This window comes from Micromys minutus (assembly GCF_963924665.1).
Source record: "Micromys minutus genome assembly, chromosome: 29".
Lineage (NCBI taxonomy): Eukaryota > Metazoa > Chordata > Mammalia > Rodentia > Muridae > Micromys > Micromys minutus.
This window is the reverse complement of record NC_137964.1, coordinates 27,070,391-27,142,479: the sequence shown is the minus strand read 5'-3', so window position 1 is coordinate 27,142,479 and position 72,089 is coordinate 27,070,391. Positions and strand designations below refer to the sequence as shown.

The 72,089-nt window shown below is 47.1% G+C and overlaps 1 protein-coding gene across 2 annotated transcripts; it reads right to left on the bottom strand.

Moving 5' to 3' along the window:
- Positions 1–12,989: 12,989 nt before the first annotated feature.
- On the bottom strand, positions 12,990–69,321 carry PTPN11 (protein tyrosine phosphatase non-receptor type 11). Of its 2 annotated transcripts, none has more exons than XM_080940850.1 (16): positions 69,109–69,321; positions 50,897–51,019; positions 49,335–49,529; positions 46,804–46,996; positions 45,511–45,627; positions 45,020–45,133; positions 36,592–36,688; positions 33,460–33,539; positions 33,201–33,359; positions 29,579–29,710; positions 25,516–25,682; positions 24,581–24,648; positions 23,981–24,132; positions 19,625–19,737; positions 17,155–17,246; positions 12,990–16,564 (listed from the first exon to the last, which is right to left on the bottom strand). In XM_080940850.1, exons 1-15 carry the CDS (start codon positions 69,120–69,122, stop codon positions 17,177–17,179), a joined length of 1,794 nt encoding a protein of 597 aa, XP_080796976.1. In that variant the 5' UTR covers positions 69,123–69,321; the 3' UTR covers positions 12,990–16,564; positions 17,155–17,176. The 2 variants fall into 2 exon arrangements, with proteins under 2 accessions (XP_080796976.1, XP_080796977.1); XM_080940851.1 differs by having other exon boundaries at positions 25,516–25,670.
- Positions 69,322–72,089: the final 2,768 nt, after the last annotated feature.

The window sequence follows — 72,089 nt, the reverse complement described above, 5'->3', positions numbered from 1 at the left end:
CAGCCTACAGCCCATGCTTCTGAAGCCTCTTTAAATGTATCCATCATTCACCCAAACCAGTGTGTCAGTTTCAGGAAAATCTGGCAACATGGGGAGGGCGGCTGGGGAGACAGGGAGGTGAAGGGTGGACGGTTGCCATGGTAACGGGGGATTTCAGTGATGAGTATCCATGGTGATGGGCTCTGGGTTCTTTAGTTAAAGTACATAGCAAGTGCACAGCTGAGGACCCAGGAGAGGGAGCAGGGGCACTGTCTGCTCCTGGATGGGTGCAGCAGCCCTGGGTTGTTGAGGGAGAAGGGAAGGAAGGCTGTAATAAGGACAGGCATGCTCCCTGAGAGACACTAGTGAGCAGGGAGCAGAAGCAGAGCTGCCTGGAAAGAATGCATTAACACCTGTGGGTCCTGTTGTGTCTCCATGGTCTGCTCCACAGGGTGGCACCTATAATGGATCCTGGCCATGCCTGCTTCTTTCCCAGAAACCCCCAGCTTTCCTCAAAACCAATGTCATCAAGATTTGGCCTTACTGGAAATGGCAAAGCTGGGCCATCTACCTCCTCTCAGACTGGCTCTCACGAGATAGGAGCTAGAGAGAAACCCATCTGACAGCAGTATTTGGGGAATGTCCCAACAGAGCTCGCATCTTCTGGCCTCACTCAAAGTTCGATTTCATTCCTTTTGTGCTAGAATGTTCGCTGGGAACAGTAGAGACTAACAAGGCAGGGACTTAAAAAGGGACAAATGGGGGCGGGGGGGGGCGTGCATCTGTCATCCCGGAACTCAAGAGGCAGAGACAGGAGGATCATACATGTTGTAGGCCAGCCTGGCCTACATAGGGAGATCCAGGCCAGCCAGGGCTACTTAGTAAGACTGGCACCAAAACTTAAATCAATAGCACAACTGCAGAGGCTTGGGGAGCCGAACTCCCATTGCATTACTCTACAGCCACCATATAAAACCTCCCTGTTTGTTTGTCGTCAAATAGAGCTCCCCAGTTCCAGCCATTGCTTCCAAGCTGGGGGGGGGCAGAGGAAATAAAAAACAAACTCATAATAAAAGCAGCCCTTTAGAGAAGGTCTCTGGGAGGTACTGACAAGCTCCATCTGCACCACCAAAGATGGGGTGTCACCCAGCCTCAAAGGAGAATAAGATCATAGGCCACCTTCTGGGATGCTAATTGGCCTATCAAAGTTCAAAAAAAGTATGGCAGAGCCTACACTGGGGATAAGCAGCAGTCTTAGCCACACGCTGTCCAATGAGAGCTGGACTCCACCTGCATATCATTCCTTTTTCCTCCCCCTCCTCCTCTCCTTCCTCCCCCTCCTCCTCCCCTTCCTTTTCCTCCTCCTACTCTTCCCCTTCCTCCTCACCCTCCTCCTCCTTCTCCCTCTTTCCCCCTCCAGGAACTTCTGAAGCAGCATGTTAGGGGAGACAGGCTTTCCTCATGCTCTGAGGACAGCAGTGACCTCTGGACCCTTCTGATTCCTGAGTGGCCTTCTTGGGAAAATCTTGGGGGCTGGCCACCACAGAAGGCTGCCATCCTCTGCAGAAGGCCCAAGGTGGATGCCGACTCCAACTAGAACAGCCTGTGGGTGGCTTTTGTGGGTGGCTTTTCTCACTGTTGTGACAAAATTCCCAACAAGCAAATTAAAGGGGGAGCCATTTATTTTGACTCACAGTTTGAGAGGAAAGGGATGGACCCACTGAAGTGGGAAAGGCCTGGCAGAGTTCACAGCAGCAGTGGGCGTAGGAGGCAGCGGATCAGGAAACAGAGCTCAACACGTCAAATTATAACAGGGTCTTAACTGCTCCCACCTGGCCTTAGTATTGCATAGGAGCTGAGCTGAGGAAAGACCAGAGTCCCCACTCTCCACCAGGAGTGAGGCCCCAGGACCTTGAGACAGTGGTACACACACACATACACACACACACAATGCAGTACAATCACCAAGGGAAACCCATCCCTCTCCATCCCCTTCCAAGGGCTAGCAAGACCATGAAAGTCTCAGGATAGTGGGTTCTGGATGTTCCCCAGATATCCCTAGACACCCAGGCATGTTAACCATGGTTCAGAGTGTCTGCTGCTTTTCATTCCACAGGAAAGAGGAAGTGGTTCCTGTGATTAAAAATCTCTGGCTAAGTCAGCTTGGTCACAACCATATTGTCATAGTCTGTCCTTAAAGAAGTAAGTCAGGGCAAGAACTAACAGCCAAGAAAGCCAAAGGAGAGACCATGGAAAAAGGCTGCTTGTTGGTACACTCTCTGACTACTCAACAAGCTTTCTTTTGTGTGTGTGTGTGTGTGTGTGTGTGTGCCAGTTACCTTGTTTGTTTTTTTTTTTTTTTCTTTTTTTCAGAGCTGAGGACCGAACCCAGGGCCTCGAGCTTGCTAGGCAAGCGCTCTACCACTGAGCTAAATCCCCAAACCCTCAACGAGCTTTCTTATACAGCCCTGCCTATAAATACCACCGCCCACAGTGGGCTGGACCCTCCTCTATCAATTAGCAAAGCCTCAGAGACAAGGTCAGCCTATTCTGGACTCCCTCACCAGGTTACTATAGGTTGTGTCAAGTTGACAGTGGGAGCTAATGAGGACAGGGTCTTAGTCATCACAGTCACCCAGCTAGGCTTACTAATGCCATTCATTCTTCTTGGTTTAATTTTTTACTTGCTTTCTAGTTTGGTGAGCAATTGAGATTTTCCATTTTTTAATTTGTGGTATGTTTTCCTTTTACGTAAGATGCCTTTTGATAGGCTGCTGGGTGTGCTGGAGGTCAGAATCCAGCAGCTTTTGGGAGTCAATTCTCTCCTTCCACCGTGTGGGTTCCAGGAATCGAACTCAGGTCGTCAGGCTTGACTGCAAGCACCTTTACCTCCTGAGCCCTCACACCAGCCCCAGTGTCTTGGCATTTTCACAAGCAGATTGATTTTTTTTTTCCAAAGGGAAACAGCATTAAACAAGCAGTAGTAAGGTAGTGCATAGAAGCTATGCTCAAACACATGATTAAACCTGGGACACAGTAGTTTTAATAGAAAACACAGTTGCTGAGGCTGGAAGAGGGATGAGTTCTAATCTGAGTTCTGACACTGCCTTGCTGAGTGGTCTTAGACAAATTCCTTCACCTCTCTGAGCATCTATTCTCATGTCTATAAAATGGGGAAGGAAGGGCTAAGTCTCCAAAGGACAGAACTCCAAAGGTTCACAGAGAAACCCAAATATAACTTGGAGACCCTAGCTATCATGTTTTGGGGGTGGGTTGTTTGTTTCTTTGTTTTGAGACAGGCTGTCATGTAGTCTAGGCTGGCCCCAAACTTGTTATGTAGCTAAGGCTATCCTTGAGTCCTGGGATGACAGGCGTGCACTGGCTAGATGCCATTCTTATGTGAAGACGGCTCCCGCCTCGGCTCACTCCATTGAGCATCTGAACGTGCACATGCAGTCAGCCCAGTTTAGCAGTGGAGAGCAGGCCACATTTGGCACAGCCTAACGATGTCTAAAACCAGTGCGGAGCCATCTCCCAAACTTGCAAAATTAGACTCAATTATTTTTAAAACAATGCCTCCCTTAATTTGCAAATGAGCACAGCAGAGCACTAAGCAGGGGCCTATTTCGGATGCTAAATACATGGCCTCATCAATCCAGATTCCAAGGCTCTGTCTACACACACACACACACACACATGCACACGATCACCACCACCCTGGCTGTTTATTAATAAGCCTGCCATTTCCTGGGCTTAAATTAGCTGCAAACATCAAACCCAGAGCACAGTTTGCCCTGTAGGAGCTGTTTGTCTGATTACCCCAGATCAAACGCCTGGTTCCCACTTCCTCGAGAACTGTGGGCAGAGTCTCCCGGGCCCTCCTGAGGTCAGCTGATGAGAGATCACTATGTCTCACACCTGCATTTCCCAGATCACCAAGAAACATACGAAAACTACAAGAGGGGCCTTGAGAGATGGCTCAGCGGTTAAGCGCACCCATGGAACTCCAACTCTAGAAGATCCAGCACCTTCTTCTGGTCTTCAGAGGTACCTGGACTTGTGTGTACACATACATACATACATATACCACACACACACACATACATATATACATGCACATATACACACACATACGTACATATACACATGCATACATACACACACATGCATACATACACATACATACACACACACTCACACATAATTAAAAATAAGACAAAAATCCTTAAAAGGAAAGACAAAAAAGAGAAAGAAACTACAAGCTATTGTGGTGAGCACATCTTTAATTCTAACACTTGGAAGGCAGAGACAGATGAATCACTTTGAGTTCAAAGCCAACATGGTCTATAGAGTGAGCGCCAAGCCAGCCAGGGCTATAAAGTAAGCTCATTTAATTAATTTAAAAAAAAAAAAAACCTACAAGGCTGCAGATGTGGCTCTGGTGGTGTAGGGGCTCATACCCATCATCCCAGATTGGGAGAGGGGCATGAACAGGAAGGTCAGGAGTTCGAGACCAGATTCTGCCATGTAGTGAATTCCAGGGTAGCCTAGGCTACATGAAACCCAGTCTCAAAAATCCCAAAACAAACCCCCAAAACCCACACAATAGCATGCTCTGCCACACCAGGCAGAGAGAATTGAATCTAAGAACAGCAAAAGATTTCAGCAACACTGAAGAATTCTGCAAGACACAAGGTTCATCTAGGGAGGGGTCAGGAGGCATGTTTCAGGGGAACAGCAGTTCAGAGGCTCCCATTTGATGGGCCTCAACTGAGCTCCAGCCATGCCAGGCAGCAGCTGCCCCATCTTCTGGGGTACCACAGAGCCAATGAGGTCTGATGCTCTGCAGAGTGGGGCGATCTCTCTCTCAGCCAACAAGAGCTGGTCACATGGAACCTAAGTAATGGAGTGAGTTAGCAACATTATTGAGGAGAGAAATTTAAATTGTGTGTGTGTGTGTGTGTGTGTGTGTGTGTGTGTGTGTGTGTTGGGGGTTATCTGGATAGCCAGAAAGGATTATAATTTAAAAACAAAAACAAACAACAACAAAAGCATACACAAAGGGAAAAAACAAGACGACTCCCAAACCTGACCTGAAACAAGCCTTATGGAACGGTATTGCATGAAGGGGGAACAGACTGAGCAGAGGCCCCGAGGTTGGCACATGCTTGGTCTGATTTAAGGAAAGTAAAGAGTCCTGTGTGGCTGAAGCACATCAAGGGACTACATAAGGAGGGAAAAACAGGGCGCAACCAAGGGAGCTTGGCAGCCAAAGGAGGATAGGAATCACAGAGTTCTGAGCAGAAGGACCCAGCATCCTTCAGGGACACTGGGCTGAGAAGACCATGGGATAGACAGTAATAAGGAGGACATGGGCAGGAAGAGACTGCCACACTAGTCTGAGCAAAGGGTGGAGGTGTCTGGGTTTCTGGTGGGAGCTCTGGATGTAGTCAGTAGAATTAAATGACTCCACCTGGGATGGAGTTCAAATCCTAGCACATTCCTGATCTTGGGCGCATCACAGACCCTCCTTGAGGCTCTGTGTCCCTTGGGGCTACTGTGTGTCGAAGCCTTCTTCAGCCTCCTCCATCCATCTCCTGTGACTTCACAGAGCTAAAGAGAAATGTGTCTGATCAGAGATGGACTCTGAGGAGTTGATGAGGCCAGGGTCGTGGAAGCAAGGTGGGTCATAGCCCAGGACCATCCTTGATGCATCTTTGGCCTTCCTTCTGATATCCAGCCTCAGCCTTTCTCTTCACTTCTCTGTTTCCTTACAATCCTCTATTAGCTCAATCTGCCCCAGGGCCTTTGTACATGCTAATCATGTGAAATAAGTAGGTAGTAGATAGATAGATAGATAGATAGATAGATAGATAGATAGATAGACAGACAAAGACATAGAGATAGATAATAGATATATAAATAAGATAGGTAATTATGTCCTGCCTTCCTTAGTGGCTTCTAGCTGAAGTCCAAAAAGCTTCCGTGGCTTAGTGGTGGCTGCCAGGTCAAGACACAGGAGACTGAGGTGAACACATTGCTTCCTAACAGCCCATTTCAATCAATCCCATCCACTATTCCTCCCTGCCACCCACAGTGGTCCAAGACAAACACCAATCAGACCCACCAAGTCACATTAAAACATTGTGCGCCAGGTCAGGGACCATATTGCTGTCCACGGCCCATGCTGCAGCAGAAGGCTGTGCTGATTGATGTCTGGTCGGAATTGCCATCAGAGATCATGCTGATGTCTGTGGCACTTGCTGATACTGGAAACCATGTGAATGTTTGTGGTCCACGCCGTCACCAGAAAGAAGTCCACAACCCGTGCCCCTGCTGACCATAAAGGGAAAGGAAGTTTCTTCAATATTGAATGAGTGCCGACTCACAGTTGAGAAGCAGGGCCATGGAAGGCTTCTGCGACAACCCACCCCAAACCCAGAAAGAAGTAACAGCTTAGACAGAAAGCCATGGACGAGATCTCCTAAACATTGTGATACGATGCTGATGTCACGCTCTCAACAATGGCTTCAGGCAGGGGTACAGGTGGGGAAGGACTCTGTTTTCTTTAATGGTGGGCCACCAGGAGTTTGACCTTGCCCCAAAATGAGTGTATGGACAACAGAAACTGAATTTGATCTTTGATCTCCTCCTCCTCTTCTTCTCTTCTCCTCCTCCTCCTCCCTCTCCCTTTTCCCCTCCCCCTTCTCCTCCTCCTCCTTTCCTAATTCTTCTTTTCTTCTTCCTCTTCTTTTTTTGGGGGGGAAGAAGTTAAAGGGTGGTGGATAGATCCAGGAGGACTGAAAAGTGAGTGTGATCAGGGTACATGATGTGAAATTCCCAAGTCAATGAAAAATATTATGTTGGACATGTGTAGGCTGAGAGAGGCTCAGTCTCGAGAACTTACTAAGAAAGCGTGAGCACCTGAAGTCAGCTTCCACTTCTTGAGTGCTGGGATAGCAGAAATGCTCCATGGTGCTCAACAAAATGATTCCCCTGGTTTACTACATATTATAAATTTTGCCTCTGTGCACATATGCAAGCGAGTGTATGTGCATGCGTGTGTGCATGTGTGTGTGTGTGTGTGTATGTGTGTGTGTGTGTGTGGTTGTGTGTGTCGGAGAACAACTTTCAGGAAAATTCTCCCCCTCCACCATGTGGGCTCAAACTCAGGGTTTGGCTGCAAGTGACTTTACCTGCTGAACCATCTCACCTGGCCAGAGAATCATTTGCAAACAAAAGTGTTTGTTAGAAATGCTAGGAGTGGGTTGGAGAGATAGCTCAGCAGTTAAGTGCACTGACTGCTCTTCCAGAGGTCCTGAGTTCAATTCCCAGCAACCACATGGTGGCTCTCAACCATCTGTAATGGGATCTGATGCCTTCTTCTTGGGTGTCTGAAGACTAAATTACAGTGTACTTACACATAATAAATAAATAAATCTTTTAAAAAAAGAAAGAAAGAAATGCTAGGAGCCTCCACTTGGCTCTTTCTGTCTTTTGTAAATGTTTTCTGTCCCATCCTCTTGGCTCGTACTGGATGAAAAATGGATGATTAATAATCTGGAGCAAGAGTCGCTGGCACCATTACATGCCAGCTGCTATTATGCAAAATTGTTATTCAGATTATGCAAACATTGTCCTCTCAGTGGGGTGAATTTGCTCTACAGTGGGTGGAGAAGACCATGGGAGGAAGAGGTCTCAAAATCCTAAAGCCCTGGAGCAAGAAGGGGTGCCACTTCCTACTTGAAGTTGTCTAGACTTGAAGTTACAGACATGCTGGGAACCAAATCCTGGTCCTCTGGAAGAGCAGCAAATGCTTTTAACTGCTGAGCCATCTCTCCAGACCCCATACCTAGACTGTAAACCTGGGCAAAAGCCCTTGTTTTGGGGTGGGGGGGCATCCTCGGGACTGGGATAATAATATCCCATGTCTATGAACATAGTGTCACCAAATGCAGGGTACATTCTACCCTTCATGGTACAGCTACAAATTGCAATCAAGGAACTCTGTTGCAACAGCTGCCCCAAGCTCTCCCAAGGCTCAAGCAGCAGGAGCCAGACGTAGGGGCGCTGCCACGTGCCAGCACCAGGAAAGAAAGCACCTAAGATGCCATGTGGAACCTAACTCAGTGTGCCGAGAGCAACAGCGGAAGCTCTATGAATGAAGATGAACATGACTTTCTTCGGAGCCTAGAAAGCTGTCAAGATTCAGACATCCGCAGCTCCCGAGAAGACTCTAATTTCAGCATCTTCCTCTTTCCGTTGCCATCTCTTCCCATGGTTACAGGGATCTGGCAAGTGCTCTGGGGTTCCACAAGCTGGCATGATGTCTAAGAATATCCGAGGCTGCTTCCCAGGCATCTGTGAGGTTGTTTGCCTTGGTTGGTTTATAACTTTATTTTATTTAGATACTGTCTTTGGATTCCTGTCTGCTCTATAAGTCTGGATACTTGGTGAGCCACTGATACCAAGTAGGCTTTAGATCTGGGGGTCAACGAGATGGCTCCAAAGCTAAAGGAGCTTGTCACCAAGCCTAATGAACTGAGTTTGATCCCCAAGACGTATGTGGCAAGAGAGGACTGAGTCCCACAAATTGTCCTCTGACCTCCACATGCATGTGATGGCACATATGCACCCCCTGCCCCCACCCACATACACACAAATGAATAAATGTAAAACTTAAGCTAAGGCTTAGAGTTTGAGAACATTGGCTCCTCTACCAAAGATGGGATTTGATTCCCAGAACTACACACGGTGGTCCTCAAACGCCTGTAACCCCAGTTCCGAGGGATCTGACGCCCTCTTCTGGCCTCCATACAGGCACTGCACACATGTGGCAAACATAAATGAAAATTTAAGATCACTTTTATTTTGTTTTTCAAGACAGGGTTTCTCTGTGTAGCCCTGGCTGTCCTGGAACCATCTCTGTAGACCAGGCTGGCCTTAAACTCACAGAGATCTATCCCCCTGTCTCTGCCTCCTGAGTGCTAGGACTAAAGGTAGGAGGCACCACCACCTGACTATTAGGAATACTTTTTTTTTCTTTTAACCAAGTAAGCTGGGCACAGTGGCACTCAGGAAGCAGAGACAGGCAGAGTTGGAGAGCAGCCTGGTCTACATAGTGAAAGCCTATCTCAAAACATTAATTAATTTTAACTGTGTAAAATAAGAATTCAGACCCGTGCCTCCAGATGAACTGACATGGGCTTGGCCATAATTTGCAAGAACATTTATCTCCCCAGAGTTATCTGTTTGTACAGCTGCTCTAAAAGGACAGAAGGATAGGAAAGGCACTTGTGCCACCTGTCCTAGGTCCCAGGTTCCATCCTCAGTGCTTCAGAAGAAAGTGTTGAGCCGGAGGTTGATTTACATGCCAGTAACCCCACCATCTTGGGACATGGTGGAAGAAGGATCAGTTTAAAGTCACCCTCAGTTACTTAGTGAGTTTGAGACCAGCTTAGGCTGTATGAGAACCTGGTCCCAACGTTGGAAAGAAAAAGGAAAGGAAAAGAAGGAGGGAAGGAGGAAGGAATGGAGGAAGGAATGAAGGAAGGGAAAAAGGAAGGGAAGGAAGGAAGGGAGGGAGGGAGGAAAGGAAAGGAGGAAGGAAGAAAGAAAAGGAGGAAGGAAGAAAGAAAAGGAGGGAGGGAGGAAGGAAGGGAGGGAGGAAGGGAAGAAGGAAAAAGAAAGATCAGGCAGATAGATCTGATCAAGAAGGGCAGAAATGGCCCTGAGACCTCATTGGCCACAGGTCAAAGAAGAGTGATCATTTTTTTTAGATGGGAGGGTCCAGTGAGCCTCCCCCAAGACCATCACCCTCTGCCTGGCTCTGCTCTGGGAAGCTGAGCCTTGTGGGTCGCAGGAGAAGGTACCCTTTGTAGATCCCACTAAGTGCCTGTACCTCTGCCTCTTGGCCATCTTGACTCGGCAGCGGGTTAGGATATCACAGCTGGAGTTGGGAAGGAACTGCCAGGTACTTCTTCCTCTCTCCCCTGCCATCCCTTCTAAACCCAAAGTCTCAGCTGAGGGCATTTTCACTGGCCCAGGAACCTCCCACTTCAGCCAAGTGACAGAATCTACAATCATATCTTCATAGCTGCACTGTGTCTCTCAAAGGCAGGAAACACTAGCCTGTCACAGGACTGAATCTTTGCTAAGTAGAAGAGGATTTGAACCCCAAACAAATTATTTCAAATGTTATAATTTCAGTATAAAGCTGGTTCTGCTATTGTGGTGGCAGATACCTTTAATCCCAGCAATGGGAGGTAGAGGCAGGTGGATCTCTGAGTCCAAGGTCAGTCTGGCCAGGGTGAGTTCCAAGACAGCCAGAGCACACTTTGAGATTTGTTTGAAAGCAAGTTGGATTCTATCCAGGATAGAGGACACATTAGACTCATTTGTCCAAAACTGCAAATGGGCTTTAAAGTATAGGGTTACTTTTTTTTTAGGAATTATTTATTTTTATTTATTTGAGTACAATGTAGCTGTCTTCAGACACACCAGAAGAGGGCATCAGAACCCATTACAGATGGTTGTGAGCCACCATGTGGTTGCTGGGAATTGAACTCAGGACCTCTGGGAGAGCAGTCAGTGCTCTTAACCGCTGAGCCATCTCTCCACCCCACCCCCATTGTAACTTTTGATTTGCTTTGTTCTTATAGAATCTGAGGTTGACCTTGAACTCCTATCCTGCCCCACCTCCCAGGCCTACAAACTAGAGTCACCGCCCTCGGTTGGCTTGCTTCCAACTCTTATCTCAGTAGCTATATTCTTAGATTTTAAAAAACATGACATCATTTTACACATTCCTGGGGTTAGAAGGGACATTTCTGTCTGTGTATACACTGTGGTCAGATGGAAATAAGCGGTGTAGCCATCATAGGAAACATCATCTCTCCATATTAGGGAGGGCTCAAATTCTTGCAATTAGCTATTCTGAAATACACAATTAATTGCTGTCAACCATAATTATCCTGCTGTGCTACAGAACATTAGGTTCTATTGCTCCCATCAAACTGCGCCCCTGAGCTCATTCATCATCTTTCCCCTTCCTCCCCAGTATGAATACTTCTGATCAGAATGGTTCCTGGGATCTTAAATAGCTGGGCCTCATGTGATAATGAAAAGAAGCTTTGGTAACTGTGATTTGACACAACTGGGAGGAGGGAACCTCAACTGAGAAACTGTCATACTGGACTATGGGCAGACTGGACTATGGGAGGGCCCAGTCCACTGTGGGTGGTACCATCCCTAGGCTAGGGATGCAAAATAAAAGGGGGGAGCAAGTCAGAGAGAGCAGAGAGCAAGGCATAATAAATGGTGTCCCTACAGTTTCTATTTCAAGCTCCTGGAATCCCTTGATGATAGAGACTGTCTGCCAAATAAACTCTTTCCTTTTCAAGTTGTCTTTAGTCAAGGTGTGTATCACAGTAACAGAAAAGCAAACTGGAACAACCATTACCAGTGAAATTCTAGCTCATTATTTCACAAATGCAGTCTCTGGGATCTGAACCAGGTAGGGGAGGGGCATCTTCAGTAAAGTTCCAGGACCAAAGGCACTGAACAGATATGAAATGGGACCACATGGCAGGTATTTGGGCCATGAAATTCTCTATGGAATGGCAACCTAATCCAATAGCCATAGACTCCTCACTGTAGAATTTGGCCCTCCAAGCAAAACAGCCACCATCTTCACCAGATCAGCCTGCTTGCAAGTCCCTCAAATGTAGATTATGGACTGTTGACCCTCCTACACAGGGAAGGTGTGAGGAGGGCCCTCAGTCTCCCTAGCCTTCTGCAAGCAGCTCCTCCCTAACTGGAGGTGGCCTCAGAGCTTCAGCAGTTGCTAGGATACAAAATGCTGGGGAAGATAACTGATTGGGGCTCCATCTTTGCAGCTATCAAGAGTTATCATCCATGTGAACTTTAGGACCACCCACATTTTCAGTCACCCCTCACCCACATTCCATAAGGTACCCAATAAATTCACTGGTCACCCAGAACTCGGATGAATTTGTACTCTGGTTTGCCATTGGGGCTGTATGAGACAGGGACAGGTATTTCTTGTGCCTCCATTGGAAAGGAACCGCATTCACCTGCCCATCTTGAAGAGGCACAACACTGGGAGGCTCTTTAACAGTGACTTTAAATATCTCAGCGCTGCCCTGAAGTCTCCCAGCTCTTCCTTCCTTACCCCATTAGGTCCTTCAGTAGAAACATCCCATTAGCTACCTCTGACCTGTGCCCTGGGGGGGCTGGGGGTAGGGGGGGGGCTGTTTCTCCTGGCTGACAGGCACCATGTCAAGTGGTTTTGGTTTTTGTTCACCTGTCAGGTGTGGCTCAGAACCTGGTATTTAGAAGGCAATCTGTGTTTTCTGGAGAGCCAAATGACTGGACAGATCACATCATCTTCATGATATGCCTGGGCTAGACCCGAAGGCCCATGGCATTTTATAGTGTATTACCCCAAATCCTTCCCTTCCCAACAGAAAACAAATATCTACTTAGGTGTCCGGGAAATGATTTCTTTCCGTCTAGTTCATGTGTGGTCGGAGGAAGGTGGCCTAGAGCTGGAGGCCATGGTTCAGCAGTACAAAGCCTGTCTGGAACACCCCAGTGAGAAGTTGGGGTGTGTTCACTGATAAAGACAGACCCCCTTGCTTGAACATGGGGTTGTACAGAGAGCACCAATGTCCCCAAGTGCAGTGCTGTCCCTTGATGTGCACCTAAACATCACTCCACCAACCCTGTTTCCTGGTCATTCCCAGTGATGTTTGGGTCTTTATTCACTCCCAAGTCTTTCTAGCCAGAGCTTCTAGCTGTCCTTAGAAGCCAAAAAGGGCAGGTCAGCCCTGGACCCCTGCCTGTCAGGCCAATCACTGCGGTGCAAAGGATCCCTAGTACAGTGCCTGAGGGACTCCTGGGGTGATGGGACAACTGAGCTGCTATCCCACTTCTTCCCACCACCCCTCCCCCAGACATGACAACAGAGCAAATGACAAAAGCCATAATACAAGAAAATGGTTTTATTCTATCTTTAGTTCCAGACAGCTCACAAATACACTGCCTCTGATCATACCTGGAGTATATGTAGATACACTCATGACACAGGTGGGGAGGCAACAACTTGAAGTTTCTCTACACAAACTATTGTTAATGTAGCTTAAAAATCTGCAGACTACACGATATGCGTGGGCAGAAAGGCAGCTGAGTGCATCTCCTGACACTAAAGTGTAATAAAGAGCAAACAGCCAACACTTACATGATTCACACCAAAATGATGACACCCAAAAACACATTCCTTTTAAAGGACAGGTTTATCAGTAAAATATTATATTTCTTTAATACTCTGCCTGATGCTTCATATGCTGTGGGAAAGTTAAATGTGAGTCTAGTCATCAGCTTCTTGGATGGGCCTTTCCCACTAGCTTTTATTAATGAGTCACAATTAGCTCATAAATAAACAGGTATATTATTAATCCCGTGACTGGGGTTTAGGAGAAGTTGTGAAAACGACTTTGATGCACAGCCAGGTTCTACAGCGCCAACAGGAACTGCTCTCTGCTTCCCCGGTGTTCTGCACATCCTGTGAGAGCAGCAGCTGCTAGTGAAGGAGATGCAGCAAACTCTACCCAGGAGCTTCGTGCCGAGAAGGGGAAGAGTCAGCAAACCGGTGGGCTAGCACAGACCCTAAGATGAGCATCTGACACCAGGACAATGGGGACCGACCCCTGACAATAAACAGGAGCAGAGCCCACACTTCCACCTGTGTTTCCCTCCAGAGCGCACCTGCCTCAGTCCCGTCGCAGGAAAACAAGGCTTATGTTCTTGAACTCCCAGCAAAACCCCTAGAAACGATACTGAGCACCTCTGAGCTGCAGAATGCACGTTTCCTAACCCCAGTTTTCCATTAGAAAGAAAGGCACCAACTGCAATGGCAGAGGCAACCTGGGGCATCAGGAAGGCTGCACAGCTGTGTGGCAAGCATTACAATGCTTAAGTGTAGCTTTCTAGAAACCAATACCATGTGCTAGACAATCCCCTATCCCACCCCTCCCCAAATATAAAATCCTATACTTCTAATTTAAAAGGCGCAGCAGTGAGGGGACCATGTGTGTCATATGTAGTCTGCTCAGTGCTGGCCACGCCTCTGACTTCCTCATGAACCACCTGTGCAACTTTCATCCCACTGTTTCAAATCCACACCTCCAATGCCTCATCTTCCCAGACACTGCACCAGCACTGCACCGCAAACACACAGAGCACCCTCTCCTGAGACCCTGCAACCACCTTCCATCACACCGACAGATCCGAGAGAAGTGACAGCTGGCTGGCTTCTAGGAGGGAATCAGAAGAAAAGCACTTGCTGTAGTGAACACGGGAGCCGAGGACAGGTCTCTGCTCCAGGATCTCAAGCTGCTGCTCAGCTAACCTCTGTGTGCTGGTGAGAAACTCTGCCTTCCAAGTCCAGAGTTAAGATATTACCAACCCCCAACATAGTTCACTGTGACAATGTGCTTGCTATAAAGAGTAGGACCTGGGATCCTGGCTGTGAATGCTGAACTGATCTCATTGCAGGCTTGCCAAGAAGACAGCAGTCTCCACACTGCCGCCAGAACACGCTGGGCTCTGAAGCAATTGAATTCAGTGGAGAAGGGGCAAGGATCGATGCATACGCTCTAAGAAAATGGTGCCCCCTGTGCTCTCCAACTACCTCAGGCTACCAGAGAGTAGGAGGCCCCAGAAAGGGCAGCTGCAGGGCAGGTCCAGTCCTTCCTTTCAGAAACTGAAGCAAGAAGAATGCAAGTGGAGACTGCCATTGCTTGGTCATGAGCATCATATCTGGAAGCTCTCATCGAAGCGTGCTCTCAAGGATCAACTCCTGGGCAGAGGGACATCTCTGGAGAAGGCACTTACGGCAGAACATTAGCAGATCTTGCTGTGTGGTTAGGGCAGAGCGTCTGACTGGAACCGACAGGAGGCCTGGCCAGGACTGCCCCTCTTCACACTCAGCCAAGGTCCAGGAAGCATTACCTTCACCCACCTGCGGTGCTTCAGGAATGGGCTCCCATGTACTCACCACACCAGGTCTTCAGCTACATGGTGTAGCACACATGCGGTGCCAGAAAAACTGACTCAGAAGCTTCTAGAAGGCCTGCTGTATATTTCTCATCTGACATACAGTTTACACTGGCTATAAGCAGTCTGGGCTCTTGCTAACTACAGCCACTGGCTTCTATGGCCTGGGCTGGGGCTGTCTGACAGACTGGTGGCCCCAGAGCATGGGACCATCACTCCACTCCTGGGGCTGAGCCTGATTCTCTCACAGCAGCCATGGAAGAAATCATGGTCACTCCAGGTCTGAGCCTGAAGGCCTGGACACTTGTGCCTTTGCAACCTGGGGGACACATAAGGGCCAGACACCCTACTGCTGAGGCTACACAGACACCCAGGAGAAGAGACCTGGAAAAACACATTGAAACAGAAGCCCAGTGTCTTGACCATGTTGCCAACAGGACAGTGAGGCTCATGCAACCCTGGTCAGATTTGCTGTACTGAAGAATGGGGGTGGGGTGGTCAGGAACAAGTGAGGACCAAATACTGCCCACCCAGGGATCTTACTAATACTCCAGTACAAGACAACATGGTCACTTTTCCCAGAACAGCTTCTCTGTCCACACCTGAAGCCAAGGAGTCATCTTCAGAGGAAAGACTTCTCACACACCAATTCCCAGTGCCTTTCGGCCATAACTTTCTATCCCTTGACCCTCTAATACGATGGCTGAATGATCATTTCACTAAAGAAAAGAAGCCACCAGAAGTAAATTGTCCTTAACTGGGTCAGTCTATGTTAATGTGCTCCAACATGTGTCTGCAAGGAGCACAAAGAATCCTCAATGTCACGGTGTTGACAGATGAGATGCTAAGGGACAGCTGGGTCTTGAAGGTATGGTGGACTCATGTGGTAAATGTGAGGACCACCTTCATGTTCTCCCATCCAGTGTGGCACAGCCAGAATGCCCTCACTAGATGCAACCCTAGAGCTTGGCCTCCCAGTCCCTGGGATCCCTGGAACTAAACAGTGAGTCTCTGTGATGATAAGGGACCCTAAGGAGCCACCAGCCAGGAAACTGGGAGTTCCGTGCAGGGCAGCAAGATGAACAGTGGTTTACAGACTGCTGGCTTTTTGGGGAGGCTTTGCCTGAATTTTCCTAAATCCTCTCTTCTTACAAGGGGCCCATAATTCCCCAAAAAGAGAGGAAGAAAAAAAAGAAATCAGGTCTGTTAAGGTCATAAAAAGAAACAAACAAAATTCTGCCCATAAGTAGAATTTGAGTCCCATAATGTAGAAAATACAGAGCACAATTTAGCTGCTTCCACAATTCAAAACCAATTCTATGAAAATAGCACTGTCGACAACGCAGCCGAGGAAAGGAAGTGCCCAACAGGCACATGCTCTTCAAATGGTTCCAAACTTCGCTTCTCAAAAGGCAGTCAGTCAACCCCGGTGAGCTTCTGAACACACGGGTCCTGGGAACTTTCTTGTCTAGTCTTGACATTTTAGGGAAGGGGTGAAAGTTCACATCTGAGAAAGAAATAAGTTACAACCTTTAGGGAGCACACATCTAAAAGCATGGGAAGCTTTACACCTTCTCTGGGGGATGCTGGGCACTGAAACTAGCATCACACACATACACACAGACACACAGACACACACACACACACACACTGAATAAAAGCTTTCTGTTGAGCTATTCCACCAGTGACAGACATTTCGATGTGTGATACCATACTGTGTGTTTTTAACTTACCACAGAAACCAGGAAGGCACCTCACAGAGAAATGACTCAATCAAAACCCAGGAGCCTGGGACCCCATACCCTCATAGGCATCCCTGCTGTTGATGCCAAGAGGTTACAGACAACAGGGCATCTACCACCCAAGTCCACTTCATCCCTGTCGACTGTTTTGCCAGCCCCATCCCCATGCAGTTAATTGATCTGACTTAAAGTTAAATGAACTATAAACCAAACCCAGCCTAAAGAGGGGCAAGGCAAAGAAAGAGGCTGGTTTGCACAACTCAGTCACAGTACATCTTGCTCTGGCATGCGCAAATCACCTGCCTGTCTAGACTGCAGTGAATCAGCCCCATAGAAAGCCATGGCATTTAAATACCTGTGTGCTGCCACCCGTGGGCTCATCTGAAACTCCTCTGCTGCTGCATGAGGCCCACGTTCTCATAGACTCGAGCGCTGTCCTCCCTCATTCTGCAGACAGAGAAGAAGGAAGACACTTACCTGAATGCCATGTCCAGTTATGCTAAGACCGACCCCCTTCTCTCCCAGGAGCTGACTCTCAAAATGAACAAATGCATACCATCATGACACTGGAAAATCAGCAGGGCCTTGAGTCCTATGCCTTCTAAAGTGTAGGTGAAGGGAAAGTGCCTTGGAGGGCAGTGAAGGAGTCGTGTGCACACAGAGGCATCACAAGTGAGAGCTCCAGTCACCCTTAGAGCCTCGGATGAAGAACTAAAGCATCCAAAGGCCTAGCCTCCTCCTGTAAAGAAGGATAACGGCCAGCTGTGTAGGACAGGAGGACAGGAGCTCTGAGCAGCCCCAGGGCCTAAGATCTGAGGTGGGCATCCTACATAGGACATCATGAAGGGTGTGGCAGAGTTACCTGTCAGTCTCTGGTGAGCTTTGTAGGAAGGGTGCTTACCCAGCAGCATGAAAGAAGGCTGCTGGCTCTCCAGCAGGTTACTGCAGCTAGTGATTTAAGACACCAGCGTCTCCAGTCAGCCTGCTGGGGCAGAGGAGAGCAGGAGGAAGGAAGGTGACTCAGGAGAGAACACCCCTGCCACATGGTTTCATTTCTGTGTTTAACAAAGAGAGAATGTAAACACAGGCCCCTGTCTATCAGAGCTGTGTAGAACCAATATTAAAGTCAGTGGGGCTTTAAAAGTCCACAGCAGAAACAAACAAGTGGGATTCCAGGGGAAAGGGAAGGTAAATGTTATGGCAGAGAGCAGCCTTGTGGTACAGACAGCACAGCTGCTAGCCATGTGTTTTATTTTAAACCAGAAGCTGGCAAAGCCCTTCTGGAAAGAACCAATGTGCGATGGCTCTACTGGCCAGGTGGTCCCTCTGTGTGCTATGCCTTAGGGTTTTTCTTTCCCAGGTGCATGAGGGGTAGAGAAGCTACGGTGTGAGACATGTAAGCTGGGCCCTATGGACATCAAGCATTGGAGTGACAAGAGGAGCAGAGAGAGGGAAAGAGGCCACAGTAGACTTCAGTCCTAACCAGGCCAAACAGCCCTGGAAACTATCACTTAAGTTGCAAGGACCTAGGTCTCCTAGAATGTGAATGTGGTTTCTACTGGAGTCCTGCTTCTCCTGGGAGTCTTCAGTAGCAGGAAAGAGCACCAGCTCAGAGGACTGGGGTGTTTCACCCCAAAATAACCTAAAGACACTCTGACTTCAAGACTGTAAGCAGACTATCTAACAGACACAGAGCATGATGTGTCGACAGGCACAGCCACACTGCTGGTTAAATGCTGTACCACCTGAGCCTTCCAAGCCGCTGTATTAGTGAGTTCTCACAGTGTTGGTGTCAGTGGAAAACCAATGAGCAGCAGGGACTAATTTCCTTCTTTCGTCCTAAGTTCAGTCCTACTTGGAGTCTGACTGACAGGGCTGGGCCCTTTCTGCTTCTGAGTGTGTCTCTAATTCAACTGACACACTGGAAATGTCATTTTCCTGTCACAGATGTACAAACCATTAAGATGGTATCATGCTGAATGCCTCTGGATCAAACTCTTTCCTGAGATCTGAGCTCTTCCATAAGAGGCATTCTCCAAGTTAGCGTGCTCTTAAGGCTCTGGCTGCAGTGTGGGGGCAAGCTGTCCTGTGGAGCTGAACCAATGTGCCTGACCCACCACTATGCAACAGCTGTTCCATGAAAACAAAACTACCCTCACCACCACCCTTCTGGCATTGCTTGGTGTGTGGAAAGAGCTTTGAGTTTTCCCTTCGTGTTTGCTGACCACCGAGAGAAATGAGCCTCTCCTGCGTGTCTCTAAGCCACCTGCTGCTTCTCTTGCAGCAGGCCATTTTTAACTGCCCGCCATCCCTACTGAGACAGCTGCCCCTACGCACCTATTGGCTTGTTGGAGTGTTGGGAATGTTTTTGTTTGTTTGTTTTAAATAATAACGCTTTTAAAAGAGCAAAGCTCTGGCTTTCTGACCCTTGGTTTAAAAACCCTGACTGGCAGGAAGCTTGGCAGATCACAGTCATGCCCACACGTAAACAGAGAATATATTTATTCTTCCTTAAAGAGTCATGACACACTGAAAGGGATAGCACTTGCCACTGAAATGATGCTCCCTGCAAAAGGAAAATGAGATTTTCCCCAGAGAACCCTACCTGCATGCTTAGGGCCCAAAAGGATCCTGGAGGGCCTAGAATGGGCCTACTGGCTAGGGGCCTTGAAACCCTGCTGAGACATTGTCCACACAGTCCCTAGAGCCCTGCACCCCACTCACCCCATGCTCTCTCAGTGGGCAGCAAGCAAGCGTGAGAGGGGACACTGCACGCAGCTGCCGTTAAGCTTTTACTAGAACTGTACCGCCGCATCGCTACTTACTCCGCACAGGGTGGCGTTGGGGTGCAAGGTGGCAGGGGACTCTGATCGCCACTTGTCTGGTCCACCAGGGAATACTTAATATTGGTATATTCATGTCCTTTCCTTTTGCTTTTCTGAAAGTTGGGGAGAAATATAAGTAAGAAAGACTGTGGATTTGATTTTTAGAAGAATACAGAAACAAAAAGCTATTTTATCAAAGGAAAAGAGAGAGGCAGTGGACAGGCCAGACTCTTAAGAACACTAACATGTTGACCAAACTGTCAGGAGCTCATGGCCCAGCACCTGCAGGAGGAATGTGCTCCAACCACATCCCTCAGAACCCAGGAGCTGTAGGGATGCAGGAACTGCCCACTGACACAAGCTGGAAGCCCTACTCCTGCTTCTACACAAAGCTCTAATCACTGTGCAGGGATGGAAGGCACAATAATGCACTTTATTATTTAGCAGTATTGGCAATGGCACCCAGAGCCCTTGCTTGCACAATGTTGGGCATGTGTTCAGCCACTGAGATACTCTCTCAACCCTACAACCTACTTCCTGTATGTACACCAGAAAAGTATTTTTGTTTTGAGGCAGGGTCTCACTCTGTAGCCCTGACTGGCCTGGAACTCACAGAAATCCCCTACCTCTGCCGTATTAGGATTAAAGGCATCTGCCACCATGCCCAGCCAGCCTTGATTCTCTAACTTCCCAGTGAAGAAACCTAAGCATCTTCTTCACGAGACAGGGCTGACCTGACTGTCTTGAATCAACTTAGTTAGTTAGCAATGAGGTGCTGAAGTGGTGCAGAAGGGCCCCACACAGCATGGCCTGAGTCTCAGCTACAGGGTGTAACGACAGGTCTTTAGAATGTCCCAACTATGAAGCAAGAACAATAGTGTGACATAGAAAGACAGGAAAGAAACTGCTGTACATGCCATGTGACCCTGATAACCAGCAAGACCAGCTAGAAAATTTTGAATTTGGAGTGTGGGTTACTTTAGCTTTTTGAGTCATGTGTATGTCTGTGTGCACATGCGCCTGTGTGTGTGTGTGTGTGTGTGTGTGTGTGTGTGTGTGTATGTTGGATCCCTAGAGGTGGAATTACCTGCCATTTTTAAGCCATCTTCCATAAGTGCAAGGAACTGAACTTGGGTCCTCTATAAAAGCAGTATGTATCCTTAACCTTTGAGCTATCTCTCCAAGACATATGTTTGATTTCTTGTTTGGTTGTGGTTTTATCAAGAGAAGGTCTAACATATCTCAGACTAGACTGGAAGTCTCAGTCTTCCTGCCTCAGCTCCCAAATGCTCAAGCTACACAAGTGTTTACCATGCCTGGCAAGTCTGTGTGTAGTACTGGGATGGAGCCCAGCCATGATCCTGGTAAGTGCTCTCAACCCTGACCTGCTTCCTCAACTTGGTAACTGAATCATGACTACATAACAGAACAGCCTTTTTTAAAAAATATATACCAGTACACTTAGAAGCAAAGAGGTACAAATTCATAACTTATAAACAATCCCTTTTTAAATATTACACATATTTTAAAGTTTGAAGAGAGAATAAGTGCTTGTGTTCAGAAGTTGGGTAAAAAAAAATACCACACACTACTTTTGCAAATAAAGTACTTACTAATATAACTGGAAATTTAAAAAAAAACTAAACAAAAAAATACCTCTCAACACAACAGCAGTGGCACAGATGGGCATGGGTGGCACATACCTTTGATCCCAGCACTTGAGAGGCAGAGGCAGGTGCAACTCTGTGAGCTTGAGGCCAGCCTGATCTACAGAATGAGTTCCAGGATAGCAAGGGCTACACAGAAAAAGAAACTCTGTCTCGAAAGAACAAACAAAAGCACTGCAGCAGAAGAGGCACTCTTAATAAATAAGTCACTCGGGATTGTCCCTACACTGCCTGTCCCGTCCCCTACTCCCCCCTCTGTGAAGCTCTTTCTTGTTGGCCAGTGTATATGTGTTGTCTGTCTTTGTCTCTCTGTCTCTCTCTCCTTCCTTTCCCACAGTTCTCCAACCAACTGGCACTTTCTTGTTCATTCACCTTCTTTAGAAAATTCTTTTAGTCTCAAGGGGCATAACTCATCCCAAGTTGGAAAATTACTGCAGTTTGAAATAATTCATTATCCTAAATGAGTTTTGTCCTATTGCTTAATTTAAGAATCTGCTGGGCTTGGGCCGGAGCCACAGTGCCGTGCGTGGTTAATGGTACAAACTGTTTCTGCAGGTGAAAATTCAGTTCCCATCAGCCACACTGGTCAGCACACATCCTGGTTTAAGGGACCCAATGCTTCCTTCTTCCACACACAGACACAGGCTCACACACATTTAAAGTTAAATTTAAAAATAAGCAGGGAGGGAGGTAGTTGACTATTTTTGTGTGAACTGACTGTTTCCGTGTGCAGTAGTGGCTCTCTCTTTCACTGTTTTGTTTTTGCAACATCATCTTATATAGCTCACACTGGCCTGGAATTCAAGACACAGCCAAAGATAACCTTGAATTTCTGATCCCCCTGTCTCAACCTCTTAAGTGCTGAGATTCCAGACACATGCCACCACTTCATGTTTATGTGGAGCCAACCCATGGCTCTGTGTGTGCTAAGCAAGTACCGTACCAACTGAGCTGCACCCCAGCCCAAACCATATATGTACAGAAATGTATTTTTACTTTTGAGACAAGGCCTCACTATGTAGCTCTGGCTGTCCAAGAACACACTGTGTAAACAAGGCTGGCCTTGAACTCACAGAGACCAGTTTTATCTCTAGGTGCTGAGCTTAAAGGCAAGTTCCATCACACCACACCCCTCCTATATATATTTTAAACACCAAAGTTCCATATTCCGAAATCAGAGTTAATACAATTACACAGTGCTAACACAGTGCAAGCTAGCATTCTTCAGGTGGGATCAGCAGATACACTCACTTGCTAACACACGTAATCGAAACATGTGCTCTGTGTCCCCATCAGTAAACACTTCTTCCCCTCAATCAACCAAGTTAGTAAATAAGATTTATTGTTCCCAAATTATTTCCTAAATCCGACTTACAGCCTCAGTCTTAGTAGTCTTAGTGTCAGGAAGACCGAACAGTAGTATCAAGGCACCAAGTAAAAGTTGTGGGAAGCAACCAAAAGTCCTTCAATTCTAACACAAATACAAACCCAAGTGAAACAGAGGACTTCACCCTACAAGATGACAGGATCTCCTGAATCGTTCCTGACCAGGCTTAGCAACCATGGTCCAGCCGCTTTAAATTTGTTCTTGGAGCATCTCTTTTTAAACTATGGATGGTCCCAATTAGAGGTAACTGGAAGACATGTACAAAGAACTTCAGAGCAGCCATCCACATTGAGAGGTGTGGAGGTGCAGCTCAGTGGCAGACTTCTGATCTAGTGTGCATGAAGCCCTGAGCTTACTCTTTAAAAAATGTGCTTATGTTGAATTCATATTTAAAAAACTAAAGTTGTGGATGGGTGGCTTGTCAATCAACATGTCTGTGCCACCGACATGGCGTCTGAGTGCCCTTCCTTCTGCCTCTCAAGGCCAATGATGTGATTCTCTCCCAGGCCAGTGTGGTGGTGCACACCTTTAATCACAGCAGTTTGGAGCCAGAACAGATGCCATCTCCATGAGTTCAAGGCCAGTGTGATCTACATATTGAGTTTCAGCTCAGCCAGAGCTACATAGCTAGATGGTCAAATTTTTTCTTAAAGCTACTCACTAAGAGACAGCCTGCCATGCTATGACACACACCAAGTCCCCTCTCCTGGGATTGTTAAAAAGCAACAGCAGTAAAAAGGACAACCATGGTTGGTATTTAGAGACCACCCATCTGCTGTAGCACAACAGGGTTTGGAGGAGAATAAGAGAAGCTCCCCAAAAGAGCTCTCTTCATCTCCCTTAGCTCGGCACATCCTAATTAGCTCAGCTTTGTGTCTGTTATGAATAGCCTCCATGGAAAGGCTCCAACTACACACTCTTCATTATGCATAGCTTATTAAAACTGAAATTCACTGTCTCAATGCAGCCAAATTAGTGGCTCAAACTGCCATGCTCTATTAAAGATAAGGCATTCATTTTACAAGACGGAATCAGGGTACATCAGCCTAGAGCAAAGCCAAAACGGCTGGAAACTGTAGGCCCTGAGTTCTAAGCCTAGCATGTAGAAGTCACTGCCTTTTTGTATGGCAGAGCCTTGACTGCCAGCTCATGCACCACTCTCCCCGAACTGGGAGGCAGTAGATGGGAGCACAGCTTCCAGGAAGGCCAACTGTTAGCATTTTCCAAATGAAGAGACCCATGCTCTGGTGTCCAGAAGCCTGGACAGGAGCTGAGTCCATATGTCAGTCCCTCATTCCATACCTGCTCCTCCTCGATCCTGCGCTGCAGTGTCTCTATGTAATGCTGGACAGCCATGTAGATGAACCGGTACTGTGCTTCTGTCTGGACCATCCCTGACCTCTGCGACCGCACCATCTGAATGGTTTTAGGAACGTCGATGTCACAGTCCACACCTGCAAAGCACAGACCCTAAAGCTGCAGGAGCACAGGGCTTGGGTGAGCTGCTGGGCACCACCTCCATTGTAGGAGAGGACACAGCTGGTCCTTCCCACACCACTAGCCACACGGCTGCAGGACAGGACTCCTGAGCCAACACTCACAACAATGCCAGGAAATTCTGGGACAAAGTGAGTGAGTGGGTCAGAAGCCCCTCACTTCCTGAGAATGCCACCCTACACCAGGGCAAGGGATGAGTGGCAAGTGACCGAAGAGAGAGACAGTAATGAAACCAGAGCAATAGGACACTGTTTTAGAGCGAAGCTCATTGAAAGTGAATCTCCTCCAGATTTCAATGACTGTTTCTTTCTCCTGCAAATTCTCTCTCCCGGGCTATTTTTCCTGGCATTCTCTGACCACTAACTAAAAACAAGAATTGTGCTTCTTGTCCTCCAGATGACCTACCTTTCTCTCGAATGATGTCGATAAGGATGTCAATCACAATGAACGTTCCTGTCCGGCCAATCCCAGCACTGCAGACAGAAGAGGGCAGAGAGTAAAGAGCAGGGCACTGAAGTGATGGGGCTTCACTCAGAACCAAGCAAGTCACATCCACAGACTCTGCTCTGCGTCTACAACACGTGTCTGGAAGAAGCTATGTATCAGCTCCCCCTACCCCAACCATGGGGGGGGTCAGTCCTGGCATGGGCCTCTAGGGAGTGGGGGGGATAACAATATCGCTGGGGGGGTCTTGCCATGAGGTTCACAGTGCTAAGCCTGGAGGCCCTGAACAATACATGGAATCTTTACTCCTAAGTTTCATACAACTTTTACTTGAAAAAATTGGACAAATTATGGCTCTTCTGAGCATAGAAACTTGCCCAAAGACTCATGGCTTCCTGTCTCAAGGGCCACAGCAGCTATTCAGAGGAAGAAATGTGTGTTTGTTTCTTTCCCAAATATCCAAAACCTAGCTGCAAAACCTACATTTATGGTGGTTTAAAAAAAACAAAAAAACTGAATAGTCCAGCCATGGTGGTACAGGCCTGTTACAGCAACATTTTGGAGGCAGAGGCAGAGGCAGTGGCTAACCTGGACTACATAGTGAGATCCTATCTCACTATAACAACAACAAAATGACCAATGAGTACAGCTTCCCTCATTTCTAGATTGGCTCAGTTTATGACTGAGACTGGAGGAAACCAAAACATCCCTCATATAACCAGACTCTGCTGTGGTGGCCCTGGGGCAACCTCCACAAAGGCCTATGTGGTAGGGACAGCCTCTGAATGAGCAGTATGCAGTGCTGGAAACAGTGTGTCCATCTCCAAGGAGAACAACTAAGTCCCATGCCCCTATGTTAAAAGAAACTGTTGAAGGAAAGCAAGCTGGGCTGTCACCTGCAGTGAACCACGACAGGGCCTGCATCCATGATGCTCTCCTGCTTGTGGTGGACCTCCTCCAGGAAGTCCAGCACACCTCCAGGGTCACTAGGCACGCCATGGTCTGGCCAGGTCCGAAAGTGGTACTGCCAGACGGTTCTCTCTGTGTTTCCCTGGAGTAGAGCCAAGAAAAGCCAGAACAGAATTAAATAAACCAAAGGCTGAGAACTCATGGCCGCTGAGCTTTCCTAGCACCACCAGAATGAAAGGCCATGCTCTGGCTCCCTGAGTGCTTCTCTGAGAATTAATGGGTCAGCCTGGAAAGAGCATCTGCTTGTCAGGTGATCTGAGAATCCAGGCTAGGCAATCTGTGCTGGCAAAATTTGGCCAAGGCACAGCCCTGAGTCATCAGAGTAGGCCATATTCCCTGACTTCTTAGGTCAGGTAGCACTCAACTTCAAAGGCCACCGAGGCCACTGAAGGGCCTGTCTTCCCAACTATCATCTTGGCAAATTCTACTTCTCTCAAGCATTTGCTACACTGTCGTCTGGGATCCTGCCTTTCTGGCCTCATGCAAGCACCCACACCCATTACAGCACCTCACAGCCTGAAGATGGTGTAAATTAGATGGTGAGACTTGGGCTCAAATCCCAGGCAGACCCTTACTGCAGAGTTACCACTGCACAACTCAACCCCACAAATGCATTTGCAAAGAACTGTTTCTCACAGAGGATTAGAGGAGCTGAACAAAGGGCTCTCTCAGCTAACAGGAAGTAATGGTTGGAACTGAGAATATCCGGGCTGTTCTTAGTGAAATGCACAGGATCAACAGAGGCACCAGGAACACTTCAACCACAGAAGCTCAAAGCTGGTCCAAAGGAAAGAAAAGGAAGAAGAGAAGGTAGGAAGGACAGACGGTGTGAAGGGGAGAGAAGGGAAAGGCAGGGGGTCAGAGGGAGGGAGGGAGGGAGGCTTCAATGTCAACCAACAGTGGTGAACTTCCTTACATTCAAGAACTCTTGCTGTGATTTTAAAATCTCCTGTGTGTTATATACATCTAATTTGCTGATGTCATCGAAAATTAGTCTTGTCGTTACTAAATGACCTGAAACCCAGGTAGCTTCGTGGATCACAGACAAGCCAGCAAGAGAAATAGAGCATGCATGGACACACTGCATAACAACACCCCTTCTTAGCTAGAGCATCTCTGTTTATCAGTGTTGTACAGTGATTTGTCATAGCAAGGCGGGAGCCCGAGGGATCCACGTTAGCCTCTATGTCAGGGTAAAAGTGCGAGTGTGCCACCATCTCCCACACCTCTCTCTCAAAATCTCCTGGTAAACAAGATGGAGCAAGACCCGCAGCATTCTCTGTACCCAGAGACAAGCCACACAGCACTGTCACTCCTTTCAAAGGAAGGAGGGGGATGCTGAACAAGATGAATAGCTTTTTACTAGCACCAAAAGAAAGAGACTGCCTGCTACTCAGAAACACTGACAAGCCTGGCAGTCCATCATGAGATGTCATAAGAGGGCTGGCAAGGCAACTCAGCAGGTAAAGACACCTGCCACCAAACCTGACAAGCCCAGTTCTATCCTCAGAAACCTCATGGTAGAAGAGAACCAACTCCTGAAAGCTGTTCTCTGACCTCCACAGTATGCCGAGAGGCACACTTCTGGTGGCTTGTACAACACCCCTCAGAGAGCACAGGAAACAGATCCCTTTCTGTTCACCATCAGCTTTGTTTCTCCTGCCCGCCCAGCATTACAGGGGAAAGCTGTGGTCTGGAACCAGCCCACCCACAACACACTGGGTCACAGCCCTCTGTCCAGTCTCCCTGATATCTGCACTTCCATGGCTCAAAGGCATTTCTACAGAATCCCTGCTTGCTCCTCCTGCAGCCTACTCTGAAAGTCTGGAGGCTACAGTCATCCTGTGCTTACTACCACCCAACCCATCACTTCCTCTACAAGGAACCCAAGACAGCCCCCCGATGACCATTTCTCCTGCCACTCCCCCAGCCAATTCCCACAAACTCACCTCACATTCTAGGTAGCAGCCTCCAACTGGTCCTAAGCTCTCCCTGCACCAGCCTCATCCCCTCCAGTTCTGTGGGTCAGAGGGTGAGTGCTCAGTTTCTGCTGGGGCTGCCTACATCATGCTGTGGCTGCCTAGGGGAAGTATCAATTCCTTTCCTGACCCATGTCTTGGCACACTGCACCCTATGACTTGGCCCTAACTGCACGCTATAGTGATATATCAGGGCATGTTGTTCAAGGCAATCTGGACAGTGGAGTGTAATCCAAGAGAGCGGAGACAACACCTGTGTTGTCTGTCCCCAGGAAACAGCACAGTGCTAGAAACACATATGTGCTCTCATAACTCTCCTGACACCCGATGGAGGTGCCTGCTCTACAGCTCAGCTCAGTGCATCCACACAGCAGCTCTGCTTCTAGCTTGTCACACTGGCTACAACAATACTGTCCACTCAGACTCAAAGCTCTGAGATACCTTTGGTCTCTCTTTTCCCTCCAATATCCAAACTGTCCGGACTCCCTGCAAATGCCTTTCCAGGGGCCAGACACTCACGACTTCCACTCCATTCCCAACCAAAGGAATAAGTACAGCAGGAAAGACCACTGCTGAAGACATGGACAGCAGGCCTGGACCAAAGAGACCTCCTAGTAGGCCTCATAACCAGGAGGCCTATCCTATTCCATGGGTCACAAGCCTTCTAGAACACAGCTTTATACATGCATACTGGGTACAAGAATTGAGACAAGTTCCGAATGGTGGCTAAAGCTCAAAGCTTTTAATACAACATCCTCAAACCACATGGCACAGAGAAATGATTCCCACAGATGGTCCTCTAACCTTTGCAATACATACAGGCATGTACGCGCGCGCACACACACACACACACACACACACACACACACAAAACAAATGTAAAATTGAATAAATAAACTTTAAAACCCAGGAGCCAGGCATTGGGGGCATGCCTTTAATTCCAGCTCACTAGAAACAGAGGCAGGTAAATCTCTGTGAGTTTGAGGCTAACCTGGTCTATATTGTAAGTTCCAGGCCAGCCAGATAATCAAAATAAAATAAAAATACTCCAACTAAGGAATCCGAGGCAGGAGGATCTCTGTGAATTTGGGCCCAGCCTGTCTCTGCAGCCAGTTCCAAGCCAGTCACAGATACATAGTGAAACCCTGTCTCAAAATAATAGTAGTAGTAATCATATTTATAATATTAGGTAATATTATAATAATTTATGTATAATTTATGTATAATTTAAGGCTATTTTCAACAAGACTTAAGAGTATCTCTGCAACACCCTCCCAAACCTCTCCTGCCCAATAGCCCATTTTCCTGCAGTCAGGATATATCAGTATGCAGCTCAAACAACACCCGTGTCCAGAAGGCCCACTCAGAGGCCCAACCTCACTCCAGCTGGAGAAGCCACACTCAGGGCATGTCAGCCTGAAGCATAGCTATCTGAGTACAGGGGTTTTCTGTACCTGGCCTTAATCCATGAGGATAAAAAAGTCCCCAAAGAAATCAAACAAGGCCCTTCTAAACATGCAACAAAATGATTCCAAACTGAACCCTGTTGTGTTTTGGAGCCAGCCTCTCCAGGACTAATCTGAAGCCACAAGCCACGGAAAGAGCTACAGCACTAACTTTGGTCACAGACAAGCCTGGGACTTTTGCTGCTCCCCCTACTTGGAGCCTGTTCTTCTGCCTGCATTCACGGTCCCTCTGGTTGACAACTCAGCAAGTGTCACCTCTCAGAGGCCCTCCCTACCTGTCTCATGTCCCAGTCACTCTTGAACTTGTCACAAGAGCTGACAGCCAGGAAACTGGTAGTTACCTTACCCCCACCTCTGCAGGCTCTGTGAGGGCAGGGCCTATGTCTGTCTTGCTCACAAGGCACGACAGTGTCAGACTGGGCCCAGCATGAGGCATTCAATGGCACTCAATCAGTGAATGACAGGACACAGGACAAAGACTGGATGTGGGCAGAACACTACAATGACTGTGAAACATGGTGTCTAGAATACGACAATATACTTACTTGTCCGACCTTAGAGAGTTTGAGCTCTCGTAACGTGTAGTCGTGCGCAGCACTTTCTCTGACGTTCCTCACACGCATGACGCCGTACTCTTTGAGCGCACACTCATCAGGCCAGTACTTAACACACTTGCTCTGGAGGAACCAGAAGAAGCCTGTTAACATCCAACCCTAGTGAGAGCCCAGGCCTGCAATGAACAGTCGTCCCAGGCCTTATGGTGACAACAGGGACAGAAGCCTGCCTCCATCCTCTAGAAGGCCAACAGCAGAGTATGCAAATAAGCAGGCCACAGGGGAGGAGAATAGTGTCCCAGGTTGGCCCAATCCCCACCCCACCTGCTTATTCAGCTCTGGGGATGCAAAGTGGGAAGGACTAGCCAAACGAGGACTGTCCCCAGGCAAGTAGACTTTTAATCCCAGCACCCTACCAGTCACTCTGAAGGGAAAGCAAGGTAGAACTCTGGGGATGGGCAGATAGCTGACATTGTCCTATCACTCACTGTGTGCCATTACTTCTCTGACCCAAGTGTAAACAGCTCACTCAGAGTGTCAGCCAGGGTTCTGAGCCAACTACTTTATATCCAGATTCATCTGATACCAACCACACACCAGCTTCCCAGAACTAAGAACAAGTCTGCAGTGCTGTTGGCTTCAAGACCAGATGGGACAAGCAAGGGCCATTACTGGTACTGGCACTTGGGAGGCAGAGGCAGGCAGGTCTCTATGAGCTTGGTGTACATAGCAAGTTCCAGGCCAGCCACAGCTGCATAGTGAGAACCTGAAAAGATAAACTGAAAGCTGAGAGTGCACACTTATAGTCCCTGAAGGCAGAGGCAGGAGAATCACTTCAAGTGTAAGTCTGGACTGCTCTACACAGTGAATAACAGGCCAATCAAAACTATATAGCAAGACCCTGTCTCAAAACAAACAACAGGGCAGGCAGCTGAGAAAGACAATGACAATGACATAGAGGAAAGAGGCCTTGTCCAGCTGAGGAATGAGCCTGTGTCATCTCCAAGAGGAACAGTTCCATTATGAACTTATGATGAGTCCAAGGTAGAGCATGCTCTAGTTTCTGTCTTTCTGGAAGCAGTCACCTCAGACACACACTTTCTAAAACCACCCATGTGAACATCAGCAAGGGAAGTTTATATCAAGGACTGAAAATACAGAGCAGTTTACAGGTGATGAGAAACAAGAGGACAGTTAGCTACAGAGCTCAGGAATTAAACCAGGGAGGACCCCCAAGGCAGAAGGAACAGCTGATGAGATGGTGTGATCTCTTATTCTAAATTCAACCTCGCCTGTGTTTGACAGTCTGATAGGATTTCTATCATTGCCAATGTAATGGTGCTGTTTTCTGTCACTACAGAGACAGACCTCTCAACAAAGAACACAAACTCATCATGCCTTGAAAAGGAACATTTTAGCAGACTCACAACACCTACAACTCTCTGCCCAGTTTTTTGGTTGTTGCAGGCCTGCTACATAGGAGGGTTGCTACAATCTGGTTTTCCTTCTGTGCAGTGAGGGGCACAGGCTGTAAACAAAGACTGTCAACAGACTCCAAGCCTACTGTGTGCACTCCCAGGGTGACATGGAAGACTGGGTAAAGGAGGTGAGGACGGGAGCTGAGCACAGGCCCCACCCATCCTGCCCAGTCTCTGCTCTGGAGTTTCAACTGCACTTCCAATAGTGGCTAACCTGACTCCTCTGTTACAAGCCCATGTCCTCTGTGCCAGATGATCTCTGACATCTTCATCAAGCAGGAAGCAGGAACTGGGAAAAGCTGTAACTAGGAAGAGCCCAAGAACTCAGGACACCTGACATCACTGCACAGGCATGCAGAAGTACACTAACCAAAAACTCTGCACCATCACTTGCCTCTCAGCTGCCAGGCTCAACTACCAAGAGCCCTATCTGTCTCAGGTTAGCGTCTATGTGTGACCATAAAATTGTACTCAATTTTTATATAAGCCAATAGAGGATAGCCAAACAAAACTTCCAACTAGAACACAAATAAAATCCAAGTATTAAAAACCTATAAACTGATTTCACTTTGGAATGATGCAAAGATACTACAGTCTTTCAAGGAGATGCCTGCTTTCCTGGAGGTGTGACACACTAAGAGTTCTAGGAACCTACAGCATCCTAAGGAAGTAGGGAGCTCAGCACAAGGCTATGAGGCTGGGGCATGGAGTGGATTGGCAGTGGATGGCTAGACGGCTGATACAAAGTAACACATACACACAGTGACTGACATTCCTCAACATCCAATCTGAACAAGCATAGGCCAAGGCCTTTGAAGAATTAAAGGCAAGAACAAGACTGTTCAGCTGAGCAGAACTACAGCACAGAACACAGGCTACTGGCCAATGTGTACTAGCAGCAGTGGGAGACACTACCTGTCTAATCAAGCACCACCAAGAGGCAGAATGGAGCTACTGTGGGAAAGCATAGCTGGGGGCCAGCCCAGTGCTGAAGAATTCACATCAAAGTGACAGCAGGGTCTCTAAGTGGATGGGTGGAACAAAGGCAGCTGCAACCTTCACTGTAATGTGTCTCAGCAGCCCCAGGAGTGCAGTTTGAATGATGCAGCTCTATCACCCGAGGAGCTCTCTGTGGCATCAGTGTGCTCTGCTCCTAAAGGTTCCTCCCTCTTCCCCTTCTGCTTCTGGACCCAACGGGGTAACACCTTACCTAATATGCAGAAGTGTATGATACAAACAACAGAATTAGCACACATAGATGTTAAAACCGTGACTATAAATATAGTCCCTGTGATCAAAACAGAGCTATCATGTCAAAAGGAGACAGAAAATATTAAAACAGCCAAGCAGCCCATCTGGACAAAATGATAGAGACTGTCGTGAACACGTACAAACCAGGCCTGGGAACGGAGCACACTCCACAAAAGACATGGCTGAGCAAAAGCACATGTCCCAGCTCGGAGAGTGAGAGAACCGAGATGACACCACCAAGTAGCTAGGGGCTAGAGGAGTGGCACTAAGCAGCCTCCTGTATGGGTTTCCTCAAGTGGGACTGAGTGGAGTGGGGACTATTTTCTAAAAGTCAAAAGTGAACAGTAACTACAAAAATCTGCAGTTCCACAGTGCTCCATGAACTCCATCAAATAGATAAGCATGCTGGACCCATGGATGCTCACCTGTATCCCAACACTGAAAAAAGCAGGAGCATTAAAGGGTTCCTTTAAACACCAGCCTTTTCTACACAGAGCTCAAAGACTCAGCCAAACTATAAGACACTGTGTCTTTAAAAAGAAAAAAAAAAATCAGAAAAGAGGAGGAGGCAAATAAATACTAACACTGAGACGAGACATATCCAGTCATGTTTTTCCAGAGGGTCAGACAGACCCAGCTGACACATTCAATATTTTGTTGTTTATTTGTCTGTTTTCTGAGACAGGTTTTCTCTGTAGCCCTGACTGTCTTGGAGCTCAAACTCAGAGATCTGCCTGTTTCTTCATCCTGAGTGCTGGCATTGAAGCCATACACCACCATCATCCAGAAACACATCCAATATTTTAAGAATATGTTGTCAGATGCTGAGCACACAGAGCCCAGAGCTTGGGAGTGGGGTGGTCAGAGAAGATAATAGTGTGTACCTTCCCTCTCTCCACTTCCTTTGTGGTCATGACAATGACTCGAGAGTTCTCCTGGAACACCATCCGCCAGAAGTCATTCACTGTGTTCTGCAGGCAGCCTTGAGTGGCAATGTAACTCTTTTTGGGTTTTGAATTGTTGCACTTGGTTTCAAACTCAGGCTAGAAGATAGGAAGAAAAGCCTTCAAGCATCTGAATGGTGGTGTCAAGGGTATAGAGAGGTTACAACATAAGGGGAGAGCACAGCAAAGTCAAGCTTACCATGATAATGTTGGCATTGATGTAATCAGAAACTGGCTCGTTGGGATCCCCATCGTGCAGGACAACCCTGGTATGATCAACTGAGGAGAGAGAGAGAGATGACGACTGTCAGTCTTCAGAGCTTCAGCAGAAGCCACTTGGGCTCAGGCCAGACCAGTCTAACACGGAGTCCTCCATGAGATCAAACCTCCAGACAGGACAAGTGCAGTCTGCCCAGGACAGGCGTGCCACCGAGCATTCTCAGCTGTCTCAGTGACACTGATGGGTACGGGATTCATCACTGGGAGGCAGGCACTGGGTGTGAGAACCTTCTATGCTATCTTTGTAATGTCTTATGAATCTGAAATTATTTCAACTCAGAAGGTCTGGGATCCTGTTTTTCTTCCTATCTAGGTTTTGGTGACAAAGGTAGGGATTGAACCCAGAGCCTTGCACATGCTAGGCAAACAGTGTGCCACTGAGCTGTGCCCCCAGCTGGTTTCTGGTTTTAAAAAGATTAAAGTACGAACAATGACACCTAAGATTTTCAAAGTCATCTAGGGAAAGAGCCATGAGGCAGAGTACAGACTAACAAGACCACACACACGCTGGCTCTCCCGCTCTCCCTGAAGCTTGACAGGGAGAATACATCAGCTTCTGTGCGTTAATATATTCCAAATTTTCTATAACAAAGGGTTTCTTAAAGGCAGCAGAACAAAATATAGTATCTATAAGACAAGATTCATTACCTGTGAGTTGTCTTAATTCTGTACAAAAACATATCAGTATAAAACTCTGAGTACTTTATCAAAGCCAACACATTTTACAATGGGAATCAACAGCAGGACTGAGTGTATTTCATGGATAGAATTTTTATTTTCTGCCTCATCTTAACCCCATCTTTAAAGAAGTAAGATGTGCACCTCATAGGATGGTGCAGGCCTGGAATCCTGGATACACAGAAGGATGAAACAGGAGAACCACAAAGCCTACTTGGGCAACTTAGGAAACTGTCTCAAAATAAAAGAAAAGACAAAGTTTTTAAGAAAGAACTGGTGATGTAGCCCTGGGTTCAATCACCAACATTAAAAAGGAAGAAGGATCAGTGGGTACATCTGATGGATGGTTAACACAGCAGCAGGCAGGTCATTTGAGAAATGGTAAGCAGCTGCTCTCTTCAGCTTTCTAAGCTGCACCTTACAGTGAGAACCAGTGGAGTTCTGAGAGGGGAAAACTTAGCAATAAAAAGAATGTGGTCCTCTAAGCCCCCAGGACTCTTCTTCAACTCCACATGATTCTCTGCAACTCTGGTTTGCTTTTCTCACGAGAACAATGTGTCCGCACCCTCCTATCCTTACCTGCACAAGTCAGATAGCCATGTGGAACACACACACACACACACACACACACACACACACACACACACAGCATCTTTAATCAGTTGAGCCATAAGGCCAATGTGCTCCAATTTTGCTCCAGCATCCAGCTTTAGAAAGCCTCTGCATCTGGAGCCTCTAAGTTACATAAACAGGTGTTTATGTAAGCACACCATATTTCTGTATGCTGATTTCTGAGTGTTCCCTTTCCCCCATGCAACACCCTGCACAGACCACCCTGAAGACCATGCATCAGCAAAACGTGGCAAGAACTCTGCCCTTAGGGCTCAAGTGCCCACTGCTCCCACTGACAACACTGTTAAATGAGTATGGCGAGAATGTCTGCTTTCATGCAAGTGGTGCGCGCAAAACACCCATACACATAAAATAAGATGTGGGGGCCTACTTCAATTGGGCCTTGTGGTGCATATCTGCCATTCCAGATACTTCAGAGGCAGAGATAGGAGCACAGTAAGTATAAGACCTGCCTATGATCAGTTAAGTTCAAAGCCGGCCTGGGCAAGCTCATGAAATCCTTTCTCAAAATAGAAGGTAAAAAGAGGGCTGGATATCAGTCTCTATGTTCTTGCCCTATAAGCATAAAGAATCGAGTTTGATCCTCAAAACCCATTTTTAAAAGCTGGCCATTGCAGCATCTAAGCCCAGTCTCAGCAAAGTGCAGTCAGGCAGATTCCGGGACTCGATGACAAGCCAACCTAGCCTAATAGGAGAGTTCCTGGCCAATGAGAGACTCTGTCTCAAAAAGCAAACTGGATGGCAGCTGAGGAGCAATGCCTAAGGTTGTTCTCTAGACTCCACATGCACACACATATATCCGCATACAAGTCTATGTGAACACAAAGGCACAATTAATTTATTAGTGAACAAACAAGCAAACAGAAAGAAGGGTGGAGATGGACTCCACAGGCAGGTACATGTATCCACACACTAGTACATATGAACACAAAGGTACACACACACAAATAAACAAACATACAAAGAAGTATGGGGAACACACATGCACATATACCCACACACTAGTCACTGGTATATTTGAACACAAAAGCACGCGCGCGCGCGCGTGCGCACGCACACACACACACACACACACACACAAAATCAATCAAACAAAAAAAGGCAAGGGTTTCTGGGCTGAATAAACCTACAAAGGAGGGAGGGCTAGGGATATAGCATGATGGCAGAATGCTCACCTTGAGTGTGTGAAACCTGCTGTTCAATTTCCCTGTACTCCAAGACAAAACAAAGCATCCTGCTTTGTATATACATAATTCCTCATCAAAATGTACAACAGCAGAGTGAGCTCCAACCTGTGCTGTGATGGGGTCCTCACTGAAGGCCCTGCTCCCTGCCACCATGTGTATATTACAGGAGGCCCAGCTTTGGTGTTCACAAGGTCCCTTCCTTGTCACAGGAGCTGAGCCAACAGAAGGTGATGAACCCTGTATGGTCTTCTTTCTCCACGTGGGAAATAAAGGTCCAAAGGAGAGGCACCTACCTCTAACTCAGACTTGTCAAGAGGAACAAAGACACAGCTCTCAGACGCTGAGGCACATGCCTGAGTCTGAGTCATGATGTGCCTCAAGGTTGTTACATGTAGGTTGACCAGAAAACATAAACAGGAGACTACCACAGAAGGCCTCCTACTGCAGCTTTGCTGGCACTGGGAGAGCATCAGTCCCAATATGGCTGGTTATGTTAGCCAGCATGTGACCCTGGCACACAGTGACTGCTACTGAGGCAGGAAACTGATACTCACAGGGCAGGATGTTTTTGTATCTATTTTTGTTTTTATTTTCTTGTCTCTGTCCTTCTTTTCGGCTGTAGAGAAGTTTGCATTCCTGTTGCTGTAGCGTCTAGAAACAAAGAAAGTAAAATTTACCGTGTATCAAGTGTGCGCATAAGAGGGAAGTGAAATGGCTCAGTGGGTAAGGGCACCTGCTGCACATCTGACGAACCGAGTTCAGTCCCCACAAACCACATGTGAAAGAACTTCTGAAAGTTGTCCTCTGATCTCCACACACATACCATAATATGAGTCATCCATGCGTGTACACACATACATACACATACACAAGTAAATCAACAAATAAAGGAAGGAAGGAGGGGAGGGAGGGAGGGAGGAAGGGAAAGAAAAAAATGGAGCTGAGGGGAACAAAATAGAAGGGAGAGGGAAAGAAGGGCAAGGAAAAGAAAAAGAGGAGAGAGAAGTAACCAGCCTAGCCCATCATCTGCTTTAAGGGTTCACCCTGTAGAACTGGAGTCAGGACTGTGGGAGCAAGAGCGCCTAGCCCCACAGCACAGGACCCTGCTAGAAGTGCTCACAGTGACCTATGCCAGCAAGAGAAAGCTTCCTAATCATGATAGCCCACCCAGGTCCAAGCTGCACATCATCCAGTGTCCAAGAGGGTAGAGCACAGGGATGAGGGCAGCCTGGGTCACCACACAACTCTGAGAAGGAACTAAGGCTGAGAGGCAGGCAGGCAGGCAGGGAGGCAGGGAGGTAGGGGAGAACAACACAACTCTACCCAGTCACATAGAAGAACTCTGGCTCTGCCACTCTATAGAGTGGTCTTGAGACTATTTAAACCTGGAAAGACAGTTGCCATTAGTCACACTCCCAGAATGGGATGTGAGCCACATGCTTACATTGAGCCAACGGCAGCAGCACATACCAGGAAGGAAAGATGGACGTGAAGTTCAGTAATCCCTGCCTTCTGTTTCTGTTTGTTTCACTAATTCACCTGTTGACTTTTGCTGTTTTGCCCCTAATCTCGCTACAAGAAAGGCCTTTTAGACATGAAGACACACTAGTGAGAGCCGACACAGGATATGAAAGCAGCACGTGACGTGGTCTTCAGCCCTAAAACATTGACACTGGAAGAAGCAGAAGCAGCTTGGTGTCAAATGACAAAGACACCCAGCCCAGTTTTGGGGTCCTTCTACGCCATGCCCAAGACAGCACTTGAGCCACAGCTATGTCCTACGCTGCTGCCCTACAGTTCCCCAAGAAATCTGGACAAAATGCAGGGAGCTGACCCAGAAGGAAAAGCAGAGTGAGATGGGCTCCAGAAGTAAGTGCCAGACTTCTAAGGGGCAAAGAACTGGGGACACCACCAAGGAAGAGATAAAAGCAGGCAGCCACAGTGAAATGGCCCAGTCAGAAGCAGGGAAGAAGCAAGGACAGCCCAGAGTGGGAAAAGCCAGGCTGAGGCAGTCAGGGAGGTTCATTTCCAAAATGACAAAGAAGTGTCTCTTTAACGCTCAGCAAGCCTAGCTTGTCGATTCTGTGGTGCTAAAGATGGAGTCTGGGGTCTCTGATGTACACCACACAGTGAACTGCCACAGAGCCCCTAAGCTGGTTTTTGATAGAAAATCACAAACAGACAAATGAAGAAAGTGAGAGGCAGCTAAAATGAAAAATGGATCCTCTATGATGTGCTAAGCAGCAGCCTGGGAAGCTCTGTGCAGGGAGAGACAGATCTAAGACGACACAGCCCACACTACTTCCACTTCAGTTAGCTCAGATTTCAAAGATGGGGAGAAATGTTGGGGATTTAAAACAATATGCAAAGTTCAGCCTTGGCACACAGCTCATAATGCACATCTTTAGCTGGTGGGGACCTGAACAGATGAAAATAACATTTGTCAAACCTGGACAATGCAATGTTTATGAGTTTTTAAAATGAGTTCAGATCAAGTAATTAAAGTCATTTACCCTCTGGGAGCTGGCGTTCTCTGACCTTGAGTTGGCCACAAAGGCAATGAGGTGGACAGGTCACAGAGATAATATTCAAAACTAGGTGGAAGAACTGAGGTCATCTGACTCTTCAAAAGCAACCAGAGCGAGGGGCAGGGCCCCATGGCAACAGAGGGTAAGGACCTGCAGCTTTACTAAGATTTGGCAGTGAACTTGTGACCATCACCTAGGATCCAAACTTTACATGACATTCATTCATAAGGGCATGCTGCAGATATCTCTGTAAAACGATGGGCCCTGCGCCTGCCTGGTTTATCTTAGCTCCTGCAGTGGGAATGCTACTAAGAAAGGCCTTGCCAGAGTAAACTCGAGAGTTCCACATCACATTTGTCAACACAACCCCATCAGTTTACTGGCCCACCCATCAGGCTCTGTACAACATTCCCAACTGCCTCTTGCACATGCTGTGGAGATCAGGCTGTGAGCCCTGAAGGCCCCCAGGGGCCAAGCCCAGGCACAGCACACAGGCAGTTAGTGCTGACTGACAGCAGTGAGCAGCCTTCAGGGATAACAAATAGATAACGCCTACCCTAGCTTCCCTCCATCACTCTGCAGCCCATCCTTATGCATGTCCAGGGCCCAAACTGTTCAGACCTTTTCATCCCGACGATGAGAGCAGCTAGCTAGCCAGTAAGAACTCAGGGATTAGGGTTGTCTGTCCTCCGTCTCCAGAGGCACTCCAGCTACAGCTGAGATTAGTAGCTCGCCTCTGCCAAAACCACATCTGGGCACCAGGCAAATTGGGACAGGAGTCTGACAAAGTTTGTGTGCTGCAGTGTCCCACTCACCGCAGTCCTGTGGACCTGCATTGTCACTCAGCACCTGCACTGAAGACAAAGTGAAGCCAGGCAGCAAGAAAGCAAAACTGGAACACAGACTGGCAATACCGTTTCCCCAGGAATCACAACCAAGCCCTGGGCTCTAAGAAGAGCAGAAATCCAAACAGAGCCAGAGGTGGAGAGACACCATCTCATTATGCAACCTCGGAAAACATTACGAGGGGCTGGAGAGATGACACAGCAGGGAAACATTCTGTTGTTCCTCTGTGGAACCTGGGTTTGGTTCCTAGCACCCACCCTGTAGCTAACAATGTTCATAACTCTAATTCAAAGGAATGAGATCTAATATTCCAGAAATATTCTCTTCACAGTACTGTAGGCATGTGGAACACAGGCATTTATGCAAGGAAAACACCATATACTCAAAATCTTTGTGAAAGACAATACTTCACTCATCTGTGCTGGGTCTGAGACAGCTCTTCTGCAGAAGTCATGGGGTCATACAGAAATGAAGGAAGCACTGGATATTCCAACTCCAAGAAGGGCGGGGTGAGACTGGGCAGCATGTCTAGACTCAGGGTATGAGGAAGTGGGAGGCTGAGGAGGAATGGAAGTCAGGAAAATGGCAGAGTACTGAGTGGGCAAGGCAGGGCAATCTCAGGCCAGTGGAAGAAAACATGCATGGCTAACTTGGAATGGAACATAAACAGAAGCCCTCAAGCTGAAACCATCTGTCATCTGCCACCCATGAGGACATCTTTCTGACTTTTCTTGAGAGTCAGATTCTTGGTTCTTCAAAATGAAAATGCCATGCTTCCAAAAGCGAAAAAGAAGTCACTGAGGGTTCCAGAATAGAAAGGTGCAAGAGAAACACTGAGATTAGCACAAAGGGTGCTACATCGTCAGAGGCAGGGGATCCGATAGAGAAGTTCAAGTCTTCTCGAATAAGAGACCTGAACATCAGGCTGAAATCCTATCTCCATGCCCTGCCCACCTGAGCCATCCTGCACTGGCACCATATTTCTTCATGCACCTGGAGATAGGATTAGATGCCCACCTAGCTCAATGCTCAGAGAAGCCCAACGTTCAGCAGGACACAGACAATGGAACCGCCTCCCTTCCCAAGAAAGCAGACATAGGAGGAACAACAGAACTTCTGATTCTAGCCATGGGACAGAGAAGAAAATTACAAGGGCAAAGATAAGAAATACAAGAGGCGCTCAGTCTCTAGAGGAAAATGACCAGCTTAGAAGGCATGAGCCTGCAGAGCAAAGGCAGCAGAGTGGAAAGTCACCCAAACCATAACGTCAGAGCACTAAAGCCCAGTCAGAGTCAGGACAGCAGGACAGTCAGCAGGGAGAAAAAAGAACAAAGCAGGGGTACACTCCTGCTCAAGATGCAAGAAAAGAAAGGAAATGGAGAGCTGGTCAAGGAGGGAAATAGAGAGGAAGAGAGGGACGGAGGGGAGAGAACTTGTCTCAAAAAGAGAGCAAAGCATGGTGGTAGGATGCCTGTGAACCCAGCACTTAGCAAACTTGAGGTCAGTACAGGCTTGTCCCAAATACTTAAAAAAAAAAAAAGGAGGAAGGATGCTGAGGGCATACATCATTTGGTAGTATGCTAATGCCGTACATACAGGGCCCTTGGTTCAATCCCCAGCACTTCGGAAACTGGCTACTTAGAACAGAGGCGAGGAGTTCAAGGTCTCTCCAGCCTCACAGTGAGCTTGAGGCTAGCCACCTAGCTATATGAGACCTTGTCTCAAATAACAAAAAACCTCAGTGGCGTCTTTCCAATGTGTTATGTCAGTCCACGAGGAGATACCACACTAAAGAAGGCTCAAGAAGTAAGGAACTAAAAAGAAAGAGAAGCTACAGCAGGGCCACTCATGCTTAAAAAGCAGCAGTAAAGTCCTCTACAGCAAAGGGTAACAGAAGGAAAGAGCCTAGGGCAAATATAATTCCAGAGCCAAGGCCAACAAAACCCTAAAGAGAAAACATGGGGGGAGGGGGCGGGTTGAGGGGGCTGTGCTGTCAGAAACAGGACAGAGCTCAGACTGAGCAAGAAAACCTCTGACCCTGACAAGGCTCTGCCCAGGAGATGGTGCTCATTTCTTAAGCTGGGGCCTCCAGGGAAGGTTCTGGTTTGCCACTAGCCTGTGACCTGAAGCATGTGGAGCCTGCAGCTAGAGCCTGAGGAGAGGGCTGTCCTTCAGTATCAACGTCCTGTAGAGATCCCCAGCAAGAGTTATCACTCGAGACAGCACCCTGGGGTGCAGCTAAAGGCTTGTTTTCTTGTCACAGTGCTTATAAGCAGGACAGAGTCCCTGTGGAGAAACCAGAGAGGCAGCAGCTAAAGGCCCTAGGGTTCCACCCGGCCACTGGCCAGCAGAGCTATCGGGCAGGACATGCCAGGTGCCCTCTGAAGGGAAGAAACTTCACTCTGGAAAACTGACATTACTAAGGAAAAGGAGTTTAAAACACAGGGAAACTAACCCCAGTAAGTCAAATGTTCTATGGTTCTGTCTGCTTGGGATTTGAGGGTTTTGTCTGCTCGATTTTTCCCCTTTGTCATGTGTTGCAGATTTAATCAGAAACACTGAGTTCAGAAACTAAAATCTTTCTGAAATCCAGCCCCATGAGCCTGAATCAGAATGCCTGAGGCATGTGTGTTCAGGGATTTCAAAGTCTCAGCTGCACGTACCCCAGGGTTCAAACAGGGACTCAATAAAAGCAAGCTGTCCACCAGTGAAGCAAAGCCCACGCACTGCTCCACACCACAGAGGCATCAGGCAGCCCCTCTGTTAAGTCTGGAGCAACCATCTTAGCCCAACACAGCTTTCTGAAGGAGCTCAGGTTCAATGCATCCACAAAACTTTATCTGGTGTACTTGAGGCGGGGGTGGGGAGTGTTGCTGCTGAACTCTGAAGCTAGAAGGAACCAAGTGGAACTGTCCTTGGGACCCTCATTGCACCAGCCACTTTCCTAGATGACACACTCTCTTGTTCCCTCAGTAGCTTCATGTGGGCAGAGTGTCTGTCCCTTCTCCAACGGACTTACAGAAGTTATCTGCTTTTCTAGATGTGCAGTACAAAAGATTATTTGCCACAAAGATTATTCACAGACCCCTGTGCACACACACAACAGAAAGTGTCCAGCTAGCAATGGGGATGGGGAAGGTTCCCCTGAGAAAACCCCCAGAGGGAGAACCTGAAGACTGAAGAGGTGTCCAACACACACACACACACACACACACACACACACACACACAACTCTTAACATGTCCCAAGTAAATGCTGATGAGTTCACAATCCCCAGCCTCCTCCTAATAACAGCACAGTACCCTGCAGCAACTCAAGCTGTAGAATTCAGGCTCCTTTGAAGGCCTATCAGAGTGCACTGAGAAAGTTGATCCACCCCCTGCCCCCATCAGAGCACACTGTGGATGCTGCCACTGATCATCCTCAGAAAGCAATTCTGATGTGCTCATAACAGTGTCCTGCCGATGAGACTGGGGATTAAAACCACAGTGAGAGTAAACTTCCAACACCTTGCAGTAGCCATTCTGTCCTTACCACATGGCCCCAGCTCCAGCTTCAACAGGCAGTTTCTTAAGGCTGACTGACCCGGAGAGGCAGAGCACTCTGAGATCTCATCTGCAGGACTCCTCATTGCTCTGACTTACTGTACAACCCCAACAATACAGATGGAACCCTGACTGGTTGGTTCCACCACACACAAAGCCACTCATTTTTCCCTTTTATGTTTTTATTGGTGTATAGAAGACTGGCTGAATTACACAATTTGTTTTCCATGGCCACTGAGCAAAGGGTGAGCCAGGGAGATGATACATACTGGAATCCCAGCAGTTGGGAGGTGAAGCTGAGGGAATAGCAGGTAGACAAATCCTGGACAGGAAGGCAGATCAGGAAAGGAGCATAGATAGCCACAGAGGATGGCAAGCTCCCAGCTTCTTCCTCACCTCCTGACCTGAGATGAAGGCCTGATGGACTTTGGTTTCCCACAGCAGGGCCAACTTCTGGCTGAAATGGTACAGACTACGTTCAAGGCAAACCTGAACTGTCTACCTGAAGCTCTGGCCTATCATCTCCTGTGTTTAAGGGGAACCTGCCCTGCACTTAGAAGATTGGGGAGTGGGGGCTGCAGAGATGGCTCAGCATCTCCCTAGTTCCTCTTTCTCGCTTAACCCTCATATTGAAGTCTATTGAAATGCTCTTTATTTTATAGTAATTAATACACTGGAGAACGGTGTTTTATTGGCAACCTACTATGTACTGGCAATGCACTTATTATAAAAGGTGCATCTTTATAGAAATATTCAAACTTGAAAAAAAGAGAAAGATAAGATGGATGGGTTACTGCTCAGTGAGACAGCACAGGCTCGGCCTGCACAAAGTCCTGCACTGATCCACAGGACCGATAAATAAAAAAATAATTTAAAGACTTATTAAATGGGTCTCATGGCTCATTCTGCTCTCATTAGACCTTCATTGACACCTTCTTCCCTCCCTCTCTCAGCAAGAAACTTCAGAATGGTGTTCAAAGGGTCCACCCCAATGGCTCGTATGAGACTAGACCCAAGTTCTAGTGCAAGTCCCTATGCGTCACTGCAGAGCAAGCACCAGAGATGTTCTAGAATGGGCCCATCTTCAGGACCGAGATTACCAACATCTATGGTAAGGAGAGTAGACAATCTACTTGACCTTTCTGACCTCACGCTCCTCTGTGGAATGGAACTAGCACCTTTCTCTGAAAGCTGTCTGGTACATGATGGTACAAATAGCTGTGAATCCTCAAGTCCTACACAAAGCATGGACTAACCAGTCCTGTAAAACAGAAAGCAGGGAGAGGGAGGGAGAAAGAAAGGAGGGTGGGTGTCAGCAAGACAGCTGCATTCCAAACTATCAAAGAATAAATTAAAAATATTCTCTACAGTGGGTGTGGTGGTACATGCCTTTAATCCCAGTACTGGGAGGGCAGAAGCAGGCAGATCTCTGAATTGGAGGCTAGCCTAGTCTACCAAACAAGTTCCAGGCCAGCCAGGGCCACACAGAGAAGTCCTTCTAGAAAAACCAAAGCAGAATATAAATGTAAACAGTGCGCAGACATTTGTAGGCTTGTGCCGTGTGCAGGCCTGAGTGATAAGAGGCATGTGACTGTGGAGGGGAAAGGCCAAAAGGTCTGTCTGTACAGCTCTGGTCAAATGGTCAAGGAGAGAAAAACAGACAAACCAGAGGCCACACAGGGCCACAGACAGGCTCACAGACAAACTTCCCTGCTATCATGTGAGCTCATACCCAGGGCCCTTCTCCTGGGCCTCACTCAGAGCACTGAAGCTGCAGTTTGTCTGAAGCCCCTCGGATGCCAGAGGAATTCGATCCTTTTGTTTTCCTGGGGTCCTGCCAGAGGTCTGAACCAAAAAGTAAATGGAGCTGCTGGCTCACCCATCTGAGACAAGCTGTCAACCTTTCCTAGGAACACAATGTCTCCTGCTTCAAAGAAGTCCCCTCAGCAACCTGCTCCACACACAACAAAGGAAGACAGGCCCCAGCACAAGGCTTCCTTCCCCTCTCAGCCATTCAAACATCATCCAATAGTGCACAGAAAAACAAACTGTCAGTGACTTACCTCAAATTCTTCCCAAAAGCCCTGTTTGACTTTATCTGTGGTCTCAGCTAGCTTGCTTAACTCTCGAACCCGGCTTTCAATTTCAGCAGCATTAATACGAGTTGTGTTGAGGGGCTGTTATGTTCAGCAATGGTGGAAAAGGGAAAAAAAAAAAAACATGTTTTAAACAGTATTAATGCAGAAAGAAAAAGACTTCACAAAAGCAAAGGCAGGAGGCACATCATCCCAAATGTATGCGTGTGCTTGGACGTGTGGTGGTCGCTGAAGCAGATCAGGGTCCCTTCCTGTCTGTTTCTCAGCCATGTCCCAAGTGTGTTCCCACCATGGTAAACGTGCCACCACAGGCCCAAAGCAGCAAGGTCAAGTGGCTGTGGAATGCCCCCTTGAGCCCTCTCCCCTATTAACCAGTCCTCAGGTATCTTGTCACGAAGACTGAGGCTGACTAGTACACACATGGAAGACGGGAGGAGAAGCAGCATCAGTGTCCTGACCTGCTTGAGCTGTAGGACCGTGCCCAGGGTCTCCACCATCGGGTTCTTCTTGTAGTGCTCCACCAGGTCTGTCAAGGAGTCAAAGCGTTCTCCTCCACCAACGTCATATTTCAGCTCCTTTCGAGACCAAACAGATGGTGCCCATTACCTCATGCTAGGTTACTGTCTTCCCACCCGCCTGCAGCCACTGCATTCCTAGTGACACAAACCTGTATACAGAAACAAGCCACATGTCTAGAGAGCATAAGAACAAGGCACACATGTATCATGTTAACAGCCTTTGTGTCCACATCATCACAGTGGAGCTATGCGTGGCTTTGACAAGAGAACCCTGTCATTGGGGCAAGTGGATGAGGCAGGAGAGCCTCCCAGTAAATCAAGTAAGCCAAGTGCAAAAGGAACATACAATGTCCCCTCATTTATATGTAGCATCCAAGAAAGAAAAAGTCCAACACAGTGACAAGAGGTCAAACGGTGACTATAGGTGACTATAGAGGCAGGGAAAGTCCTAGTGACTCAGTCACACAGATGCTCTGTGTGGTGAACAGGCTCAGAAGCCCCAGTCAGCAGCAGATGACATCAGTGTTCCATACACTGGAGATGGAGGGAGGGCATCTGAAGCATTATGCAGTGACGGAACACTTATCGACCGACTGCAGAAACCTCAACTGTATTCAACTGAAACCTAGAGACTGACTCTCAGAAACAGAAAGCCCAATACCACTGCACTGTAAAGGACAGAAAGCAGCAGTGCTGAGGAGGCAGGTCCCAGCACCAAAGGCAACAAATAACATAAAATGTTATTAAATCAAAATCAAGCTCTATCTTGATGAACAGGCTTCCCATCACCTCTAGGCTCCTCACAGTGCCTCAGCTCACGGGATGTCATGGATGCTGCTGTGATGCTATACTCTAGGGAATGTGACAAGGAAGAAGTCTGCATGCTACAGATAGACACAGGATGCTTTTCTGAAGCCTGCTGACCCCAGCGATGCACCCACAGACATGGAAGGGCCAAGTGCACACTGTCACCAGTCAGTGGGCTTCAGTACAGCCATGGATACATACAGCCTATCTCAGAACAACAAAAACAAAAAAGCCAACAGGAAAACACAGCAACAACAGCAAAAAAAAAAAAAAAAAAGTGCCTCAAAATGATGGGACGCACACGGGGTGTGCATGAGCAAGAAAAGAAGGACAGTAAGAAGGACAGTCGGACATGCTCTGTCTAGTCCTCTCAGCAGAAGCCCCCAATGCAGCTGCCACGAGCCCACAGTCCCCATGTCTCTCTACCTGACATCGGATCATGACGTGGGTCACTTTGGACTTGCCATCGTTGCTCTCGCCTTTGTCATCACCGGTGCGGACGGAGAGAACGAAGTCTCCAGGGTGGCTCTGGCTCTCTCGGACAAGGAAGCTGCCATGCTTCCCCTTCTCTGTTAGCAGCTTCTCTGCTTCTTTCCCAGACAAGTGACCATGGAACCACCTGTGTACATTTGAGACGGGAACAAGTGAGTTCAGCTGTGGTGTGCAACATGCTCACACTCACTCAGCGCTCCTCAACACAGGCTCTAAACAGACAACTTCCTTCAGTGGGCAGAGTGTATGACAGACAGAATCTACGTCTCAGACAGGAACAATGACAAAGATATGTTAAAAATGACAACTAAAGTTCAGTTTTCTCTTTTAAGGCAGTCTCAGTGTGTGACACAGGTTGGTCTTGAGCTGTAGATCGTCCTGCCTCTGGCCCCTAAGTGCTGACATTGCAAGCAGTGCCACCACACCCAGTCTCAGCCCAGAATCACTGGAAAACAATGTCCACCGGACAATGATGGTGCGCACCTTTAATCCAAGCACTGGGGAGGCAGAGGCAGGTAGATCTGAGTTCTAGACCAACTTGGTCTACAGAGTGAATTCTAGGACATCCAGGGCTACATAGAGAAACCCTGTCTCAAAAACAACAAAAAACAACAACAAAAAAACCAAACAACAAAAAACAAACAAACAAACAAACAAACCCTATATCCTCAATGCTACCTCTTTTAAATTTCCCATCTTTTAAAACCACTCTAACCCTAAAAGAGCCAGCTGCTACACTACAGCCGTTTAGTAACATAAGGAAGTGACAAGCCTGATGTGGTAGCACCTGCTTATAATTCATGTGCACTGGCTAGTTTTATGTCAACCTCATAGAAGCTACTGTCATTTGGGAAAAGACATCCTCAATTAAGAAAATGTCCCTACCAGATTGGTCTGTGGGCTAGCCTACTGTGCACTTTCTTATTGATGACTGATGGGAGAGGACCCATCCCACTGTTGGTACTGCCATCCTCTGGCTAGTGATCTGGGTGCTGTAAGAAAAGTTTGGCTGAACAAAGAGGGCAGACCAGTAAACGGTATTTCCTCATGGCCTCTGCACAGATCCTGCTTCTCGGGTCCTGCCTAAATTTCCTGCCCTGGCTTCCCTGGATGATGGACTATAAGCTATGAGATGAAGTACGCCATTTCCTCCCCATGTTGCTATTGGTCATGGCGCTTTATCACAGCAACAGAACCCCTGACTCAGACATTATCTACTGGGGAGTAGAGGCAGAAGATGAGGAGACGAGGTTATCATTAGCTACACAGTCATCTGGAGCCAGCCCAGCCTGCATGAGATCTGGACTCAAACAACAAACAAATGATTAAGAGATAAGAGCACATGAACCTGCTCTTGTTTTAACACTAGATACAAGAAGATCTTTGTTTTAAATTAATTCAAAGCATTTCAGATTTTTCCATATTTCCAACCTAATTGATGTCTCTGAATCTGCTATCTAGGTCTTCAAACTGCAGTGGGCTATCCAGTCAAGCTTTAATGGTATTCCATCTTGGAGCAGGGACAGGGGTTTTCCCTAGCAGTGTGAGTTCCTGCAGGCAGTGAGAACAATGTCTACATGGAACCCAGAAATCTGTGCTTTGACTGGTGTGCTAGAGAGTCAGATAGCAGGCTCTGAGACCACAGCTCTTAAGTTGGCACAGAAACATCCTGACAGTCCCATGAATGCCATGGCTTTAGGTAAGAAAGAAGCAAGCCTAGCAGGTAACACTTATCACCACAGATCTGGCAGCACTCTTCCATCCACACAACTGGAAAGGCGTGTGCAGACCTGAAGCAGGTGGAGACAGCTTGAGGCTAATAGAACCATTACTAGCACGTAGGACAGAAAGCTGGGAAAGGCAAGACCCAGGATCTGCAGTGAGAGAAGAGAATGCAGAAGCCAATAACTGGGCAAATAAAGCAAGAACCAGCTCCCAGCTCCAAGCATGTGGGAAGAGCTCCACAGCACGGCAGCTCTCTACAGACAAGGACATTTGTGAGATAACATTAGAGAGCTGATGGAAGCCGGTCCTTCAGGGCTCTGCTTTCCCACTTCCCAGCTTAGCCTGACCTCTGTTGGTGCTGCTGCTAACTAACCGGTCAGAGCCACCGTGTAGCAACACTGCTATTTCAGCATCTCAGGTTCCATGTTTTCTGTCCCAACTCCCTAAGCTCATTAGCTGTTGATAAAAGTTACAATGCAATCACATACTAAATCTACATGGAGAAAATGTAGAAACCCTTTAGAATCTGTAAGGAACACTGACTACACAAGCTATGCAATGAGTTCTAGCCCACCCTGGACTGTATTAGATGCTGTCACAAACAAAAACACATTTTAAAAATAACAGCATGAGGGCCAGACACCAATCTTTGAAGCCCTACAGACCGTACGCACCCCACAAGACGGTCTTACAACTGACAGCCCTGGAGTGTTGATCTGTGTAACTAAGATGTCACTGACCTTTCAGAGGTAGGGTCTGCACAGTTCAGTGGGTACTTCAGCTCAATAACATCTCCGTTCTTCTCTTTCAGCTGCCCATGATGTTCCATATAATACTGGACCAGTTCAGCCAAGGTGGCAAACTTCTCTCCGCCATAGAGGTCATAGTAGTCCCCAGTGTTCTGAATCTTGATGTGGGTAACGGCTCCATTTCTTCTAAAATAGTCCATTGGGGAAAAGCGTATCAAAGAGCAATAGTTGGAAAAAGAAACCTCATGTAGAAGATTTCACTCAAACACTGGAACTAACCCAAAGGAAAGATCGAACCCATCCCTGAAACTGGAGGTCAAATAACCCATCAACTATGGTAACCCACAGTGCTGTGTCTATAAAATCAAATCCATTTACTGCAGTTTCAACAGCTAGAATGGACATATAGAAAACATATAGAAAACTCTCCCACATCTGCTCAAAGGGATGGTGAGAATGCACCACACTGTCCACTGGGATTTAAAACAAACCAAAGCTGCCCAATGTCCATCACTGGAAGAATGGAGAAGTGGGTGTGGTAGCACCATTTGACCACCAAGGAGCCATTACAATGAAGAGCTAGATATCCCGGCATGCAACTCAAACAGCTCTTCAGTGGATACATGAATCAGAGAACTATTAATGCACCAGGACACAAGGGCTTACTAGACAGTGAAGTATGTAACACATCATCAGGAGGATCCATGCCAACCCCTACACAGTGGAGGAGGAGAACGGGACTGGGCACAGGACTCAAGGGGACCACAACTACCTCACAGAGGTTTCATTCTAGACAAACAAAAGTAATGTTTTGAACCTTACAAAGCCTGTTCCCCAGAACAAAATCCAAAGCAGGAAAGAAAAACACAAAAAGCAGGTCAAAGGTGAGGAGCCAGGCCTCAGCCCTAGAGGCTCCCAGTGGTCTCTCTGCCCAAGGTATTCTCAGTCCCCACTGTGAGCAGAACACCCAGCAATCCTTTCCAGTCCTTCCCAAAACTGTGACTCTGGGAGACCACAAACAAACATGAGAACAGAGGCTAGAAAGAGGGCTCATCAGGAGCACAGGCTGCTCCTCTTGGGGACCCAAAACACACAAGGTGGCTCACAACCATCTGTACCACCGCCTCCAAGAGATATGATGCCCTCTTCTAGCCTCCAAACACACACAGAGTACACATACATACATGCAAGCAGAACATTCATACACATAAAATAAAAATAAAATCTTTAAAAGAATAAATACTGGGCAGTGGTGGTGCACACTTGTAATCCTAGCACTCAGGAAGGAGAAGCAGCCGATCTCTCTGAGTTTGAGGCCGGCCTGATCTACAGAGTGAGTTCCAGGACAGCCAGGACTATACAGAGAAACCCTGTCTTTAAAACCAAGAAGAAAAGCCAAGCCTAGGAGCAGGCCAATGCCCTGACTGGCTCCACAGTGCTGCAGACAAACCAGGCCCGAAACTCTGGGAAAGGAGTGAGGCAGCCACATGTGCAGCCCCACCCCTCCTCTAGAAATAAATACCATGAGTGTCTCTCTTTACCTTCCAACTTACCTAACAGACAGAGTGAAGTCTCCAGGGTTACTCTTACTGGGCCTTGCTAAAAAACTTCCATCGACTCCTCTGGTCAGCAGGAGATTCTCTGCCTCCACACCAGTAATGTTGGGGTGAAACCATCTTGAGGGAGAAAAGCAGAACAATGAGAACAGTGCACAGCCGAGCATCCTTTCATCACCACCGTGTGCAGGCTGTGAACCATGGCTCACCAGCTTCCAGGCTCACCCTTGCCCTTCCTTCCTTAGTCCCTTTTTTTGCCTCCCCCAAAAGATTACCCACATGGTCAGGAAGTTGTCTGCATGTAAAGAAACGAGACAAGCACAGACTACTTCATGAATAAGGAGGCACTGAGGCTCCCACAGCCAGGTTCTCACTGCTGGGGAGGAGAGGAAAGAACCAGAACATTTGCAGAGTACCAGATTGCAAAGGGAGGCACCCATATAAGCTCAACTTTCTAATAGACATGTAGAAATACACAGATCTACAAACCGAACAAGGTTATTTCCAGAAATAAATTTAAGCTGCCGCTGCCTCCCCACAATACACTTGTTCCAAAATCAAACAAAACACCTGATAAACATCAAAGTAGAAAATTTTAACAGAATTTTCTGAAACAGGTGTCCCTTTACCCAAGGCTAGCCTAGACCTTGGGACTCTTCTACTTGCAGTCTCTAGAATAGGATTACAGGCGCACCGGGCCCTCAGCAGACAATCTTACTCAACTGGCAGTGCCACCTGTGCAGGCAGCGACTACATGCCTCCAGATCCCTCACTGGGAGCTTCAATGCCATGTCCTTTAGAAGACAAGTAGCCATTGTCGATGGCATTTACTCAAAGAATTTTGCCCGGTTTCCAGCAAGTTCTCCTTCATGTGGCTAGAGAGATGGCTCAGTGGTTAAAAATGCTTACTGTTCTTGTAAAATACCTGAGTTCAGCTTTCCCCAGAACCTGCTCGATAGCTAACAACATTCCATAATGTCAGATCCAGGGGAACGAGTGCCCTCTTCTGGCCTCAAATACATAAATAAATAAAGTATTTCAACTCTCTTCCACAGACTTCAAATCTCCAAGACTCAAGCGAGTCAATGCCAAAGTCGACCCTGTGTCTTTGGAGGCTAGCGGGCATGTCTAAACACTCCCAGGGAACAGGACTCAATACTAATGCTGGGAGCCGAGGGCTGGAGCTGTAGCATGGCAGCAGCGTGTTAGCCTGGGCTCCACTTCAGCACTGCATAAGGCACAGCTCATAAACTAGAGGGTTTGATACACACTGAGACCCCATCCTGGAGAGATAGAGGCCATCCTCACCCACATAGGAAGAAAGAGGGCAGCCTAGGCTACATGAGACTCTGTCTCCAAAAACACGAAATAAAACCTGGATTTGTGTGTATGTTACTGGGAACGGGACTGAGGACTCTACACACCAATCCAATCCCTAAGGTAACAAGTTAAGAGGCAAAAGTTAAGCTGCTTGATAGGCACCCGAGTGCCTGATTCTCAGTAAACAGCAACACTGGGAGCTAGTCTTTAAAATAGCAACATGCAAGCTGAGAACAGTACAATATGGCCATGGCTGCAGCATCTTCAGAGGGTTCGAACCATTGTTCTGACTGACCTCATGTCTGAGCATCAAGACTCAAGTAAAAAGAATAAAATAGGAGTTGATTTTTTATTCCTCCAAGAGTTGGTCAAATCCCAGCACTCAGGTGGACACAGGTGAATCTCTGAGGTGGATACAGGGCCTGCATGGTCTACATAGTGAGTTCCAGGGACAACCAGGGCTATGGCGCTGAGACAGCCAGAGACCTGTCTTGAAAAACAAACAAAAGTCTTGGCTGCAGCTTCTCTGATCTGAGGTTTCCATATTGATGCTCTGAGTCCCAAGTGAGTCAAAAAGTAGGTAACCGTAGGCTACCAACTATTCAGCTTTTCAGAAAGTATAAAGGAGGGCTCGAAAGATGGCTCAGTGTTTAAGAGCACTGAATGCTCTTCCAGAGGTTCTGAGTCCAAATCCCAGCAATCACATGGTGGCTCACAACCATCTGTAATGAGATCCAATGCCCTCTTCTGGTGTGTCTGAAAACAGTGAGTGTGCTCATATATATATATATATATATATGTGCTCATACATATATATATATATATATAATAAGATAATTCTTTTTAAAAAAATGTGTAATAGTGTTCTTGCCTTACCTACACTAGCTAATTAATACATTAAGTATCTTTTACTCTTGTCTACCAAGTCACAATGTTCACTTGGCACGGTAGTCTAAAGCTGAGAAGTATGATTACCTTCTATTTAAAAAAGGCTGCCTCACCTGTCACTCCAGAGGACCAGAGTTCAATTCTCAAAAAAGGAAAACATTCTTTTGGCCTGGATAGTGATGGCACAGCCTTTAATCACAGCCCTGGAAAGCAGAGGCAGGCAGGTCTCTGAGTTCAGGTCCAACCCTGGTCTATAAAGTGAGTTCCAAAATAGTTAGAGCTACACAGAAACCCTGTCTCAAAAATAAATAAAAGAAGTAAGGAGGGAGGGAGGGAGGGAGGGAGGAAGAGGGAGGGAGGGAGAGAGGGAGGGAGAGAGGAAAAAGCACAGGCAGGCAGGCAGAGGCAATGCAAGCAGGCACCCTCCACTGGATGAAAAATCATTTGACAACAGTTTCAAAGGTAGAAACCCAGAACCCAGTGCCACTGTCTTAGTTCAAATCCCAGCTGAGTGACCAGAGCTAATGGTTAACCCCTCTTAAGCCAACTATGAAGCTGAGAGAGTAACTGCCCCCACTGCACAGAGGGTTGAGAGGTGAGTTCATGTAGTTTCTATGGCACACAACAGTCTAACAGTACCTGGGTGTTCCTATGGCCGACAGCGGTGCCTACCTTGATCCTCAGGAGGTGGAGGCAAGAGGATCAGAAACTCAAGACAGCGACAGTGTGCTCACATACAATAAATAAATTTTTAGAAACTCAAGGTAAGCCTTGGCAAGCTCCTCAGTCTCTGTGCCTCCATTCACCTCATCTGTATGTGGGTGACAGAGTCCCTGCCTCTCACAGGTAAGAGGAGCAAACAGGGCCCCACACCCACCCCGGCCTCTCTGCCTGCTGTTCTCAGAAACTGACCAGACTGACCTTTGCTGTGTTTGTGCGACTTAGCCAAGGTTACTCCTCCTGTGCCAATCTATCCTTTCTAAGCAGAGGCTTGGACTGTAAAGTTCTGTCAGGATCAGCTGGATGGGGCACAGCTTCTGCTTTCACTTTGGAGACTCGTTTCATTTTATAGCTCAGGCTAGCCTCAAACTCCTGATCCTCCTGTCTCAGCCTAGTGCTGGGGTTCCAGGCTTGGCACGAAGCCTGGCTCTGGCCATCATTTTCAACGTTCACTTTAGCTCTTAGGTGATCTACAAAGTTTTCGTTTGTAGTAAGATTCAAATTTCTTTTTAAATCTCTTTGCGTGGGTGTGTTCAAGCCATGGCACTCATGTACAGATTACAGGACAAGATGGGGGATGGGGGGTCTCTCCTTCTACCATGTGTTCCAACATGTGGCTCCTAAGGATGGAACTCAGGTCAGCAGGGTCAGCAGCAAGTGCCTCTACCCACTGAGCCATCTCACCAGCCCTTAATCTTTAAATTACGATGATGGACATCTAGTAGTGTTTGCAAACTCACCTATAAGCCCACGCCCACAACCAGAGTTTTTAGATTTCTTTTTATGTGTGGTGTTTTGCTGGTTTATCAGATGTGTGTAGTACACTCAGGCCAAAATGAATATCAGATCCTCTGAGATGAGTTGTAAGCTGCCACATGAATGCTGGGAACTGAACCCAGGTCCTCTAGAAGAACAACAAGTGCTCTTAACCACTAGGCTATCTCTAGCCCCCAATTTATGAGGCTACTTCCTTGTCTCTATGGAAGTAAAGCATCCCAACCTCGACTCTGGAGTCAGGGTCCTTATTAGTCCTCCTGAGATGAAGGCAGTGGGTGTAGCAGTCGCTTCATTGTGCAGTTAGTTATTCAGCCTGGGCCCTGTGACTTACCTGGTGGCCTCTACTGTCCCCACTGTTCTCTCTTGTGTGGGGGTGTTTGATAATACATCAGGACTGGAGAGGTAGCTTATTAAAGTGCCTGTTATGCAAGCATGGTGCTCTGAGTTCAGATCCTCAGTACCTGTGTAAAGTGCGAGGGGGACGTGTGTAACCCTAGTGCTGGAGGGTGAGGACAGAAGGACAGAAGGCTCCTAGAGCTTGCTGGCCTGACACTCTAGCCAAAACCTTGTGAAGATGGTTCTTCCACTTTCGTGTGAGCTGTAGATTCATTGAGAAACCAGCTCTCAAAAACAAAGTGAAGAGAGTTCAGCAGTAATGCCTCACCTTTAATCCCAGCACCTGGAGGCAGAGGCAGGCAGATCTCTGAGTTTGAGGCCAGTCTTGTCTACAGAGTGAGTTCTAGGACAGCCAAAGCTATACAGAAACCCTATCTAGAGAAAACAAAAAATAAAAATGAGGTGGAGAGCAACGGAAAAATACGCCTGACGCCAGCCTCTGACCTCCATGTTTACATGCACACACATATGTAGATGCTGCACACCAGAAAAAAGAAAAATCTAAAGATTAAAATGAAACAAGTTCTCACATCTGTCACTGACCAGGCAGATCTGGTCAGCCAGTTCCAGGCCAACCAGTGTTATAGTTGAGACTTTCATCCTCAGCCTCCTGGTGGTGGCATCCTCATGAGTATTATTAACTGCTGTTGGCAAATTCATTGTATTTTCACCCCTATTCAATACTAATTCCTCATCTCACCTGGGTAGATGTTAGGGCTCTGTGTCTATCTATCTGTCAGTCTGTGTGCACACATGCAGACATACATGAATATTATACACATACAAAGGTTGTTCCTTGAACACTGTCCACTTTGTCTTTTGAGGCAAGAGCTCACTTGCCCAGGTTACACCAAAGAGGTTAGCAACTGACCTGCAGTCAAGTTCTAAGGTTCTACACACTCCACCACTTCCAGCTTTTTTAACTTAAAATGTACTTATTTTTGCTTTTCAAGATTTTTGCTTGCATGCATGTATGTGTACTGTGTCTGTGCCTAGTACCAGTAAAGGTCAGAAGAGGGGTTCGATCTCCTGGAACTGAAGTTATAGACAGTTGACAGCTGTGAGCTGCCATGAGTTCCCATATTCTACTGGAAATTGACTCAAGCCCTCTACAAGAGCAGCCAGACTCTTAGCACAGGCCAGCACTGCAGAACCACCCAGCTTTTGTTTTAACATGGGTATGAGGAGTTAGACTCAGGTCCTGTACTCATAAAGACAGGCAGTTTAAAAACTTCTTTATCTACTACTTTCTTTTAAAACTATGCCTCACTACAAAGCTGTCCCTGAACTCTGGGCTCAAGCACTTCTCCTTGCCTCAGCCTCCCAAGTAGCTGGAGTTATAGGTATGCAGCCCATGCCAGATTTTCTATTTAGACGAGGATATGATGCTGGGAACTGAGTCCTCAACTTCACAGGCACCCCACAAGCTCTCTCTAACGGCCACTGAGCCAGCCACAGCCCCTGCCCTTCTGAAATTCAGTATCTTTGGGGATCTTAATGAGAAGATAAATATACTTTCTAAAATCTTTTTAATTCATTTGTGACAGGTCAGATAGGTAGGAACTAGGTAGGTCTGGTGGTGCAAGACTATAACCCTGTTACCTGGAAGGCAAGAAGACCCCAAGTTCAAAGCTTCCAAGTGAGTTCAAAGCCAGCCTGAGCAACACAGTGAGACTCTGTCCAAAAAAAAAAAAAAAGAAAAGAAAAGAAAAGAAAAAAGAAAAAACTGTAAAGAGAACTCCAGTTTCGGATCAGTAGCAGAAGGCTTACCATGCATGCACAAGCCCAAGTACAATCCCAAGGTCCACAAGAGAAGGTAGGAGATGGCCAGCCAGGCATGGTGGCACAAGCTGTTAATCCCAGCAATTGGAAGGCAGAGGTAGATGATGTCTCTGAGTCCCAGGCCAGCAAGGGTGTCATAGTGAGATCCTGGCATCCCACTCAAAGAGAGCAAGGAGGAAAGGAAGAGAAGAGACTCTAACCCAGCTTCCGTCAGACACACAACTGAACTTGTCAGAAGTAACTACAGTCAGAGCTGAGAGCTAGCCCTGCAGTAGAAACACTTGACACCAAGCCTAAAAATCAAACCCACAAGGAAGAAAGAGAACCCACTCCTACATGTAGCCCGACAAATACATACATACAAGTAATTTTAATTGGGTTTCGGGGTCTTTAGCAGCTTATGCATGTATATCTCCATGTTCGAAACAACATGAGGTTGTGTGCACATGTGCTAGACATGCTTCCTCCATGTCACCTGTGAGAAACTCACACACAGGAAGGAGCCCAACCTTTTAGCCTAAAACTTGAAGGTCTTTCTGTAGGAGTCCACTCTTTCTCGTAAGTATACAATATTCTATTGTATGAGTCAGACCCTTGATATAAAGGTTTGTATAGTTGCTTATGGCTGCTCATATTATAATATCAATGCTGAGTAAGCTGAGGCAGGCAAATCTGACACATAGAGGCCAGCCTGAGCAACACAGCAAGAATGTCTGAAAAAGCCAAAAGGATAGCCAGGCATGGTGGTGCACATATGAAATCCCAGAGTAGGAGAATCCAGCCTGATCTACACAGCAAGTTCCAAGCTAGCCATAGCTACAAAGCCAGACCTTATCTCAGAAAGAAAGGAAGAAATGGAGGGAAGGAAAGAGAAAAGGAAAAAGGGAAGGAGGTGGAAGGAAGGGAAAGAGGAAAAGAGGAAGGGAGGGAAGGGGAGAGAGGGAGGGAGGGAGGGAGAGAGGGAGGGAGGCAGGGAGGGGAGAAATGGAGGCCAGCCCCACGATAATGCTAGTCACCTTTAGACACATTCACACACGAAAGATTCTCAGCAGGTAAAGTGCTTGCTTGCCATTCAGGCTTGGCACTCCAAGTTTGATCTCCAAAACCTATGTAAAGGTGGAAGAAAGTCAACTCCATAAAACTATGCTCTGACTTCCATGTACACCATGGCAAGCACGCTCCTCTCCACAAGAATTCATCAATGAGGTTAATCTACATAAGTCAGTTTTCAGCTGTTTTGTCTTGATACAGGGATACGCTATTGCCAGGCAACACTAAGCTCAAAAGATCCCCCTAACCCCATCTGCAAAGCATGTGCCACTAGGCCCCACTTTAAGGGATTCTTTTTTGTGTAGACATGTGTGCTACTGGACTGAACCAGCCTGGCACATGTTAAACTCTGAGCTGTATCCCCAGCCCTTAACTTCTATGGTGACAAATACTGCCACTGCCTTAGGAAGGCACACTAATGCGTGAGACTCCATCCCTCACTTTCAGCAACACTGCATAAATTACCAAGCTGCCTGTGCCTCTGACCAGTGGAAAGTGGTTCCATCTCAATTTGCATCTTTGACACCTCTTCAAGTTTCCAGTCCGCCCATTTCCTTTCTGAGCTGTCAGTTTCTCCAATTCTGCGTTTGTCTTTTAGTGTTCTTAAGATAGGGCTTCATGAGTTTAGGCTAGCTGAAGATGACCTTGAATCTTGACCCTCTTGACTTTTCCCCTTCTGAAGTCTTTCTTGTCAGTGTGCAGGAACTCATGATGTAACCAGACAATAGCCCTTAGATACAAGTGTAGCAGCAGCTACCTCAGGCTTTGTCCCCTCTTCCTCAGCTGTTTTTTTCTGACAGAAGTTCCTCTTGATGGAGTTAAATTTGCCAGATTTTTCCATTGTGGGTTTAAGTTCCTGCCAATGCTTAGAGATGAACCTGAGTGAGCGTTGTCATGTGGTGAAGTGAGTTAGTGTAAGGCCAGTGTCATGCACAGGCCAGACCAGAGACTCAGCTTTGGAAGCAGAGCACTGACTTTAGAGAAGAAAATACTACACGCCAACAAGACGGCTCAGTGGGTAAAAGCGGCTCCCCTCATAGCTGACAGTCTGAGTTTGGTCCACAGAACTCAGGGTAAAAGCAGGGTTAGACCTCTGGAACCAACATGGTAAAGGAGAGAGCCACCTCTTGAATGCTGTCCTCCAGCCACACCCAGGGACAAACGCCAACAACCACACTCACTTTCTCTCATTCATAAAATAAGAAAGCAAATTTTTAAAACAAAATAAAAAATTTTAATAAAATTTTTTTTAAAAACCCACAGTAAAATCTTAGATTTTATTAGGGCCCTTCCCCTGGGGGATACACAATTCAGTGCCTAGTCCAGATCTCAAGGCTGAATTAGCAATTCTACAGGGGCAGTACTGCATACTCAATGGAGCCAGCAGTTCTGATTGTAGAGAATGTATTATCGACTCACTCGAGTACATCCCTTATACTGCACACATGCAGCTAAGAAGTTCCCATCTACAAGGTACTGAAGAAATAAGAATGTGAACAGTCAGCAGAGATATGAAGGAAGAAAGATCAGGAATTCAAGGGCAACCTCAGTTACATAAAAAGTATAAGGCTAGCCCGAGCTACATGAGATCCTTTCTCAAAAAGCACAAATTTAGAAAGTGGCTAAGGACTTGGTATAAGCTACAAGCTTGTTCCAAAGCCTGTCGTGAGGACCAGCACATCCCCATATTTTATATAACATGGCTGGAGGGAACGAACGCTTGCTTAGGCATCTCTTTTTGCACTGTTGCATGGCATCCTAACAGCACTGGTCCCATTCTGTCCCTAGCCCAGCCTTATACAGGGGTGTATATTCATAATCAATACAAACATAAAATAGGGGCCAAGGTTCTTTCCACATACCCAGCAGCTAAAAATGGACTATATGGTGAAGAGCACCAAACAGACCCAAGGCAAAGGTTTGAAGATCCTCCAACATAACTGGGAAGGTCCACTGTGCTCAACCAGGCAGGAAAAGACCCAGCCATAACAGCTCTCCAGAGGTCAATACAGACACAGGAGATAAACTTCACCTTTGACCTTGAACTACAAAAAGAAAGCCATCATTTCTACTAAGTGCATTTAACAGCTAAACAAAACAAAACAAAAAAAAACCCTCCTTTGGAATTCCTTTCCATGAAGCTAGTGTGTGTGTGTGTGTGTGTGTGTGTGTGTATGTGTGTGTTTGTGTGTGTATGTGTATTCATTTTCATTTATTAACATGAGCTTTATTTTTATAAAATTAAATATGCAGAATAAGGCCAAAACATTATGTTATTCTTCTAGGCCTAAACACTCAAGCAAGAAAGAAGAAAGGGCTGGAGAGATGGCTCAGGGTTAAGAGCACTGACTGCTCTTCCAGAGGTCCTGAGTTCAAATCCCAGCAACCACATGGTGTCTCACAACCATCTGTAATGGGATCCAATGCTCTCTTCTGGTGTGTCTGAAGACAGTGTACTCATATAAATAAAATAAATAAATCTTTTAAAAAGGAAAAAGAAAAAAGAAAGAAGACAAAATGCAGGTCTGGAGTTTGAGTTGGTTTTGTTTAGGGGAAGGGAGCTGTCTGGTTTTGAGATTTTATTTGTATTTTATGCATGGGATGTTTTGCCTGCAGTGCCTGGGGACTCTGGAGAGGAAGACTCAGGAAGAGGATGCTGGTCACCTAGAACTGGAGTTACGGATGCCAGAGTTAGCCACCATGTGCGTACAGTCCTCTGCAGGAGTAACAAGTACTTTCAACCACTAAGCCTCCAACCCCAAGTTTTCTCAAGGTGCAATTTAACTGCAAAGAGATATTTCAATGTGTATAAAAGCGGTAATAATGTTATGTTGTTTATTCCCAAACAGCAAGGCTGCACAGAAGTCACCATAGAGGAGGAGAAAAAGGAAACATACAGCTGAAGCCGAGCATGTGACATTCCTGTAATCTCAGCTATTAGGAAGCTGAGGCAGGAGGACTACAAATACAAGGCAAGTCTGAGCTACATAAAGTTAAAGGTCATCCTGGGCTACTTAAACTGTTCCAGACCAGTCTGAAAAACAAGGTGAGATCCTATCTCCAATTAAAATGTAGAGCCAATATATAACCATCTGTAAAAACAGTCCTAGGAGATCCAATGCCCTGTTCTGGCTGCCTCAGAGGCACACAGCACATAGACATACATACAAACAGAATGCCCATACACATAAAAATAAAAATAACACTTTGTAAAGATTTTTTAAATGTATTTGTGAGTACACTGTCACTGTCTTCAGACACACCAGAAGAGGGCATCAGATACCATTACAGATGGTTGTGAGTCACCATGTGGTTGCTGGGATTTGAACTCAGGACCTCTGGAAGAGCAGTCAGTGCTCTTAACTACTGAGCCATCTCTCCAGCCCCTTAAAATCTTTTATATTTTTAAAACACTATAAAAACTATAAAGGTAACTTTTTTTAAGGCCAACCTAGTCTACAGAGTCAGTTCTAGGACAGCTGGAGCTACACAGGGAGACCCTGACTTAGGAAAAGGAAGGAAGGAAGGGAGGGAGGGAGGGAGGGAGGGAGGAAGGGACGAAGGGAAAAAAAGCCAAAACAACTAAAACAACTTTTTTTTGAGACATGGGTTTACTGTGTAACCTAGGCTAGCCTCCAACTTGCAATCCTCCTGCCTCAACCTCCAAACTGCTTGTATTATAGTAAGCAACCACAGGTAGTCTAAGAACGAGTTTAACCATTAGTCTGCTACTTCTAATCCAGGCCTCGGTGGAGCCTCACCCTGGTTATCTCAGTCTCCTCTTCCCTAGAGGACACTATGGACAGAGACTAAAGTGTAGGAGGGACTGTGAGAGCCACCTCATGCCTCAGGTGAGGTCCAGTAAACATCCCTTTACCCCTCAGCGGTATCAGAAGCAGGCGACAGGGCAGGTGGCCCTTTCCTTACCCTTCTATTAAATAAACTGCAGTATTTCATTTACAACTTATAATTATGCCCATCCTGTTATTGAAAGTAAGCAGATGAGAGTAATGTTTGAGAGAACCATAGGAACCAGTATTTAGTGCAGAGGTCCAACACAGGCCATGTTTAATAAGCATTAGTTTCCCACCCGCTGTAATGTCCAGAGGGACAGAGTTCTCATGTGTAATTAGGATCGTTTCCCACAAGCCGTTTAGTGTGTCATTTCAGTTCCACTGTCTTTCCAGACACTTTGCTTCTCTGTGTGGCTCCGGGACTGTCCCTGCGGTATTTCAAATAGATCTTTACTAATCGAAGTTTCCATGCTATATGCCTTCCCCCGAGCCTGAATATACATTCAACTCTGCTCTTAGCTAATTTTCTAAATAGCATTTCTGATGAGCAAAGCCTTCCCCCCATACACAATGTGGATAATAAGCTAGCTCTGCAGATGGTAGCATGCTGACTAGTGCGGAGCGATGCGGGTAGATCCAGCCGCTGGGATGTTAGCTGGGAGACTAGTGAGAGGCTGAAGAGGAAAGTGTAGACTAGCCTGGAGGGCTCTGTGCACTCATGGAGCTTTTCGGTTTTCGTATCTGATATTATGTGTATGAAGTCTGTGTGAGTATGGCTGCAAGCCGCAGTACACCACAGAGGCCAGAAAGCAACTGTGGAAGTCAGGACTGAATTCAGCTGGTTAGGCATGTGAAGCTCAAGCAGGGCCTTCTACAAGGCCCAGCACTTGTTTTTAGTTCTGGGGGACTGTTTATGGGTTTTTGCCAGTTTTGATTTGAAGCAGGGTTTCATGTAGCCCAAGCTTGCCAGTCTCAAACTCCTGATCCTCCTGCCTCCACCACCCCAGTGTTGTGACTCTAAACATGGACCACCTGAGTCTCTGGCTCAAGTACTTCAGACATTAGGTCCTGAAACAACCAAGAAAGATCTCCAAATGTTCTTCTTCCCACCTGATACCTACAGAGTTTACCACAGTAGGGACTATCCCACAAACCAGCCATAGTAGCACCGACACAGAACAGTGTGTCTATACTAGAGACACACACAACTTCATTTGAGTTTATCATGAAGTGGCTGATATTTACTGACCCACAGACTCTGGAGGATGGCTGGGATGTGATGCACGAGCATCCAAGCATCCCCAGCAGAGGTACTTATGAAAAAGAGCATCAAGTCAGCTTCTGAAACAGGCTTTAAAGCCCACTACCCAGAAACCCTCTCCTGGGAGGACTTGAAATAAAGGGCATAACCCTGCAAGAGTTACATTCAGCCAGGCAGAAGCCCAGCAATTAGGACTGTAAGTTCAAGGCCAGTTCTGTTCCACAGAAAGTCTTGGAGGCCAACCTGGGTACAGAAGACCCTGTTGCAAAACACCAAACAAACAAAATCTGGCATGAAAGTATGAGTCTATAATCCCAGCATGCACAGGGTGGAGGCAGACAGATTGAGAAATACAAGGTCATCCCCAGTTCCATAGAGGCTGGGATAAGTTAAGTATACATATTAAAAGGGTATACAGGGGCTGAAAAGATGGCTCAGCAGTTAAGAGCACTGACTGATCTTCCAGAGGTCCTGAGTTCAATTCCCAGCAACCACATGGTGGCTCACAACCATCTGTAATGGATCTGCTGCCCTCTTCTGGTGTGTCTGAAGATAGCTACAGTGTGCTCAGAGATATAAAATGCAAAAAAATATTTTAAAGGGGGTAGGGGTATTCAAAGACAATCTAAATAAATCCTGGATTAGAGACCAGGCACATAGCTCAGTGGTAGAGCACTTGCCTAACATGCAGGAAAGCCTAAATTCAGTCCGCAGCATTGCATTAATTAGTTAGTCCAAAATCTAGGATCAAAGCTATGTGCCTCCACACAGTAATAATAGATAGAATTCAGTAAAACAAATGCTGATGTAACAACAGGCAACACAGTGCTGACATCTGTTCTGAGAGCTTCCCGCCCCAGGACACAGGAAGAGCAGCTGCAGCCAGGGGTTAGAGTTGGAGGTCCACAGTCTCCTTTCAGCTCCTTGCCAGCAAATAAGTGACCCTGTTCTACCCTTCTCACCTCTAGCCCCAGAAAAATCACATGTCTTGCAGCAGGAACACCACAGCTTGGTACTCTGAGCAGGTGACAACAGTCCCCTCCCCTAGTTACATGTGAGTATCAAGAAAGGTTAAGTCAGGAAGAAAAGCAGTCATTAGTGACGAGCAATCTAAGCTACAAAAAAAAAAAAAAAAAAAAAAAAAAAAATCGTGAGAGCAGCTCTTCTGGGGTAGCAGGCACTCTGTCCAGATCAGTCACTGTCTTCTGGCCACTCACTGGTCAGCATCTCCACTCTGATGATGATGACAGGGCAATAAAAGGAAACGGCCTCCAGAAGCCAATTTCCACAGAGTGCTGCTCCCCCACTTCAAAGCCTCCTCCTTCTGATCTCCCCGAACCCCTCCTGTGCTCCTGCCTTCCCAGGAGCCAGGATATTTTTAAACAGATCAGCTCATGCCACTCCCCATCATGTCCTTCTAAGGCTTTTCACTGCTCTGGGGTGCACATGACACTGAAGACCTTAGGAGTACCGACAGGGCTGGGGGGTGTAGCTCAGTGGCAGAGCACAAGCTGAGATGCAAGAGGCCCTAGGTTCCATACCCAGCATAAGAAAGGAAAAAAAGATTCCTGTATGGTTTAATCCCCACCCTATATCCTATATGCACCCCTAGTCCCACAGGTCCTGCTACCTCCTGCTCACCAAACACACCTGAGACTTTTCCCAGCTCAGCTCTTTCATACCACGAATTCCTAAGACCTGGAACACTCGGGCCCTAGCCCAGGAGCTAGTATACAGTAACCACCCTGAGTTCAGTGAACAAGAGGTAGGGTATCCCCAATAACAACAATCAGGGGGCTGAAGCAAGATGATCTTGAGTCCTAGTAAACATGGCTTAGGTGAGACCCTGTCACTAAACAAATAAATGAGCCAGGCATGGTGACACACATCTATAATCCCAGCACTATGGGGCAGCAGGGGCAGGAGGATCATGAGTTTTAAAACATCCTCAGCTAATTGTAAGTTTTAGACCAGACAAGCTACATGAGACCAGTCACAATGAACAAAATAAACTCATCAGTGAATGGACAGACCTTTCATTACTGTGGACTGAGACAATAAGAAGGACTTGTTACTGCTTTTGTTTCTGGTTTTGTTTTTAAGTTCATGTCTTCCTACACCCAGGCAGGCCTCAAACTCACAGCAATTCTCTTGCCTCAGGCTCCTGGGTGCTAGAATTATAGGTGTGCCCCACCAAACCTGGAATTATGTTTAACACAGACAGACTTGTAGACTACATCCTCTGCAGACTTGAGGATGTAGGTTGATGATAGAGCCTCATCTGCTAAGGCTCTGGGTCCAAGGCCAGCACTACAAACACTGAAATAGAGTGGCAGCACATGCCTGTAATGGCAGCACTCGAGACACTGAAGCAGCGGCGTTCTAAGTTTGAGACCAGTCTAGCAATACAGACAGCCTATCTCTAAACTAATTAATTAAAACAGACTATGTGTGTAGACAATGAAGGGACTCTAGCCAGCTCTGACAGGCCTGCCTCTGGCTGGTCTTGCCCTTATCCCCATTCCCTCTGACTTGCTAAATAACTGTTATATTCTTAAAGTTAGCCACCAAGATCTATTCCCTTATTTGGCCACTTCCTCCTCCGGAGAGTGACTACCAAGGTCCAGCTATCAAAGTATTGTACTCCAGCAATCAAAAGCCCCCCCCTTGTCTCACCTAATTAACATGCCTAATTAAAATTAAATACCTCATCTTAACACATGGTTTCCCTTTTTACCTTTATAAACCACCATTTTCCTATGGGCAATAGTTGTCTCCTCTCTGCCCAGAGGCAGTCCTCTGGGACAAATACCTCTGCCCCCCCCTTAATCCTCTAACTCCTGTCTTCGTCTCTTATTTCTTGCCCTCTGTCTCTCTGAGGCAAATAAATCTCCTTGTGCTGAGAACTTGGTCTTGAAGGTTCTGAGCCAGTACCACATACACATTACCTAAGTATGTATAAACATACATAATTGCACTTAAGTGTACATTACAATGCTTTCAAACAAGTGTATTCTATACATGGTATTATCACACACTGATCAACTGCAGATATCAGCTTGGTATTAGTTTTATCCAACTCATTTGGTGCTGGTAAAGAAGTCAGACTCCCCCATAAACTCAATGCTCCTTGCAAAGATGCACAATCCACAGCCCTTTTCCCATGACAGCACTGCCAGGAAGCACAGCAACTTTACTAAACACACACACAGCTCTCAAAGTCACGACAACGAACTGGGCTGCACTTTAGAACTCTGAACCCATTTGGGAGGTCTTAAGCCTGGTACAGTCAAACGCTCCCCTAGTCAATGCCCAACAACACTGTTTGCCCTTCCCCTAAAAATGTCATTCTCGGATGGCAAGTGCTGCCTGTGTTTCCTAAAGCAAAGAGCACTCAGCTCAGTGTCCCTATTGTTCTGTCGCTGCCTATGTCTACCAGGGCCTCCTAGTGACAATTACAAACAAGAGTTGGCTCTGCCTTTCCAAGATCATGTGCATCTCCTAACAGTGTACACATTGAGCACAATCAAGAATGGAGAGCAATTGGTACAGCCTGTGCCCCTGGGCAGCGCCAGCCCAAACCCCACTCTTTGTAGGGCCACACCATGAATAAGGACGGCGAGGCACACTGCAGAGGCCCAGGCACTGCTGGTTCTCCCCCGGGAGATAAACCATCGTGGCTGCCAGGGAGCACCTGGGACAAAATGTACTTGCCCTGCAATGACAAACCAGAACCCTCCAGTCTGAGCACGGCTCAGCATTCCACCCTGGGCTCCAGTCATCACATGTATCTTAAGAGGAACAGAAAGCAACTGAAGAGAGAAGACTGGAAAAGGCACAGGACAGTTTTGACATCTAAATTCACCATCCTCTCAGCTGGCTGGCCCAGGACCAGCCATTCAATTATTCCAGGTTTTAGTTTCCTTACCTTCAAGGTTGAGAAGGCAACAAGCTGAATATACCCACATGTTGGTTAATGAATGGTCATGAAAATGTAAGATCTGAAATACTAATCAAAATGAACTGTTTTAGGACTAGAGGTAGTGGCTCTCACAAAGTAGAGGCAGGTGGATCTCTGTGCACTCAGGGTCAGCCTGTTCTGCATAGCAAGTTCTAGGCCAACCAGTATGACATGGTGAGACCCTGTCTAGCTTTACTGTGATAATTAAGTAAAACATCAAAATAGTGTTTGCCATCCAAGTGTCAGTTCCTATGATCACTTCCTCAAAAAGACCTTCCCTGAATCTCCATCAGAACTCAGAGTGTTCTCAGATCCTCAGGCCAGCATGACAGCTCAAGCTCAGTGTGTAACTGTACTTTGCCTGACAACCTGAGTTCCATTCCCTAGAATGCAATTGTTTTGACTTCCTCATGTGAACGTGTGTGTGTGTGTGTGTGTGTGTGTGTGTGTGTATGTGTACTGCGCTCAGATGTGCACGTTGAAGGACAAGTATTTTTCAACCATGCAACTGGACAGCCACACAGAATAGATAGTAAGTACCCCCACTTAACACAATGATCAATTACTGGCTGCAGTGGGAACGAGGCATGCGCATGCTGCCCGTGCTTGCAAGACACCCATGCATGCAAAGTCAAACTAACTCTTTATAAAACAAGGAAATCAGAACTCAGAAATATGGACAAGCTGTATGCATCTCTTACAGAGCAAGACTGGAAAGTAAACAGTGACAACCCTTTTTGCAAACAGGCTGCAAGTGTCTGTACATGGTAAATTCAACCATTCAACCTGTAGATGGCTACTGAAGAGGCAAAACCATGCTGACTGACACCTTTGCAGGAGCAGTCACAGAATCACATGTGAGTGACAAATACTAGAAACAGCCCAAGGTCCATCAGAAAGGGTAAATACGTAAGCAGCCCCACAGTGGAATGCTGTAAACAGCAGCAGCAAGCAATGAACTCTCGGACAATATGGATAGATCTCGGAACATGGACGCTATGCAGGAGTATGGCGGCTCGTGTTACCAAGCCTGACAACCAGAGTTCAATCCCTGGGACCTACAAATGCATTCCATGACATGGGTCCACACACAATGAATAAATGCATATTTTAAAAAGTTCAATTACGAAAATCAGGACTCTACCCCCCCAAAAGAAAAGTCCATGTTTGTCTAATGCCATTAATATGAAATTCTAAGAACAGTGGTCGAGGGAGAGCAGAGGACTGGCAAGAGGGAAGTGAGGAAACCTCAACAGGAGTGGTGGGTATGTTCATTATCTTGACTGCTGTAATGGTCTCTCAAGGGTACACAGAAGTCAAGGTTTATCAAATTATACGCTGAATCAGATGAAACTTACCTCCATAAAGCTGATTTTTAAAACTAAATAAAACAAACTCTTATAGTGATCCAGCCTGTAACACCAGTACTTAGGAGGCTGAGGTAATAGGGAATGTAAACTGGAGGCTAACCTGGGCAACACAGTGAGAGATTCACTTTCCACCTCTTACCAGGGTAACATGCCACAATGTTTTTAATCCTGAAAACTCAACCTGGCCATGTTTAGGAAGGAAGACCACCCCACTCACACACCTAGTACCACTGTGGTGATACAAGTTAAGCCGGCTTCTAGTAAGAGCAACGTCAATGTCAGTAATTGAGTCTCGTTACCCTCAAGTTGAAACTCACTAATCCTCCTGATCTTAGCTTCAAATCCTGTCCTGTGACGAGCACGTTACTTCCGAGCCTCAGTTTCCACATTCGTAAAACGGGAACGCACTCGTTACCAGTCCACGACCAGATACGGTTCCCTTCCCTCCCACCTTTCAAAGCAAAGATCACAGTGGGGAGGGAACACTCCCAGCGGTTGCAGACAGCTTCAGTTTCCCCACTAGTGGCACTTGGGGGAGAGGGCGAGGACGCGGAAAGGGGGCACCTGAAAGGGTCCCGTGTGAAGGCCCCGCGGTAGCCTGAGCGCCTCCCGGAGAGCGTGGGGTTATTTCGGAATCCCCAGGAGGCAACGCTCATGAGGCAATGGGTCAGGAATGCGGCGGCCGGCCGGGCCGCTGGTGTCCCCACGGGCATCTCGGGCCGCGGGAGCAGGAACTCGGGGCGGCAGGAAATGAATGGGGACCCGCGGGCGGGGCGGCGGGGTGGCAGGGACGCAGGGCCGACGGAGAGTCCGGGTGTAACCCCCGGCGGCCGAGCAGCACAGAAGCAGCGAAGACCCAGGCCGCGGCCCGGCCCCTGCGGGCGGCTCACCTCCGCGATGTCATGTTCCTCCCACCTCCGGCTCCACACGGACCCGCTGCTTGCTCAGGCTCCGCGGGGCGCCGTCACATGGAGGGGCCCGAGCGAGGCTCCGCTCGGGAGCCGACACGGGTGCGGGCAGGACCGGCCGGCCGCGAGCACAAACCCCGCTAGGCCTGGATCCCGGACACTGCGCGGCCGCCCCGCCGCCCGGCCCGCTCCGCCCTCGTCCCCGCCCCTTGCCGCCGGCGCCGTCGTGACGTCATCGCGCGCCGCCACAACCACTTTCTGCTTCCGGTTTGCTGGGCCCGGACCAGTGCTGGAGGTTGTAGGGGAGGGCTTCCTCCTTTTAATCTGTGCGGCTACACACCTGAACGCCTGGGAGATTCTTCTAAACTGGGACGCCGCACGTCGGTGCGAGTACACAATACGCATCTAGTGCGGGTGCACACGTAAAAAGAAGCAAGCAAATAAGCAGGGATGGGGGAACCCGAGTTCGGTTCCCAACACCTCTAAGGGACGGTCCACAACCTCCTATAACTTCAGCTCTATCGGATCCTCCCTCCTCTTGTGCCTCCGCGAGCACTGCACTCACGTGCACATACCCATCCATATATACATAATGTTTTATGATTTATTCCTTTTGCTGCTCAAGGTGATGTACGTCTTTAATCCCAGCACTAGGGAGGTAGAGGCAGGCAGGTGGATCACTGTGAGATCGAAGCCATCCTGGCTAAGTAGAGTGACCCTGTGGAAAAGAAAAACAAAAGATGTATTACTTTTTATATTTTTTTTGTTGTTGTTAGTGTATTAGCATTGCATGTAAGTAAGTATATGTGTAACTGCCGAAGGAGGTCTGAAGAGAACAACAGTCCCTGGAACTGTTACAGTCAGTTTTGAGCTGCCATGTGGGCGCTGGAAACAAAACCCAAGACCTCTGAAAAAACAGTGTTCTTAACTGCTGAGCTGTCTCACCAGCCTACCCCTTTATTTGCGGGTGGAGGGGCAGAGGAGGAATTGTTTGTTTTTGAGGAAAGAAACAACCTATACACCATGGCCATACTTTTGCAGCTTGAAGTAAAATTAGCACAATTTTTCTTCTCCTTTTACAGTTTTACCCATATCGGGATTAGCAATCTTGACAAGTGATTCTTTCTCTAAACTAAGAAATCTGACCTTTTCACTTCAAAGAAGTACTTCATAACTTCTCTTTTGAATGTCCAAATTGTTAGTACCAGTATGCTACTATGGGGATTGGGGTGAGGGGCTTCGTTAGATAAATGAGGTTTTATCAAACATCTGCATGTTAATAAAGTGTAAAATTATAAAACTGACGAACTGGAAGCTACAGAGATGGAACAGCGGGTAAGAGACCTAGCTGCTCCTGCAGAGGACCAGGTTTCAATTCCCAGCACCCACCAAGCTGCTCATAACTAACTCCAGCTCCAAGAGATCAGACGCCCTCTTCTGGCCCAAAGAGCACCTGCACACTGACACGAGGTTTTTTTTTTTTTTTTTTTTTTTTTTTATTAAACTGAACTATTTCTTAAACATTCCAATTAATAGCTTCAGACTGCAGTTGCTGTAGATAACAGGGAAAGCAAAACTCAGGGAAAGTAAGAAGAACTAACAGCATGATCATTTTTTTATTTATTATTTTGGCTTTTCCAGACAGGGTTTCTCTCTGTAGCCCTGGAACTCTATCCATAGACCAGGCTGGCCTCAAACTCAGAGGTCCACCTGCCTCTGCCTCCTGAATATTGGGATTGAAGGTGTGGGCCACCATGCCTGGCTATGATCATTTCTCTAATTTGATTTATTATTATTACTCGGAGGAGGGGCATCAGCTCATGTCCAGGCCTCAGCCAGTGCATGTGTGAAGTGTGTGAAGGTCAGAAATCACCTTTAGAGTCAATCCCAGGGATCTTACTCAGGTCAACATTCTGTGCTGAAAACACCTTGATCCATTGAGGTATCTTGCTGCCCTTTTATGACCATTTTAATTGTTACTTAGCATAGGCTGCACCGAAATGACTGATGAGTCCTTGTCTGTAAAAGACAAATCTGCAGGGATAATTTAGAAGAATATCAATTCAGACAAACAAAGAAGCTACTGCAAAAATACTGAGGCAGAGATCATCTCCTGTACTTGGAAAATGATGGAAAGGTTTCTGTGTAAAGTGAAAGACAGTGAAGGAACACAAAGAGCTGATCTTAGAAAAGGGAGGAGCCAGGCAAGGTAGCATATGCCTTTAATCCCAGTACTCGGGAGGTAGAGACAGGTGGATCTCTGAGTTTGAGGCCAGCCTGATCTGTGGAGCAAGTTCCAAGACAGCTATCTAGAGGGACTGTCTCAAAAAATAAAACAAAGCAAAATAGGAAGAAGGGAAGGTAGGAATGAGACTGAGGATATATCTCAATGGGAAAGTAATTGCCTTGTATGCATGAGACCCTTCACCCAATGTCTACTTATTTTAAAAAGGGGGAGGGGGAAGCTCAGCAGTTAAGAGCACTGACTGCTCTTCCAGAAGTCCTGAGTTCAATTCCCAGAAGCCACATGGTGGCTCACAACCATCTGTAATGGGATCTGATGCCCTCTTCTGGTGGGTCTGAAGATACTTAACGGTGTACTCACATACATGAAATAAATAAATCTAAGGGGAAAAAAAAAAAGGCAGCTGAGCTTCAATCCCAGCACTCAGGAAAAGGAAGCAGAGGCAAGAGGATCTCTGTGAGTTCAAGGCCAGCTTAGTTTATCTACAGGGAGAGCTCTAGGCAGCCAGTACTACATAGAAAGACCTTGTTTTAAAAAGATAAACTAGACCTTTCTCCACTCTTCCACCTTCATTTGACTTCTAAACCATGCAGACAGGAGCATGTTGTCCTCTAAGAGGTTCCACCCAGCAGCCGACTCAGACAGATACAAACATCCATGGCCAAATAGTGGGTGGAGCTTGGGGACTCTTATGGGAGAACAGGAGGAAGGATTACTG

What these genes read in the sequence shown, in the direction of transcription:
- PTPN11 (XM_080940850.1), bottom strand. An exon ending in GCAGACCCTACCTCTGAAAG is followed by an intron (nt 46,997 to 49,334) that starts GTCAGTGACATC and finishes AAATGTACACAG; the next exon opens with GTGGTTCCATGGTCACTTGT. An exon ending in GCAGGATCGAGGAGGAGCAG is followed by an intron (nt 19,738 to 23,980) that starts GTATGGAATGAG and finishes CCCAACTTTCAG; the next exon opens with AAAAGCAAAAGGAAAGGACA.